This window comes from Pleurodeles waltl, chromosome 6 (genome assembly GCF_031143425.1).
Source record: "Pleurodeles waltl isolate 20211129_DDA chromosome 6, aPleWal1.hap1.20221129, whole genome shotgun sequence".
Taxonomy (NCBI): domain Eukaryota; kingdom Metazoa; phylum Chordata; class Amphibia; order Caudata; family Salamandridae; genus Pleurodeles; species Pleurodeles waltl.
The window spans coordinates 421,361,486-421,433,574 of record NC_090445.1 but is presented as its reverse complement, the minus strand read 5'-3'; the positions used below and the strand labels follow the sequence as shown (position 1 = coordinate 421,433,574).

General features: G+C 45.5%; 1 protein-coding gene across 1 annotated transcript; it reads right to left on the bottom strand.

Moving 5' to 3' along the window:
• Positions 1–42,476: 42,476 nt before the first annotated feature.
• Positions 42,477–60,042, bottom strand: LOC138301953 (gastricsin-like). The gene is made up of 9 exons (XM_069242397.1): positions 59,987–60,042; positions 51,207–51,354; positions 49,998–50,115; positions 49,015–49,145; positions 46,824–47,023; positions 44,767–44,874; positions 44,079–44,226; positions 43,175–43,273; positions 42,477–42,629 (listed from the first exon to the last, which is right to left on the bottom strand). The coding sequence occupies exons 1-9, from the start codon at positions 60,040–60,042 to the stop codon at positions 42,477–42,479; spliced, it is 1,161 nt and encodes a 386-aa protein (XP_069098498.1).
• Between the last annotated feature and the right edge of the window lie 12,047 nt (positions 60,043–72,089).

Here is a 72,089-nt window from a genome sequence, read left to right as displayed (position 1 = left end):
GTTTCAGTTGTACAGTCAACATTGTGACCGCTAGAAAAACAACTTTGTGGTGACTCAACTGAAAAACTTGGTTACACATCTGTAAGTAATTCCTTCATATGTTAGTGACCATACTGGAGAATCAACCTTAAATGAGGTAAAGAGAAGTAAAAGATTATCTCTTCTTGTCTCTGTATCAGACGCCCCTCTACCATTCCATATTCATCACGTCTGCCCTCCTGTGGGAAATTTGCATAATTTTCTTTTGCACAACTATTCCAAAGTTCAGAAAAATAAAGCAAAATGCAAATCTGTCATTTCACGCCATGTTTTAGCATGATATGTGTCTTAAATTTATGACACAAAGACACATTTTGTGTTACAAAAGGTGCAAAAGAAACAAGCATTGGCAACAACAATAGGTCTCACCTATGCAAGAGCTATTGGCTTTGGCAATGTGTTTTAACCATTATATACCCAGTGTGGCTGTTGTTCAGCATGACTAAATTTGACAGCATGGAATGGAGTGGGGTCGACTGGAATACGGTAGATTGGGATAGAGCGGCATGGGGTAGAGTGGGGTTGAGTGGAATTGGGGTAGACTGACATAGAATGGAGTGGGGTGGATTCGGATAGCTTGGAGTGGGATGAGTGAGGTGGATGGAAGTGGGGTGGATTGTATGGGGTAGATTGAAGTAGCATAGTTTGGGGTGGAGTGCAGTAGGGTAGATTGGAGTGGGATGGAACGAGGCGAATTGGGGTGGAGTGTGTTAGATAAGACTGGAATGGGGAAGAATTTGGTGGCATGTAGTAGATTGGAGCGGGGTAGATTGGATAGAGTGGGATCGTGTGTGGTAGATTGCGGTAGAGTGGAGTGGGGTACATTGGGTGGATTGGTGTGGGGTAGACTGGTGTAGAGTGGAGAAGATTGGAGTGTGGTGGAGTGGAGTTGGATAGATTGAAGTGGAGTCTAGATTGGAGTGGAGTGAGATAGATTGGGAAAGAGTGAAGAGGGGTAGATTGAAGTGGATTGTAACGGGATAGATTAGGGTGGATTGGAGTGACTAGATTGTTTGGATTACAGTAGGATAGATTGAAATGGAGTGGGGTAGATTGGAGAGGGGTAGATTGAAGAGGGATGATTAGAGTGGGGTAGTTTGGAGTATGGTAGATTGGAGTAGAGTGGGGTAGATTAGAGTGGAGTAGAATGGGGTGGGGTAGATTGCAGTTGAGTGGGATGTGGTGGGGTAGAGTGGGTCAGATGAGTTAGATTGGGGTAGCATGGTTAAATTGGGGTGTGGTAGATTGGAGTTGAGTGGGGTAGATTGAAGTACATTCAAGTAGAGCTGGGTAGATTGGGTGGGGTGGAGTGGGATAGATTGGAGTGGACTTGAGTGGGTACATTGTAGCAAGGTTTAGTGGGGTGTTGTAGGTAGGGGCACACTGGAGTGGAAGTCGAGTGAGATAGATAGGAGTGGAGTGGAATAGAATAGAATGGAGTGTGGTAGAGTTGAGTAGAGTAAGTGGTGTAGAGTGGAAGGGCATGGAGTGCTGTGTTTTGCCATTGAGTGAGTAGCATGGATTGGAGTGGTTTGGAGTCGAGTGGTGTGGCGTGTCTTAGAGTGGCGGGCATAGAGTGGAGTGGCATGTGGTAGGGTGTCGTGGAGTGGAGTGTTGTAGAATAGAGTGCCGTGGCATAGAGTGAAAGGGTATAGAGTGGAGTGGAGTGGCGTAGTGTGGATTATGCATGGCTTGGTAGTGCACTGCCATTACAGGCAACATATTTTCGATTGAAATTACAATTACGGTTGCACCAAAACACAGTTTTACTGCACACAAGCAATAATGCAATAATGTGTGCAAATCTCACCATCTCGTGTATTGATGTGTTTTGATCATGTTCAGATATTTGTTTCTACCACACTTCCAAATTCTGAAAAAAATTATGGGTCATTTGTATTAAATCTGAAATATCCTGAAACATCGGCACAGTTCATTTTTTTGTTTTTTTGTGTGCTAGGTAAAAAAAAAACATCCTGCACCCTCTCCTCTTACATGGACACTTAGCAGGATTCTCATATAAATTCTCTCACTTTGACGTCAGAGAAAGGAAACAGTAAGCTTCCTTGTAAGAGAGGAAGCTTGGCATTTGATCTTTGGCTTTGAATGCACTGCAAATGTGACAAGAGAAGATTTAAATGCCTGTTTACAAAAAACAAGTTTGTGGAAGAATACAGTAAACAAGGTTTAGGCAACAGGAGGGACAAACTCAGGCTGGACAACCTAAATTAAAGCCAGCAAATAGAAAGCCAGAAAATGTGAGTTACAAACCACAAAGCCAATGGAAAGTAACGGACAGAATGCATTCCTAGATCAGCTTTTTGAATGTCCCTAAAATGTCTTTAGCAAACCAGGCGTCTGCGCTGTTTGGTAGGCTTTGAAATAAAAAGCACTGGAAAAAACAGGCACTACTGTTTTGTTTTTCCTGGACTTTTGTAGTAAATGTTTACAGCAAATAGCTAATTTGCCCTAAATTTTAACTTGAATTGTGCATAATTACGCTAAGTAGCGTAATTTTGAGAACTTTGTAACAAGTGCAAAGTGAAATTACCTAAATTATGCAAATTATGCTGGCATAATTTAAATTCTTCCAGGCCTAATTATCACCTAGTCCTCAAACACAAATTCTGCTCGTGGTCACCCATTGAAAATCATCTTCTTTCTTTAGTTCTGTGTTATGCCCGTCCCTAGTTCTACCTTCTTAATTGTGTGACTTGTAAACCTTGGATTACTGGCACACTGATTTTGCATGAGGTATTGGTGTTCCCATGCGTCATAATATGTCGAGGCGACATTGTAGAAATGAGTCACGTTCACTCACAGTTACGCTCTCTAATTTATAGAAGCCGTTTCACGGCTGAACCAGCACCACTCACGGATTAACTAAATAGTGTCAATGAGCAAAATGTTTAATGTGTGGATAACCACATACACACTGGGATGTTGTCGCAGGGTAACATAAGATTTTCAAATGTGGCCTGTTCTTCTTCACAAAAAATATTGTGATTCGATACAGAAGAAATATGCGGAATATTAGGATTCTCTAGGGTGGATGGGTTACTGCCAAACATACTTCAAGTGAATGTTCTCCTAAATTCCCAGCTTGTAAATCTATTTTATAGCTTTGAAGCATGGTATTTTGCAACTTTGTGTATCCTATCAGACATAGAGAAATCTAGTTGCATGTAATTAAGCAGCTGGCATGTCCAATATCGCGAAACCATGCATATAGAACTGTGTTAATCTATGTGCAGTATCACAATGAACTAGTTCACTTGCTTTAGTCGCTAATGTGACACTGTTCCAACATCCATATCTTTGAATTTCGTAAAAACACAAAAGTGTAGGTGATTGTTGACGTGAACGTACTTGTTGTTTCAACACGAAACTTAAAAAGACGGTACATTTATCAGTTAAATTGAGTCCTAATCCCCAAATAGCTGTGCGGGCCTCAAGCTGCTGTTGTATCTCTGGTTGGGCAGTTTGTCCTTTGGAGGCGTTGATGCTGACTCTTAGCACCACAACCCTGTCACTGGATAAGAGCCCGGAGTCCGAGCCTCAGTAGGATGTGGCGATTTCCTGGTGTTGCACCAAGAGAAGAGTTTAGGGCCATATGTACGAAAGCTTTTTCCCATAGACACAGAATGGGTAAAATCCTTTCGTACATCTGGCCCTTAGTTCCTTCTGTAGTTGTCTCCTGTTTCAGTACCAGCTGACAGAGCCTATCCAGCTCCTGGCCCCTCCTCCCTTTGGATCTTTCCTGCCTCCCACTGTGTCATGTCTCTTTTTGGGACAAAAACCTTGAAACCTTGCACCACAAAAATCGGGGAAGAAAAACGGTGACTTAAAAATATTCAACAATAATTTTGTTGATAGTACAGAAAAATCTGGTCAGTTAGTGTCTAAAATTCATTGATAGGGCAATGATTAAAGTTAGTCTTATAGTTGTTATAGTGAGTGTTAGGTTGATAGATAGTTGTATAGTTATGTTTTCTGTTCCGTTTAAGTTTGAGGAAGGAGAAGAGTTAGTATTAGGATGTTAGGTTTAGCATTAATGACAGGATTAGGTTTAGGGTTTGGGATGCGGATAGAGCTAGGGTTAGAGTTACATTAGTGTTTTGTTTAGATGTAATTTTTTCGTTACTTATCAATAATTATGTGTAATTGCTAGACCCCCCCCCCCACCACACTTCTATCAATGTGTTTTTTAAGGGAGGAGATGTCTTTTGCTAGGCCAAAGGCACAGTCACTCGGCCCCAAACTCAACTCTTGACTGCCAAGTGACCTCCACAGCTAGGGGCATCAAGGAGGGGGCAGGCACCTCAGGGATTATCTGGTGGGGGTGGGCGGTGTTGGGTTGGGGGTGTTGGTGTGGGTTGGGCTTGGGAGGGGGTGTTCTGTTTGGGCTTGGGAGGGGGATGAACCTCCTTGGGAGGGGCTGACGTCTTGGAACCAAATATCTTCCTGCTCCTGAGTATGGTGGGGATAATGACCCTTCCACATACTTGAAGAAAGGCATAGGGTACATCCTCACAACCTTGAGCAAGACAGGAGGCAAGCAGACACCCCATCTCCTTGGGCAAAGTGGCATCACCCAAAGACCCCACACTAGGACTTTTGTCAAGAAGTAAGAAGGGCGAAAACAATAACCACCCACACCTTGTTCTTGGGCAAAATGGGGGCAATAGGGAGTTAAATGTTTCTTAAAGATTTATAAAATAACCAAGTGGCCTTATGCAAAGTGTGTGGGACTTCACACACAATTAAATAATTAATGTTCTTAACCTGCAATAGTCTTAAATATTATAACACCTGTAAATGTGGTAAAAAACAATGATATTTCTTAAAAACACTAAAGTGTAGGTGATTGTTGACATGAATGTACTTGTTGTTGTACTTGTTGTTTCAACACAAAACTTAAAAAGACGGTATATTTATCAGTTAAGTTGATTCCTAATCTCCAAATTGCTGTGAAGGTCTCAAGCTGTTGTTGTATCACTGGTTGGCCAGTTTATCCTTTGGAAGCGTTGCTGATGACTCTCAGCACCACAAGGTTGAGCAAGGTTGAGCACAACTCTCTCCCTGGATGAGAGTCCTGAGTCTGAGCTTGGTGGGGGGAGGGGCATGGGTGCTTCTTGGGGGGGGGGACAGGAGGCCTTGGAGGTGGAAGGGATGGCCTTGGGGAGGGAAACAGATGTTTGGCGGTGGTACGGGTGGGGAGAACATGGGTAAGGTCAAACTCACAGAGGAAAAGTTTCTTTGACACACAGGTACGGTCATCAGAAGGGGGTCAGGATTTGGATGTGTCGATGTGGATGTCCTATGTGCGTGTTTGTGGGAGGTGTGCTTGTGTGTGTTGGGTGTCTGTTGGGTGGGTGAATTAGGGCGTTAATGTGCTTGGGGCTGAGGGGGGTGAAGGTGCTGGGGGATGCCGTGGTGTGTGGGTGGAGAGGTGTCTGTTGTGGTGGTGACTGCAGCTATGGTGGATGTGCTGCATGTAGGTGTGTGTGGTGTCTACAGATGTGGTGGCTCAGGTGGATGTCTGAGGGTCTGCTGGGTTGGTGTCTGCGGGTATGCTTGGTGGCTGGATCAATAAGTGTTGATGCTACGTCTGTAGGTGTGCTAGATGTCATGTGTGTGATGCTGAGGGGGTGCCAGGGAATGTCGTGACTGTTGCTGAGTCTGCAGGTGGATGCTGTTTGTGTGCGTGCCGGTGGTGTGTCTTGTGGTGCTTATGTTTGTGTGCGCTAGCCTTATCTGTTGAGGTGGATGCATGTGTGGCCACTGGAGGATGAATCCAATGATGTTGAACCAGATCCAGTCTCCTCCGTGGCACTACCCTCGCCCTCCGGCCACTATGTCCCTCACTGTAGGTGGTCTTGTGACCTGAGGTCCCATGGCCTGAATGCTTTCCCACTTGGCTTGGCCCCGTCTCCTTTGCCTGCCGGTGCTGATGCTTCAAAAAGAAAGTGACGTAAGGTCATAACATGTACATGATGACAAATCAATCACAACTCTGAGAGACAAAACATGTTATCATGCCAAGTGGCCCACCGCATGAAGTGACAGCAAAGTGTCACCTTCATGTGCCAATACAAAACTATGCATGACATCTGGAATCACAGAGGTAACACATAAGCAAATCTTGGTCTCAGATAACTGCAAAAGCATTTATGAAGTCTAGCTACCACACTAACCGTAACACAACTAGGTGACCACTCCACATCAAACTTGTGCCACATGCAGCCCACCACATGGAACCAACAGCCAGCAATTGGATATCATTGTAAGTTACCCTACAAATTACACTGACACAAGCCTATGCGCACATCCAACTTGCACCAATATGATGTCTCAACAATAAGTGATGTGGGTAAGGAGAGGCAGACAACACTAGTTCAAAAATGCTATACCTGGATTAGGTGACATGGAAACATCCATGTCACTATGGACACCTCACAACAATGTACAGCTCCACAAGTCAAACCTTTGCAAAAAGAGTCAAGGAGGTAATAGCAAGGTCACCCAGATGTGCACCACATGTGGTTTTACATGGCACAACAATGAAGTCAGGTCCCAAACCTCATGGAGAGATGTCTTCAGAATACACACATGAATGGTCCTGTTAGGCCCAGGATATCCCCCACCAATGTCTCACACCCATTTCCATATTTACTTCTGAGTGTGGTTGAAGTAGACAACTGTACCGTGCAAGAAGGAGGGGCACAGACCTTGCAATCACTATCAGGAGGATACTAAATTGTTTTACCCACACTTCAGAAATGACAAGCACTGCATTAGTGTGTGGAGGAATCCCTGACCTCAAACACGTCATGCAAACATCACTGCAAGTCAATCCGTGATGCATCAATACAGTCAGGGCACAATTTCCAAACAACACCCAGGTTCTGTGGACCTACATCCATCATACCACATCAAGGATACAATTCATCATCAAGTGGACCAGAACCCTGCCCCTACCTGTCATGTTCTTTGTAGCTACTGCAGTTACACATGACTGATGACATACTGTGAGGCATGAATGTTTCTGTCTGATTACATATGATTGTGACACAGTCCTGTCTGGGGCGTCACAGTAACTGGACAACCATTGTAGATGTATAATGACAAACAGGGCCCCATGAACATATATGTAAGAGTTTTTCGACATAATCCCATCTGCATGCCTAGCACATGCTTACATCTACTGCATAAATATGTATCCTAGTGGGAATGGAGCACATGCAGACATGTAGGCAGAAGATATGTTTGCTACTCTGATGACACATCACATATGACTATGCACATTCCCCACATACCAAGGGAAAGTAGTTTGCTACAGCTGCCAAGATTTTGCCATGCAAGACATGTCACATGTATGATGGACACCCATTCATACCAGCACACAAAATACAATCGAGAAAACCAGCACCTGGTTTACAGATGTCAACCTATACATATCTCCAGACACATGACAGAGGACTGTGACCCACATCCTATTTACTTTTGTACTGGAGCATTTGTCAGGAGTGATCTGTTGGTGGAAACGAACAACCACCAGGGTAGCTAAATCAGAAAATTTTAACACTAAACACAGCATATCTGCTCCATGCTGGGCAATTCGACTGAGCGTTCACCATAGTTTAGTCCTAGGTCTCAGCTCCAAAAGGATGAGCATAACAGGTGGAAACACATGGCCGTCTACACCAATTTTATCCCAGAAGATTTATGACACATGCCACGTTGTGAGGGGGAGTAATTTCCCCTCACACAATCACATGCAAAAGGTTCAAGCATGATTTTTCCATGTACTCACCCCCTTGTGGCTGCTGTACTGCCATAAATCGCCCATCCAAGGCTGGATAGGCCACCACCAAAATGTCGGCAATTAGGGGGGTCATGGTATGACAGGCACCACGTCCTCGTTGGGAGGACATTCCCAGCTGGGCCTCTGTGGTCTTCCAAGTCCAGCGTCTCAGGTCCTCCCACCTCTTCCGACAGTGGGTGGTCCGCCGTCTGTGGTTCTCCAAATCCCCTTCTTCTGATGGCCTTTGACCTGCATGGACGCAAATGACAAGAATATTATGTTCACAAGTCCCATACAAAATGGCTGAGTCACATACGTCAGTACACCTAATTACATCCTGTCCTGACCATCCTGTCCACCTGTGGCACCTAGCATGCAGTGAACATGGACATAACTACAAACACTCCAGAATAGGGTACACTACACCCCCCCGCCCCCAGCTCAGGCCCTGCACTGACCAGGTAGAAAATAGTGACTTTCTGGGACATGAGTTAATCACATGACATTGACCAGAAACACGATGGAACACATCTCACAAAGTGGCAAGTGACAGGTAAACCACACTGCAAACAATGCACAAACACATCCAGTACCTCTAAATGCCACCCGCTGCATCCAGTCCTGACATGTCACAGCAAGCCTACATACAGACCCATTGTGCTTCTACCACATAAAAGGGAGTGACATGTTGAGCACAGAAAGAGGGAAGCCTGTCCATGTGTGGACATGTGCAGATACGCATGGATGCACCTGCTACTTCTGGTGGTGGTGGTCTGTGTGTCACATCAACATTAAGGTACACACATCCATACGTGTGTTCACAAAACCTATAGTACTGAAAGTGAAACCTGGGCCTGCATTGTACATGTTCCGCTACGTAACCATAACCAGAGAGTCCATTATCATGGCACATCACTCAACAGCACTCTGCCTGCAGATGTGCAATGTCCAAAATAATAGGCACCTTCACTGGATACATCAGAGCTGGATAAAATAGACAACAGGGCTGTGGGATCAAGGGATCTGTTAAGGCTATGTGACACGCATTTTCAGAGATGAAATGAGCACATCATTCACAGATTATGATCCAGCCTTCAATGCAATTCCCATAGTAATGAGTAGACATGGGTTCAAGAAGCTGCATATTGGCAGTGAGGCATGATTTGGCACCATCACATGCTGTCCAGGTATATAGGGAGTGGGCACAGTATGGGCGCCAATGGTGAGGGGAGAGTGAACATTCACCCTCCGCTATGAGGGCCCTCAACAAATGTTGAACACTCGAGCAGGGGAGACCACGACAACTATCAATGGAACCACCCACGACCCCAATGTGCGGACTCTAGACCTGGGCCTGAATAGTGGTATTCGAATTCGAACGCTACCTCGTGACCATTATTTAAGGCACACTGATTGTACTTGCGGAGATCACCAGGTCACCGACACTTCATCTGCGGGGAGGAAGGACAGTAGGGCCCATGCTAATCCTCGATGGGGAACATAGTGGCCCTTGAATAAGGACCCACAGTGTGAGGGGCAGAACACTATCCGGAGAGTTGTGGACCTGAGCAGGGGAATACTAGACGAGTGTACCCACACAAATGAGTTGGTTGCTTCTGGAGGGAGCTGGGATCCCCGGGGCTGCTCTCCCCTCGGTGGCGCAGAGGTTGAGCCAGCTCCGAGACGGCGCAACCTAACCTCCGGGAGCGGAGGATAGCAGCGGGTACGACAATGGGCAAGCTGAAAAAACGAGATGGCCCAGGTGGAGGTGCAGCGGGGGGGCCCAGCCGAAAGGGGGTGACAGCGGACCAGCGGAGCTGAACAGAGACTTGCACCAGGAGACCACCCTTGATACCATACTTCAAGCGATACAGGCATCCCGAGACGTCCTGGAACTAAAAATCGAAACACTCACTGTGGATCTGACCCTTCTCAGAGATAACCATCGCCGTCTCATGGACAGAGTTGTAATGAATGAAAAATTCCATGAACAACTCGCCCTGAACTGTCAGAAGTTAACTAAAAATGTGTCCGATTTAATGTTATGCCTTAAAATCCACGAGGCTCGAGCAGAAGACGCAGAAAACAGGGCTCTGAGAAGTAATCTGAGACTAGTAGGACTCCCAGAAAAAGCGTAACAAGGAGCGACTAACATGGGAACATTCCTGGAACAATGGATACGCAACGAAGTGGCCCTCGAGGGCCTATCACCATATTTCACAATTGAATGGGCCCATAGGGTGCCGGCAAGGCCCCCACCTCCAGGGGCAAGACCATGTTCGATCATTGCTAAGCTGCTCCACTTCAAGGACAGAGATCACATGCTGACACAGGCGAGATTGAAATGGGAGATTAAAATGGGGGATCAGCACATAATAATACAGTATTTCTGGACTTCACCAGGGACACTCAGAAGCAAAGGGCATCTTTTACTGAGATCAAGAAAAAACTAATGGAACGAGGCATCCAATATGCCATGCTAATTCCGGATAAACTAAGGATCACCACTAGTAATGAAGCACTTTTCTGCACTGCACCACAACAGGTGTGGGAATGGTTAGAATCACATGATCGTGCCTCGGAGGAGGCCACAGAGAGCACAAAACGGTCGCTCACCAGGGTGCGAAGGAAAACCGGGAAACTGCTAACAAACGCAGCACTGCTGCGCAACCAAGCACTACAGGAAATGCGGGATGCAGTAAACGCAATGCCACATTTGTGGTGTTACATCTCTGTCAGAGTCACCAGATCCTCAGGGTCTGTGCACGTTCCCAACACTTCCACCACAAGACAGCTCCAATACTCTGATTAGATTTGTCACAGAGTCTAAGAGAGTCCAAGTGGGGAAAAGGGGATTAGGAAGGGAACAGCTGGGAAGGAGACCTGTAGGAAGCAAAAGGTTAAAACACACAACATCAAAATTACATCTCATGAAATCAGTACAAGGCTATGACTCTAAGCATCATCATTCTGAAAACATGAACAACCTAAGAATAGACTTAAAATGATTAGGCTTCAAGATGACTGGATACCTGTGAGGGAATCAAGAGAGGTTAAATGAAACTTTCAAATTCAAGTACTTTCCATTGCATGAGAATCGGGAAAACAATCTGAATAAGTTCTGAATCATCTTATGAATCCTTTTTGAGAATACATATGAGGAACATACAACATTGCATCTAGAACTCTGGCCTTTTGTCCTCTCAAAATGTTGGAACATGAATTGCGCTCATTGAAGATTTTCACATAGGTAGTAAACACCATAGAAGGATTGTGTGCCATGAATAACACAACGTAGATTCAAGGAATAAATCACGTGACTTGTCAACTCGAGTACTACCAAGTAAATGCCTTAGAATGGTAGCGCACAATGAATGACATGAATTAAGCACGAGGAAAGAATCGCGCGTTTTGCCGATTCGAATGCTACCATGTAAATGCCAAGGAATGGTAGCGCACAATGAATAACATGAATTAAGCATGAGGAAAGAATCACGCGACTTGCTGATTCGAATGCTACCATGTTAATGCCAAGGAATGGTAGCGTGCAATGAATATCAAGGGTTAAATCACTAGAAAACGAATTGTGTGCCTTGCCGATTCGAAGGCCACCATGTAACTGCCAAAAAATGGTAGCGTACAATGAATATCAAGGGTTAAATCACAAGAAAACGAATCACGCGTCTTGCTGATTTCGAAGGCCACCATGTAACTGTCAAGAAATGGTAGCGCACAATGAAACATGAATTAAGCACGAGGAAAGAATTGCGCGTCTTGCCGATTCGAATGCTACCATGTAAATGCCAAGGAATAGTAGCGCACAATGAATAACATGAATTTAGCACGAGGAAAGAATTGCGCGTCTTGCCGATTCGAATGCTACCATGTAAATGCCAAGGAATGGTAGCGCACAATGAATAACATGAATTAAGCACAAGGAAAGAATTGCGCGACGTGCCGATTCGAATGCTACCATGTAAATGGCAAGGAATGGTAGCGCATAATGAATAACATGAATTAAGCACGAGGAAAGAATCGCGCGTCTTGACGATTCGAATGCTACCATGTAAATGTCAAGGAATGGTAGCGCAAAATGAATAACATGAATTAAGCACGAGGAAAGAATCGCCGTCTTGCCAATTCGAATAACAGCATGCAAATGCCAAGAAACGCCCAAGCGCACATTCACACGCGCAAGAGTAATTTGTTTATCATGCAAGGATTAGGCCCAAGAATTTGAGCGTCCTCGATAACGGGGTCGGGGGCCCAGCCCAACCTCCGTCTTACCGCCCTACTTAAGGATCACCAATGTAGAATGAAGGGCAGAGGCCTGGAAGATCAAAGTAGGCCACCAGAACAGATGCTCAGGAAATTGCTGCTACTCTGCACCGGGACCTCTGAATAGTGAGCACGTGGAGCTGGGCTGGCTCCCTTATATAGAGTCTTGGCCCAGCCCACAAACCACACCCAGGCATGCTGCAGGGAAAGCTTCTAGAAGGCCCTGGAAGGGGACCACACCCTGACACAGTCTGGAAACCTGTAGCAGTACATAGCATGTGAACAGTATTTATATGCATGCTAAACATAAGTCTTTAAGATTAAACTCTGCAATGCAAAAGGTTAAACAACATCATATCATCACAAAGCATAAATTATGTTAGCTTGAAACTGTTGGGTTTTTGCATTCTTGTCGCCCGTAGAGCACGCACTGACCTGATGTTGACAATCTCCTTGTAAATATGGGCCCTTCCGACGCAGTTTTCTGCGTCAGAGGGGCATACAATGGATGTTGTGATGGGCTTTTCACTGCAACACCCATAGCTTTTGAAGCTGCCTCAGATTTATCACTTGTTGTAAACCTGAGGCATCTCCAAAAACTAATGCTACTCCATGGGTGACGTTAGCATGGTAAAACGAGGAGGAATGCTTTTATTTCTCCTCGTTTTTGGCTTTTTCTATGTGTGCTGCGTTCTGCAGCACACATGGAAGACCTAAAATGCCATGGACGCTTGTTTATGTGCAGGAAGGGACACCTTCCTGCACATAAACTATGTATACCCTCAATGCAGACACCCTTGCACCATGGTGCAAGGATGCCTGCATTGGAGCTAGGCAGACTAATTCAGCACCAGCGCAGGGGGAAACGCAGAGGTGTGCTGTATTCCTCTAAATGCGGTGCACCTTTACATTTCTAAAGTGGCGCAGCGTGGTGGTGCTATTGTTCGCACAGCATCACGCTGCACCACATTAACATAAATCTAGGCCAATGTTAGTAAGCCAGGCCCCAAGAGTCACACTTGTCAGCCTCATTGACACATTCGACATGGCACACGTCATATCTCAGATAGCCAACAAACTACAAATACCATGCTCAAATTTGTCTTCTCAAAAATGTTATTCAAACCTCTACTAGCTATCAGCTGGACCAACAACTTCACCATCTGCATCACCCTGCTCAATGTCCAGAGAGCAACGTAAGGTCGGCCCATGATAAATCTTAAGATTCTTTAAAGACTTATCCGTTGACATCCTAAAGCTCTAATTCAACTCTTACCTGGCCACTTCCTCACCAGACCCTTCTAAATGACTTCAGTGCATTTCTGGAAAACCATGTGAACATCCACTTTCCAAAAAAGCCACACAAGTACAAGACAAATCCTTCAGAATTGTGGTTTACCTACACCAGCAATAAAGCTGCCAAGAGAAGCAGAACTCTCTTCCAGTCCATCAACCACTGTATCCAGTCCCACACTCCACAGACAAGTGCAATTCCATCAACCTCTTCTTCAGTGAAAACAAGCAGAACATTGAAAAGCAATTCTCTTCTGGCATCCACCTCTTGTGTGCGTTCCATAGTGGTTATTCTTCAAACCTCTCTCTTTTGGAAACCAAGCCGATATTCTTAATTCCTTGAAAGCCACCTGTAATTAAGAAAATTCATTATTCCTTGTCATTCTTCAAAGTCTTCTTCGGAGACAACTACATTACAAATCTGAGTCAATATCCTCGTGACCACAGATATAGATAACGTCTGTGTTCTGTCACTGCTCGGCCTCTCAGCTGTCTTCAACACCATTGATCTTCTCAATGTAATCCACAGACAGAAGTTTCAAATGGGATTCACAGGCCCTTTACTAGACCACCTCCTATTTAATCAATCAATCAATCAGATTTGTAAAGCGCTGTTGCATCACCCGTGAGGGTCTTGAGGCACTGAGAGGAAGAACTGCTGGTTCTTCTATTGGTTGAACATCCAGGTCTTGAGGTCCTTCCTGCACTGCAGGCGTGATGGTGAGGCTCTGAGGTGCTGGGGGAGGTTGTTCCAGGTCTTAACCGCCAGGTGGGAGAGGCGCGGCCTCAGTTGTTCATCCGGTGGATTTGACGTGTGGCTGTTAGGGAGAAGGATTCAGAGTGGGATATCCTGGTAGGTTGGTGGAAGTTCCTTCAAGTGTTGAGGTACGCTGGGCCTTCATAGTGCCTTATAAGCGTGGGTGAGCAGCTTGAACTGGCATCTCTTTGTGACTAGAAGCCAGTAGAATTTCCCGAGCTGAGGGATGATGTGAGTATGTCTGGGGAGGTCGAGGATGAGTCTGGCTGCAGTTTTCTGGATAGTCTGGAGTTTCGTCATGAGTTGGGCGGTAGTTCTGACGTAGGGGGAGTTGCGTATTCTAGTCTGCTGGTGACAAGAGCTTGTGTTGGGTGGGAGGCATCTGAAGACCTTCCAGAGCATTCGGAGGGTGAGGAAGCAAGGGGAGGAGGTAGCACTGACCTGTTTCTTCGTTGAGAGCTGGCTGTCAAGAATGATGCAAAGGTTGCGGGCATGTTCGGTGGGTTTGTTGGGTGGGCCCAGCTCAGGTGGCCACCATTCGTCGTTCCATAGGGTTTCCTTGCCTTTCCCGAAGATGAGTACTTCTGTCTTGTCGGTGTTGGGTTTGAGACAGTTCCATGTGGCCACGTCTTTCATGCATCTTTAGAACTTGTTCTTGGTGGTCATTGGGTCATTAGTCAGGGAGAGTTTGAGGTGGGTGTCGTCTGTGTAGGAGATGATGTTGGGTCCGCTGCTCTTGACAATGTTTGCCTGGGGTGTCATGTATATGTTGAAGAGGGTTGGGCTGAGGGATGAGCCTTGAGGTACACTGCAGCTGACGCTCTTATGGAGCGAGGAGTAGGGCATGAGGAAGACCTTCTATCTTCTTCCTGTGATGTAGGATGTGATCCACTTGAAGGAAGCTCCTTGGATTCCGATCTGGTGGAGTCTGTGTAACAGTGTGAGGTGGGATACGGTGTCAAAGCCTGCTGAGAGGTCGAGGAGGATGAGGGCTGCCATTTCTCTGTGGTCTGACAGCATTCTGATGTTGTCCATGGCTACAATTAGGGCTGTTTCTGTGCTGTGGTTTGCTCTGAAGACTGATTAGGAGGGGTCCAGAGGGTTGTGGTTTTCCAGGTGTCTGGTGAGCTGGATGTTGATGGCTTTTTCTATGACCTTGGCAGGGATAGGGTCGGTAATTCCTAGGTTCTCCTGGGTCTGCGGAAAGCTTCTTCAGCAGTGGCTTCACATCAGCATGGTTCCATTTCTGGGAGAAGTTGTAGTTATGATTGAGGAGTTGAGAACCTTGGTGAGTTATTTGCTGATGGGTTGATTGCCAGGGTTGAAGGTGTGGTGTGGATAGGGGTCTGCTGGGTCTCCGGAATGGATGGATCTCATGATGATGTTTCCTTATTGGAGAGGATGTTCCACGAGGTGAGCTGGTATGTTTGTATGTCAGTTGGCGTGATGCTGTTGATGCTGTCCTCGGCAAGGAAGTTGGGGTACGAAGTCTTGGTAGATGGTGTTGATTTTGTTATGAAAAAGTCTGCAAGGGTGTCACACACAGCTTGCGAGGGTGTGATGTTTTCTGTTGCTGAGAGGTTGATGAACTCCTTGACTATGTTGAAGAGTTCCTTGCTCTTGTTGGCGCCATCCTTGATGCGGGTGGATAAGATGCTTGCCTTGGTGTTCTTCAGGAAGTGGTGGTATCTGTTGAGGGCATCTTTGAAGTGTTTTCAGTCCTCGGGGGTCTTACTGGTGCACCATCTTCTTTCCTTCAGTCTGCATTCCCGTTTTTGGGTTTTGAGGTCCTCCGTGAACTAGTTGGGGTGTCAAGTTCATTTCTTGGGTTTGTGTTTCTGAGGTGTGACTTTGTCAGTGCTTGCTGTGAGTCAGTTCTCAAAGTTGCTTGTCACTTGTTCTGTATCTCCGGTGGTGGTGAGCGATCAGGAAATGAGGGTGTTGGTCCAATGTTGTTCTGATACCTTTGCCCAGCTGTGTCGTGTCTGGCTGGCGCTGGAGGCTGGGGTGCTGAGAGGTCCTGAGATGAGAAATGGACGCAGTGGCGGTCGGTACAGGTGAGCTCCTCAACGTGGGTGTATTTCACTCTGTTGTTGGTGGAAAAGATAGGGTCAAGTGTGGTCCTGCTAAGTGGGTGGGGTGGGTGAGCAGCTGTTTGAGTCCGAGGTTGGCCATACTTTTTAGGAGGTCGGCCGTGTTGACATCTTTGGTGTTCTCAAGGTGGAAGTTGGGGTCCCCTAGGACGATGTACAGCTTTGAGTCGATAGCGAAGGGGGCAATGAAGTCAGGGATGGTATTGCATAAAGCGGGGTGGAGTCCTGGAAATCTGTAGGCGAGGGTGCTCTGATGCTGATTTTGTGTTGGTTCAGAGCTGGAACTTGAGGTAATGCATTAAGGGGGTGGAGTCATCGGTGGTGGTGGAGCATTCGAGGTTCTCCTTGTAGATTATGGTGATGCTGCCTCCATGTCTGTTGGATTGGTCCCGGTGTGCGAACTTGTATCCGTCAGAGGTGGCTGTGTCTGTAATGAAGACGGCATCCAGGGCGTGGGTCGTGATGGTGTCCCTGATTTCTGTGGCATGTTTTCCGAGTGAGCATGCATTGATTAGTGGGCAGTGGATATTTCCAGAGGTGTTGGTGACAGTCTTGTTGGTGGTTGTGTGACGCAGTGTGGCGTGGGGAGTTTAGTCGGTGGTGCAGGTAAAGCGGCATTGTAAGCCAGAAAAAGGGCCTTCCTTGGTCCTAGGGGAGACATGGGCACAGTTGTTGTTGTCCTGTGTCCCAGGTACATGGCTCGAAGTTTGTCCGAGGTATAGTGGTGGTGGTCTGTGGAGGTTGGGGTCTTGGCGCTGGTAGTGGTCCCAGTGGTGCACGGTGTGCCCTCTGCATGCTCCCATCAAGTGGTCGTGCTGTGATCCACATCCAGAAGGAGGTGGGGGGGAGAGGCGGTGGACCTCTGTGGGAGGAGGGACCTGGCACTGTAGAGAGGAGCAGGAGGCAGGAGAGCTGTGACTACTGGCATGCAGCGTCTGAAGAGACGGAAGCCGGGAGCAGTGGGGCTGGGGGACATAGCAGGGGGCAGCAGGCTAGGCTTATTTGGGGGGAGGGTAGACAGCCAGAGGGGCAAGTGGGGCGGGCTGGGGTTGGCTGGGGGTACCACTGCAGGATGGCAGGCAACAAGGAGAAAGTGGAGCCGGACAGGTGGTGGGGCAGAACCTGAGCACAGGTGCAGGAAGGGGGGAGGCGATGCATCTTACCTGAAGGCTGAGTAGAAAGAGGGGTGGCCCAGCCTTACCTCTTCTGGGCTCCGACGGGTGTGGATAGGAGTCATCGTACGGTTTTTAGGCACATGGGGCAGGAAAAATCAGAAGGGATCAGTCTGCAGCTCTCCTCTCAGAGGCAGGTAGGAGAGACCCAAGAAGTTCCAAGATGCAGGAGTCAGTGTGTGGTTTTAAGGCCGGTGGGGTGGGAAAAAACAGAAGAACTTAGTCAGCAGCTCTTCTCTCAGAGGTGGGGCCTTCTGGAAGTTGTAGTACAGGTAGGAGGGTCCCAGGGAGTCCTGCGATGTGGGAGGAACCGTGCGGTTTTAAGGCCAGTGAGGCGGGAAAAAACAGAAGGAACCAGTAAGCAGCTCACCTCTCAGAGACGGAGGCTTCTGGGAGTTGTAGTGCAGGTAGGAGGGTCCCAGAGAGTCCAGCAATGCGGGAGTCGGCTTGCGGTTTTAAGGCTGGTGGGGTTGAAAAATCGGAAGGAATTAGTCGACAGCTCTCCTGTCAGAGGCAGAGGTTTCAGGGAGTTGTAGTGCAGGTAGGAGGGTTCCAGGGAGTCCCTAACCAACAACAGATCTTTCACATGGGCACATTGCTCACTAGTAACAACATGAAAAATTCACACAACTCTACTTGAGAGTCTTCTGAAGTCTAAACATCAACACCTAAAACACTGCCTGCACCTCATCCCCATTCATAGTTGGATGTCCAGCACCTACCCAAAGCTGAACCCCATCAAAAAGAAATTCTTATTCACCATGAATAATAAACACTATCAATGACAGTAACCTGAATGGATTCAACCCACAAATCTCACCCAGGGCCAAGTCACTTTTACTCACTCTGGACCTCATCTTCAAGGTACACATGCTAAAGAGACCGAAGCTACCTGGTACCAGCCTTCTTCATTAACAAAAGTGCAACTGTTCCTCCCAGAAGTGTTCTTCAGAACTGTTGTTCAAGCCCATATACTGTTCCAGCTGGATAGTGGCGCTCCACAGCATATGAAACTACACACAGCTCCCCCCCACCCAAGGCATCCTGCACTCAGCACACATTGTCAAGGGCCTGAAGGAATATAATAACATTACCTCCACCCCAATGGAACTCCACCATTCCGCTGACATAAGACTTACGACACCAGTCCATAAACCTTGGCATCTTAGCCTCTCCCACTATAAACAACCCATAGAAGGACCAGCTTAAATCCCATTTTACCAACTACCTTCAGCATAACAAAGGATTATAAGCCTCAGCGAAAACACTGTGTGCGGCGACCAAAGTGACCACTAGAGGGCAGTTAATGAGAGATGCTGCTGTAATCAATAGACAAGATGGAATAGCAGCGTGCCTCAGAGGGAGCCATTACTGACCTAACATCAATACAGAGCCTGCCCTTCTATTGAGAAGGAGGGTATGGACATCGATATACTCTTCACTTCCAAGGTGGAATAAGCAGTGCAAAAATTAAATGCTGCCACTACGAGCAGGGCGAGAAGGCAGGTAGGCTACTTTAGTCAAAGTTGCGGCAGAGGGGAGCAGGGATAGCTATCCCTGCCATCAAGACTGAGGCCAACAGAATTGTCTGCTGCCTGCAAAAAATAGGGAATATATTAGAGGACAATACAGGGGGCCTTTATGCCCCCAAAGTGGTCATAGACCTGGATGATCATCCCAAAATCACCTCTGCACACTGACTCACTCCCTGTGGCTTGCCTATGATCTGCCAGAGGAAGCATTCCCCACATTGCTCAATGCCGAGAAGGGCTTAGACAGAATTTGATGGCGCTATCTCTTTGCAACACTATACAATTTCGATCTCAGTCCCAATTTTATAGCCAAGATCTGCTGGGTCTTAGATTCTCCCTTGGCACAGGTCAACTGTGGAGGTTTTCTTTTCGTCCCCTTCCCAGTTCGTAGGATGATGCGAAAGGGATGTCTGTGGGCCCAACAACAGTATATCTCTGTGTGGATGTTATGCTTCTCATGCTCTCCACATTCCCGTCTTCCCTTCTTTCAGTGCTGGATGTCATCTCTTCCTTTGCAGCAATTGCCAGGTAAAGGTCAATTGGGTGAAGAGTGAGGCCCTACCGCTCTCAAGAATGACGACCAGAGCAGCCATAAATGGTCATCCATTCCAGTGGAAGGTGTCACTCCTCAAGTACCTGGGAATTTATGCCAGTGAGGATTCAGAACACATGGTGTGGGATAACATTGAACCGCTCGTGGAGAAGGCAAGACTTGATTATGGCAAGTGGTAAGTTAAACCTGTCGCTATAGGGTAGTAAGCAAGCGGTGAAAATGGTGACACTCCTGCGGTTCACCTACATGCTGGGTATACTTCCACTGTTAACGTCCCTAAAGATATTAAGGTCAGTTGACAAAGGAATCAAGGTTTTCATTTGGGGAAAGGCAAAACCAAAGCTGGCAAATGGCAAACTCATTGCTCACAGGTTCGAACACCACTGTACCGCCCTGCATGTGGTACAACTTGCCTGTATGCTGCTGCATGCTCAAGACCTCCCACTGTGAGTTGCAGTTGAGAACAGCACAATGAAAATCCTGCCAGGGCTACACTCATTCTATGTACTCCTGAACATGAGAACCCTATGATCCAGGCCATGACCAAAACATGGGCACAAGCCCATAGGCTCCTTTCATTGGATGCCAAACTTCACAATAAGCTATCAATATGCTGCAATGCCAGGATTCACATAGAGGGAAAATGCTCAACTGGGTCCTTTAACGTGAGATGGGGTTGCTCTCCCTGAATCATGTAATAGCTCAGGGTGGCACTCAAACCCCACTCCACAAGAACTTCCGTCTGCCCCTCCACTAGCGATGGAAATACATATAGCCATGACACTGCCTCACTCGCAGGCTGGGCACCCAGCCCTGGATCATCCCACCATCTATCCCTAACCACTTAACACTTAAGGGCAATTGATGGGTGTGATGTTGGGGCTCTATAACCTCCTGACACAAAATCTATACTCTCAACCACAGGTAGAGAAATTGCACACCAAATGGCAAGAGCACCTCCAGTTGGATTATGAGACAGAGTTCTGGACTGAGATACTGGACAAAATGAACTGCAGTGCGAGAGAAGCCAGAATGAAATTCTGCCTCTTTAAAATGTTGCATGAATGGAACTGGATGCCTAGGAAACTCAAGGCCGCTGGGTTGCTGAACCACACTAATTGGTGGCATTGCGAACATGCAGAATCGTGCACATACTCTGACTGCCATGACATCCAAACCCTTTAGGGCGAGGTGGGATCCTACATGCATTTTGAAAATTGGTGAACCGGTTGCTTTAAGGATTATTTTCTGTCTCTATAAGACTTCTTGATCCCCAAAACCTATGTTTTGACAAAAAAATGAAGCATAGAGGTCTCATGCTTTCTGAAATATGACATCATTATTGCAACACTTCTGCCATTTTTAAAAATGTTGTCCAGAAAAATTTTGCCCGGATCAGCAATGTCTACCCAAGCTTAATTACTTCTTTATTAATCAAAAAACACAAATTAAAAATTAAAATCTCTGGACAACAATTTCACGGAGGTATATCAGGGGGCCTGGATTATTAGTGTGTGGATGTGTTTCTTGTGAAAGGGCAGAATGTACTCACTCACTGTGAAGTTAGCTGATGGCTGAAGGGGCTGACCAATTGACCCATGCAATATGCTAAGATGGGTGGAAGAAAAATGTGAATTGCACAAAAATAGTCCAACAGATGAAGAGGGCTGGCTGAAGGTCCTACAAGTAAGTATTTTTACGTATAATTTTAGTAAAATCAAAAAGTCTTGCCTTATGCCAGACCTAAAATGGGAATCCTCGCAGAGGTTCTTCCACCGGTCAGGTGATTCTTCTCTACTGGCTAGCCAAGCACACCCGATAGCCCCTGCTGATGATTCTGGCACATCAGTGGTTAATCTTTGCAGCTTTTGGTCATCCATGGCATGATGCTCACCCCAGTAAAATTCTTGCAATGGCATACAGTGGTGAGTTTTGGCATAGTGTTGGTATTCATGTTATAATGGTGCTATCTATGGCAGAATGCTTGTCCTGGCAGAATGGTGGTCATTCTTGCCATATTGTGCGCATCCAAAGCACAATGGTATTTAGTCATTACTTAATGGCAGTCCTCGCAGTATGGTGGTAATTTTAGCCATATTGTGGGCATTTCGTATAAAGCAATACTCAACCTTAGCTTAGTGTTCACAAAAAAAAAAAAAAATTACATAACATTAACAAGAGTAGTAAAACAATGGATTCATTTGAGTTGAACATAGTCTTCCAAGTAACGAGGTGGTTTGCGAGCTCTTTGACTCCGACAGTAAATGTTCACCTTTGGAGTGCAATCACCAGGATTACTGTCACATCTTTGAGAAAGATTGCTTCCAGAATGATCATTAGCAACTCTACTCTTGGACGCACAGCCCAATTATTCATCACTCATCATCATAAAATTGTTGCTACTCGACACATCACGCAACAGTTTCACGTCTCTATCATTCTTTTTTTGATATAATGCTACTCTCCGTCTATTCCATTTGTTTCCATTCTCTAGCACCACATAATCTTTACATGCTTGACTGACTTTAAATGGACCTATAAATTTCGAAAGACCACCAGATAACTTCCCTCGTTTGATTTCAACCCAATCCCCTTCGACTATATCACTTTTTTTTCCCATTTCATTCCTAGTCTCAACAGACTTGGGGTTATTATATAACATCCAAGCAGGAGTTAATTTCGAACCTGGTTTCCTGCCTCTCATCATTTCAAACGGAGAACAACCTGTTGCTTTGTTGATGGTGGTGAGATGAGCCCACACCATATCCTCCACCATTCTCTTTACTTCTTTCTCACTTTGAATGGCCATAAGAATGGTACCTTTCACCAAACGATTTATTCTCTCAACCATACCATTGGCACGAGGATTATATGAGGCAGTGCGGTGATGAATAATTCCCTGACTGTCAAGAAACTCCCTCATCTCTCTTGAAGTAAGTTGGGTCCCATTGTCAGTTATCAAAATACGTGGAAGACCCTCTTCAAGAAAAACACTGTTTAAGGTATCAATGGAACTTCTCGTTGTGATATCACGCAGGAATTTGACTATGATCCATCTTGAATGAACATCAACCATGACTAAAGCATTTTGAAAATTGTTCCTTATACCCTGAATAGGACCAATTAAATCTAAGCAAACAGTACTCCATGTTGAACCTGGATCTTCTATGTGTCCACACGCACTCGTGGCTCCAGTTTTTAATCTCTTTTCACTTTCTTTGCATACCTCACAATCCTCCACCTATTGAGAGATCCAATCATCCATACCATTCCACCAAAAATTCTCTCTAACTCTTTTCTTTGTCAAAGTCTGTCCCAGATGACCCTCATGAGCTAATGCAAAAATCTTCCTTCTAATACCCTCTGGAGGTACAAATTTGTCATTCCTCATTAAGAGCTTTCCATTGGTTAATGTAAATTCATCGATTAATTTCACATAGGGTCGCACTGCTAAACTGACAGCACTCTCTCTCTTTTTCCCTTTTAAAACCATACGTACAACTTCACTTAATACATTGTCCTTCTCCATACATCGCTCCCAGTCTTCAACCCCAAAGGTACCAGCTCCACAGACTACTACATCAGACAACCAAGCTACCGCACCTTCCTCATCTTCACAAACCATATGTTTATCATTAACAGCTTCACCTTCCAATGGTAATCTAGATAAGCAGTCCGCTTGGGAATTTCTCGAACCTGGAATGTGTTCAATCACAAATTTATACTCCTCCATCTTGGAGGCTAGTCTAGCCAACCTGGCAGAGCCCTTACCAGCCCCGCCTGGACTTAAGATTTTTAGTGGAGATATGTGATCAGATCGCAATGCAAATGTTATGCCCCATAAAAAGGTTCTAAAATGCTCTACAGACCAAGTAGCAGCTAGCGCCTCACGCTCAATCACCGAATAATTACGTTCACTCTCTGTCAGTGAGCGCGAAGCAAAAGCTACTGTTACTTCCGTCTTTCCCTGCACTTGCGACAACACTGCTCCTATGCCACATGCACTGGCATCTACAGTTAAAATTGTCTTGCGAAGTGTGTCAAACGGTGTCAATATACCTGCATTACAAATTTCTTGTTTCACCATATCAAACGTTTCCTGTTGCTCAAGTTCCCAATTAAAACCAACTCCTTTACGCAACAATTTCCGCAGGCACTCTGTTTTCATTGCAAAATTTTCTACGAATTTGCTGTAGTATTCAATGAGCCCCATGAAAGAACGCAATTGTTCTTTGTCACATGGAACAGATACAGACTTAATAGCCTTTAATAAGTCTTCTTTGGGTTTAACACCCTCGCCAGAAATCGTGTGGCCCAAATATTCAATTTCTTCAGCTAAAAATTTACATTTATCCTTCCTCAGTGTTAACCCTGCTTTTCTGAGTATGCACAACACATCCCTGAGGACCGAATTGTGCTCAGTTTCCGTTTGGCCAAACTGGTCATCCTGAAAAAATACTACGTTTCGTATCCCTCTAAAGATATGTGACATCGCTCGTTGGAAAACACTGGCGGCTGAAGACAGTCCAAAAGGCATTCTAGTGAATTGGAAAGTGCCTTCCATTGTTATGAATGCTGTGAACTGCCTGGAGTCTTCATGCAACCTAATCTGATGGTATGCACTCTTGAGATCTAACTTAGAGAAGAATTTACCTCCCTTAAGCAATAACAGAAGTTCATTTATGTTAGGTAAAGGAAACACATCAGTCACCACAAATTGATTCACACTTCTCAAATCCACACAGAAACGAAGTTTTCCATCACACTTCTTGGTTATAACAACTGGAGAAATCCAGGAAGACGCCTCTACCGGTTCGATGATACCCTCTTTCATCATATCATCTAACATTTTCCTCACTTCACTCCTAACTACTATAGGTATCTTTCTAACTTTGTGCTTCACAGGTACTGCTCCTTTTTGCAAAATTATTTTGTGAACATAACCTTTCAACTCACCCAACCTTTCACTAAAAACATCCTTCGCATCACTTAAAATTTCATCTAGGCTGGCATCACTCACCATTAACACCTTCTCAGCAGAATGAGGATCAATGACAATATGTAAGTCATATTGATGAGCACAACCCAATATGGGAGGACCGCTATCAGCTACTTATACTTTCCCTTCAATGCTCCTTGACTTGAAAAGAATGGATGAGACAAAATATCCTAAAACGTTGATCTTAGCTCCCTGATACCCTCTTGGGTTGATATCTTTGGGTAACAACGGCACCTCAGACCAATTCCCCATCCACATTGACTTTGGTACAATAGTATCCAATGAGCCTGAATCTACCATCAACTCAACATTTCTGCCTAAAACAGAAAAAATACCCCTCGGTCTCACTTCTCGTTGTACATTTGTTCCGTCAGAGTTCACAAGGAGTACCCGATCTTCCAATCCATTCTCCTCTGCAACTGATTCAGTCATAGCCACACGCATTCTATACGTATCTTTGCACCTGCGAGCAAAATGCCCTTTGCGAACACACTTTCTGCACTCCTTGTTTAGTGCATAACACCACTTGGCATCATTTTTGTGTGAAGAACTCCCATACCTAGAGCATCCTTTTGATCTGCCGAGTTTACCCTCATACACAGATTGTTTACTACCTAAGTTGCCATTCTTAGAAGCCGAATTTTTCTTTGAAACAAGTGCTACATCCCCCTCCCCCGAGGAAATGTCCTTTTTACTAATTTCCTTCATGCATTGTTCCGATTCTTCAACAATTTTGGCTATGCTAATTGCGTCCTTAAGAGATGGATTTTTCGCTGCCCATAACCGCTCCTGAGTTTTTTTGCTCTGACAATGAACTATAAGATGGTCTCGAATCAGTTCATCCATCATTGCACCAAACTTGCACTTCACTGACAGTTCTCGTACGCTTGAAATAAAATCATCTAGTGACTCTCCTTCTCTTTGAGGTCTGGTGTAAAATTTGTATCGTGACATAACGATGTTCTCCACTTTAGAAAATCTCTTCTCCAAGCGTAATTTTGCTTCCTCAAAAACATTCTGTAAAGGTTGACCATCATCATCGCAAATTTCAGGTAAGTACTTAAATATGTGATAGGCTTCCTTGCCAATAGTACTTAATAATAAAGCTTTCTTCCTCAAAGGTGAAAAATGTTGGCCATTCAACGCCAATAAATAATTGTCAAATAAATCTATCCACTCCTCCTATTGAATGGCTAGTTGTCCATGCATATCTAATAGAACAGGCGGTAAATTGATAGAGGAAGCCATAGACATATTACAAATAACTGTAAACACAACTGCAGTACAGTAACAGAAGTTGTTTTATAGATCACTTTCAGTTCCACTGAAGATATAGCTGTTAAAGTACTTTTCAAAGTTGCTGTGCACAAGATGTTGTGGATGAGCGAAGCTGCGTGACGTTGAGATTTAAAAAAAAACATTGACTGCGCGTGCGCGCTCTCTGTCACAAACTGCTCTCTCCAACAAAGAACCTAGAGACCTCACCCGAATCCCGAAAGGTCTCCTCAATTGTGGCACAGGTCATCGGCTACACCAACAACAGCTCCACCAAAGTCCTCTCATCCAGTTCATCGCTTGTCAGACTCCGATACACACCGACAGCTGACCGCGATTAGGAGCGCGTCTTGTTCAGATGTCAGTGCGTCTGATGTGACTGGATCACATCACACCTTCGTCGCCAAAAGGTGTAGTGGCGGGACTGACGCGCTGTTTGAAGTAATCCATAAGATTTCTTTACATTGAACAAGAGCGTCTCCTTCCTTGTTTCCCAGTCACATCCAACTGCCAACTCGCTCGATTCCACCCCCGCTCGCCCGCACGCATTCCAGCTCACTCGCACACATTCCATCCCGAACCCAACCAGCACCATGACAACATAACACATACAGTGGTGAGTTTTGGCATAGTGTTGGTATTCATGTTATAATGGTGCTATCTATGGCAGAATGGTGGTCATTCTCGCCATATTGTGTGCATTCAAGGCACAATGGTACTTAGTCATTACTTAATGGCAGTCCTCGCGGTATGGTGGTAATTTTAGTCATATTGTGGGCATTTCGTATAAAGCAATACTCAACCTTAGCTTAGTGTTCACTTTGACATAATGTGGCACTGTGGCATAGTGATGGTGACATGTTTTGCACATCCATGACATAAAGGGTTCTGTCAGAGTGGCAGTAATTCTGACCTTTTTGTGGGGATCCATTGCACAGCAGTGGCATTTATTGATATACTGTGAACAAGCATGCAAATCACATGCTATGATGATGGGTCATGTTTTACGGTGGTACTTCATGAAGTATGGTTTGCGTGCATTTCATAATGTTGTCCATCCCAGCATAATTCTAGTCCTGGTTTATTGTGATTATACCTTTCATATTTTATGAAGCCAAAGTATAATTATGTCAATGTACGAACGTAAATAATGTTGAAAATATAAAAAGCTCAAGTAGACTTAGGGAAGAGAAGAATAAGTGAACATATTCAATCCTTCATCAGTCCTCACTAGGAAACCGAGGACAGTTACATATTTGACAATGCCCAGGTTTTTAAGAGGGATGGTCGAGCAGAGCGGGGTTGCCAAATGTTCTTTATTTGCCGGGACAGTACCTGTTTTTATGGTCGGGCTTGGCAGCGCAGCTGCCGCCAGACAATTTTGTGAGTGTTACTAGGGAGGGGCCTTGCCTCCACCCACCTTGGAAGCCAGGAGTACATATTTTAATAGGGCAGGAGTTGTGTGCTTTCAGAAAAATAGTGCTTGCCCTCGCAACTGTGAGCATTTTGGTTATCCAGCTGGTGATTTTTGTGGTTCTCATACCATCCCTAGCAGTAAGGGACATTCAAGTTACCCGCCTCACTTACCTACGGCTCAGCCGCCTTCCCCTCTCTCCAGCCAGCCAGAGACTTTTTAAGGAGCGGGCGATTTGGGCATCTGCAAACGCCTGCAACCCCCAAACGCCCCCATAAGGTTATCTCCTGCTGTCTTTCCGCGCCTCTGACTAGTTATAGCAATCTCTGCCTCCTTTGCTCTTCCTTTCCATGTCTCACCACTTTCTGTCTTTCTGTCTACCTCCCTTTCTCTCCTCTCCCATCACTCGCTCTAGTTTGTCTCACTGTCCGAAGTCACCTTCTCTGCTGATCCCTCTACTTTTTTGCTTAACTCTCTGTAACTTACTCTTCATCCTACCTCACTCTTTTGACCTTGCCACTCTGTCTGTGCCTCTCTCTTTATACTCCAGCTTTTGCCACCTCCTTTCTTTCTATCTTTTTGTGCCTCATTTCTCTCTCCCTCACCGGTCACTAAACCCCTGCTAGTATCGGGCTACCCGCTCTCTGATGCCCTTTATGCCACCTCTTGTATTACTCTCTAGCTCTCTTTCCCTTGTGATCCGGTCTTTCTCTCACATTTCTCCCCTTACTTGACCCCAGCTGGTATACCTCACTCCTTCTCTTCCCTCTCTTCCCACTGATTTCTATACTGCCATGTACGAACCCGTCAGTTTCTGTGTAAGCCCTTCCACCACATTTCTGTCCACATCACCCCTTTCAAGTGACCTCTCCCCCTGTCTCCCACTGGTCTCTACCTCTTTCACTTCTACCTACCATCTATGCCTTCCTGCACATCTCTTCCTCCATAATCCATCTCTACCTCACCCCTTGCCCACACCTCACAGTAATTTTCATCTCTCTACCCTGCATATCTCCCCCCTACTTTATCTCTCCCTCAACTTCAGCTATTTCATCTCACCACTCTATCTCTGTCTCACCTGTCTCCACCTTTCTCAACCCTTCTCTGTCTCCCACTCTCTTCCTCACTTTTTTACCTGCCTCACATCTCATGCGCTACCTCATCTCTCTCCCCTTACATTTCTCTTACTCGCACTAGCCAACCTCCAAATTTCCGTCATTTTTCACTCTCACCTCTCCACTTCTTTCTGCCTATATTCACTCTATGCCACTCTCTCACAACCTTACTCTTTTATGACTAACCCTCTATCTCTACCTCTAGCCCTCTAACCCTCTATCTCTACCTCTAGCCCTCTAACCCTCTATCTCTACCTCTAGCCCTCTTTTTAAACTATCATTGCCTTTCCTCTCTCTCACTGTCATCGCTCTCTCTGGACCACCTGTCAGTGCAACTTCTACGGCTCTTTCTTCTTGTACCTCTCTGCTTTGACTCTCGGGCTCTTCTTCACACTCGCTCTTCTGTCTCAGTCTCCCCTTCTTTTTCTGTACCTCACCCCTGGCCCTCTGTTTCCCCTCTTTACGAATCGTTTCTTTTTCTAACATTCTTCGTTCTCAATCTACCTTTAGCTCTACTTCATTGCCCACTTTACCTAACTTATCTTTCTGTGCCTTACGCCTTAATCTGCCCCTCTCGCCACTGCTCCAGTGTCCCTAGCTTGCATTTCTCCTTGCTTCTGATGGATACAACTACCTGTGGATTCCTCACCTCATGAATACTCCCATGGCGCCAGCATTCGACGGAAATCTTCTTACTAGTCTCTGCACGTCGACGAGGACGTCACTGTCTCGCACGCGACGCCGTCTGACGTCATACAGGCAATAAGAGGTCCTCGACGACGTGCAGACGTCAGTTCCCTTTTTTCCGTGCATTCGAAACGGTTATCTTTGAGGGAGCAACTGTTACTCTTGCGGTTACAGTGTATATCTTGCTGCGTACTCTTTCTCTGTGGAAATAATGTCGCAGAGAAAGTCTGGATTTAAGCCTTGTCGTGAGTGTGGAGGCAAGATGTCGGTGACGGATCCTCATTCCGATTGCCTTTGGTGTTTGAGCTCCGACCACGACGTCTCGACTTGTGATTCGTGTCAGCACATGAATCCGAAGGCCCTTAAAGAACGCGAGGCGAAGCTGTTTATGGCCAAGTCAAAGGAGAAGCATCATAAGAAAAAGTCTTCTCCAAAACATCGGCGTCATCGAGACTCCCGGCGCCGTAGAGAATCTCGGCGTCATTCAAGGGAGGCTCGTTCCAGGTCTCCGGATCGGCGCCGGAGGACATGGGAGATCAGCCCCACGGTGACGCCGCATCCTTCGACGCCGTTGCTCTCTCCGGCGTCTCCAACTTCGCCTGGACAGGCGTCGGTGATTGAGGTATTGGAGCCTCAAGTGTTTTCTCCGGCGCAGACGCCGAGGCCGGCGTCGGGGTCGCCTCCGAGTCAGGCACCCCAGTATCCGGCTTTTCCCACCCCTGGAGCCGATAGTTCCGCATTCTTGAATGCGATGTATGCCATCTTCCAGCAGATGGCTCCAGGGGGTGCTCCGGCTGGGCCTTTGGCCTTTTCTTTGGGTGATCCTGCGCCTCTTCGGCCGGCACCCTTTATGCCCTTTCTCCCGTTTGGGAACGTGGGCTCGGCGCCAGTGTCGGCGCCGGTGGCCGCTCCGATGGCTTCGGAGGGATTGGCCCCAGGGATTCCCATCCCGTCGACGTCGAGATTTCGGCCTGTGACTCCGGTGGGTCCATCCGTTTCATCTGCTCTTCAGTCGGCGCCGAAGTTACCTGTGGCGCCGGATGCGGCGTCGGTGGCTTCGGAAGATCGGCGCCGATCTCCGACTTCGGCGGAGGTATTGTCGACTCCGCGGATTGAGCAACGACTGCATTCAAGGAGGCGTGCTCTCCGGGTACTAGAGGAGCAGGAGTACCAACGAGCTCTAGAGGAAGGAGAGCTAGAGGACTCGGGTGATGGGCTGCGTGGACTGGAGTCGGCCAGTGGGCTGGACACTTCCCCTGAGTGGGACCTTTCGTCCCCGGGGGAATATACCGAGGAAGCTGCTTCCTTTCATACAGTGGTACGGAAGGCAGCTAGTTTTTTGGACCTGCCTTTGCCGGTGGTGGAGGCGAAACAAAACCTTTTGACAGAGGTGTTGCATCCGGCATCAGCCGCGGCGGAGCCTCTATTACCTTTTAATGACGCTCTGCTGGATCCGGTTTTAGAGGTGTGGAAGAAGCCGGCATCTTCCCCAGCAGTTCACAGAGCCGTGGCCAGGAGGTATCGGACGGCTCCAACTGATCCTGGTTTCCTATCTAGGCACCCTACGCCGGAGAGCTTGGTTGTGCAGGCCTCCTGTTCGTCCAAGTCAGCGCCTGGTTCTTTTCCGACGGTGCCTGGGGACAGAGACTCAAAAAAGCTGGAGGCGCAGTCGAAGAAGATTTTTTCGTCCTGCAGTCTGGCATTAAAAGCCACCAATGCAACCTGTATCCTGGGGAGGTATATTCATGCTCTGATGGATGACATCTCCTCTTCGTTTACAGAGCTTCCCCAGGGTCTTTTGGATCTTGTCTCTGATGCCCAGGCTGCTGCGACCCAAATTATCCAGACGGGACTGGATACCACCGACTCGGTAGCCAGAGCAATGGGCACAACTGTGGTGGAAAGGAGACAGGCCTGGCTCCGTAACTCGGGCTTTTCGACAGATGTACAGTCCACATTGTTGGATCTCCCGTTTGATGGGGACAAACTGTTTGGGGCTAAGGCTGATTCGGCCTTGGAACGGTTTAAGGAGAGCAGGGCCACGGCTAAGTCGCTGGGACTCCAAGCTCCTTCTTCCACGGCCTCTTCCAGATTCTTCAGGAGGTTTCGTGGATTTGGGCGTGGCTCTTCCTCCTCTTCCTTTCGGGGAAGATATCAGCAACCTGCCTCTTCCCATCCCTATAGATCTTTTAGGGGGAGGGGTAGGGTCCGCACCAGGGGAGCTTCTCAGCAGCACTCTGCCTCTTCCTCATCCTCTGGCGGGGTGCAGCAGGGGAAGCAGCCTTAGGCTTCCACCATTTCCCACTCACTCCTCTCCTGTAGGGGGAAGATTACAGCATTTTCTCACCAAATGGGAGACTGTTACGTCGGACACTTGGGTTCTCAGTGTTGTGGGAAAAGGCTACACCCTTCCCTTTCGGGAGTTTCCGCCCCTCATCCCGCCCCGCCCTTCGTATTGTTCACAAGAACACCTCCTGTTGCTAGAACAGGAGGTAGAAGTCCTCCTTTTAAAGGGCGCGGTGGAGTTGGTCCCGGAGCAGGAAAGGGGTCAAGGAGTTTACTCAAGGTATTTCCTGATTCCCAAGAAGGATGGTCGTTTGAGACCAATTCTGGACCTGAGGATCTTGAATTGGTTCCTCAAGCAGGAAAAGTTCAAGATGCTGACCCTAGCACAGGTGCTTTTGGCGTTGAACATGGAAGACTGGATGGTGTCTGTCGACTTGCAGGATGCTTACTTTCATATCCCGATACTCAAGTCACACAGGAAGTATCTCCGGTTTGTGGTGGGATCGCAACACTACCAGTTTGCGGTCCTTCCGTTTGGTCTTACTTCAGCACCTCGAGTCTTCACGAAGGTGATGTCGGTGGTTGCGGCAGAGCTCAGAAGGAAGGGGATAGCAGTATTCCCTTACTTGGACGATTGGTTAATCAAAGCCAAGTCCCCGGAGCTTGTGTTGCGTCATCTGCAGTCAACAACCCAGTTGTTGTTCGACCTGGGTTTTTCGGTGAACGAGCCCAAATCTCACCTAGAGCCCTCTCAGCGCCTCCTGTTCATAGGGGCAGTACTGGATACAACATTGGGTCGGGCCTTTCCTCCGCCTCAGCGGATTCAAGATATTCAGGATTTGGTTCCAATGTTTCGAAATGGAGCGGTAGTTCCAGTCCTCAAGGTCCTTCGTCTGCTCGGTCTTTTTGCCTCCTGCATTCTGTTGGTCACGCATGCTCGCTGGCACATGAGGGCTCTTCAGTGGTGCCTCCGAAGGCAGTGGTCTCAACACAGAGGGGATCTAGAGGGTACTGTCAAGATCTCCAGAGATGCTGCTGTGGATTTGAAGTGGTGGATTGCAAGCAACAATCTTTCACAAGGAAAGCCGTTCCAGCAGTCGCCACCAGTGACAACAGTCATAACGGATGCTTCCACTCTAGGGTGGGGAGCTCATCTGGGGGATCTGGAGATCAAAGGTCTTTGGTCTCCAGAGGAACAGATTTTTCACATCAATCTGTTAGAGTTACGGGCTGTACGTCTGGCTCTCAAGGCCTTCCTCCCTTCCCTTCGTGGTCAGTCGGTACAGGTCCTAACGGACAATACTACCACGATGTGGTACATAAACAAGCAGGGAGGAGTGGGGTCGTACCTTCTCTGCAGAGAAGCTCTTCGACTATGGTCCTGGGCAAAGGACCATCGGATTTGCTTGATAGCAAACCATCTGGCCGGAGTTTTGAACGTGCGTGCGGACAGTCTCAGTCGCCACTTCTCGGCAGACCACGAGTGGCGTCTCCATCCAGATCAAGTCCGTTTAATCTTCCAGAAGTGGGGGTTTCCTCGGGTAGATCTGTTCGCCACTCGAGAGAACGCGCATTGTCCGTTGTTCTGCAGCCTTCAGTATCCGATGCAGGAAGCGTTGGGGGACGCGTTTCAAATGACCTGGTGCGGCCAGTTGTTTTACGCGTTTCCTCCCATACCCTTGATTCCTCGAGTATTGAGGAAGATTCGCCAAGACCGGGCTCTAGTAATCTTAATAGCTCCGGATTGGCCAAGGAGGGTGTGGTACTCCGATCTTCTCCAACTCTCAACGTGCCCGCCGCTCCGTCTCCCTTTCAGGGCAGACCTCCTCTCGCAGTCGCAGGGGCAGGTTCTACACCCCAACCTCCAGAGTCTGCACCTACATGCCTGGAGATTGAACGGGGCAACCTGAGTTCCTTCTCTCTCCCGCCTGAGGTAGTGGATGTTATATTAGCGGCCAGGCGACACTCCACTAAATCTATCTACGCTAATAGGTGGTCTAAATTTGTTGCGTGGTGTGGAGAGAGGCAGATTGATCCCTTACATGCTCATCTATCGGACATTTTGTCTTTTGCTCTATCTCTGGCGCAAAAAGGTTGTGCAGTGGCTACCATTAAAGGTTATTTATCGGCCTTGTCAGCCTTCATATGTCTTCCAGACCAACCATCTTTATTTAAATCCCTTATTGTTATCAGATTCTTGAAAGGTCTTCTAAATCAATATCCTCCAAAGCCATTCGTTATGCCGCAATGGGATTTGTCCTTAGTCCTGACTTTCCTTATGGGGTCCCCTTTTGAACCTATGCATTCTTGCCCCTTGAGGTATTTGGTTTTAAAAACAGTCTTCCTGATAGCTATAACATCAGCAAGGAGAGTGAGTGAGTTGCAGGCCTTATCAGTAAAACCCCCTTATACAACTTTTTATGGGGATAAGGTGGTGTTGAGGACCAAGGCTGCTTTCCTCCCGAAGGTTGTTTCACCCTTCCATTTGGCCCAGGCAATTACTTTGTCCACGTTCTATCCTCCGCCTCATCCTTCCAAAGAGGAAGAAAGACTGCACCGTCTGGACCCAAAGAGAGCGTTGAGCTTCTTTATCGATAGAACAAGGGATTTCAGGCTGGAGGATCAGCTGTTTATTGGATACGTGGGCAAGAGGAGAGGAAAGGCAGTCCACAAGAGAACACTATCCAGGTGGGTTGTTCTTTGCATTAAAATATGTTACTCTTTGGCAAAGAAGGATCCTCCTGAGGGCATTAGAGCTCATTCCACCAGAGCTAAGTCGGCCACTTCGGCCTTAGCCAGAGGTGTTCCTGTGGTCGACATCTGCAAGGCCGCAACTTGGTCGTCCCTTCACACTTTTGCAAAACATTACTGTTTAGATTCTGAGGTTAGAAGGGACGGCCATTTTGCACGGTCAGTGCTGCAGGATTTCTTGGTTTGACCATTTAGGCACCCACCGCCGGGCGTGGTACTGCTTTGGGACTCTATTCATGAGGTGAGGAATCCACAGGTAGTTGTATCCATCAGAAGAACGAGTTACTTACCTTCGGTAACGACTTTTCTGGTGGATACATTAGCTACCTGTGGATTCCTCACGGTCCCACCCGCCTCCCCGTTGCCTTTATGGTCTTGCCAAGTAATCCTTGAGTGCGCTCCTCTTGGTCCTTGAGGGTGCAATAGATGTATATATATAATATATTTGTATATATATATGTGTATATATCTTTATGTATATACTTGGTGTGTGTATATATTTTAAAAGAGAGAGTTTTATATATATATATATATGTACATAACAAGATTTACAGTTATTCATACAATGTGGTGTATTTTACAATATAATGGATGTTGCCTTGCTCTTTCATTGCATTGCCTGGTTGTTCTCATGCACGTAAAAAATGATTGGTACTGACGTCTGCACGTCGTCGAGGACCTCTTATTGCCTGTATGACGTCAGACGGCGTCGCGTGCGAGACAGTGACGTCCTCGTCGACGTGCAGAGACTAGTAAGAAGATTTCCGTCGAATGCTGGCGCCATGGGAGTATTCATGAGGTGAGGAATCCACAGGTAGCTAATGTATCCACCAGAAAAGTCGTTACCGAAGGTAAGTAACTCGTTCTTCTATCTCATCTTTTTGCCTGTGTACCTCTACAGCTCACCGCCTCTAGCTCTCTAACTAAACCCTCTTCCTTCGTTATAGTTCTCTCTACCTCAACCCTCTAATACTCCACCCCTCTCTTTACATTTCATTCTCCCTCTCTCTGTCTGTCCACATATCTACCTATCGATCTCACTTTAAAATACTGTCTATCACTCTTCCCCCCCTGTTCAATCTACATCTTTCTACTTCTTCATACATTTCTTTCTGGCCACCTCAGCATTATCTTTCCACCTTAATGTATCTCCTAATGTCACCTATCTCTCTACATCATTTCTATTTCTACCTCCTTTATTCCTTTACATTACATCTCACTGTGACATTCCCATTACCTTTGTGACCTTTCTATTTTGTTTACTGAGCAGAGCTGGAGCTCACTACCCAGTTAGCGAAAGAAAGGAGGGACAAGACAAGGGACGAGAATTAATCAGAACATTATTTTATTTCACCTAATATAACAGTGAAAATCATCCGAGAAGTGCTTTGATTTTTACCCAGAGGGCCAATGATGAAGATGAACTTATTTGTGGTTACAAATGTTTAGCAGTGAAAGCAACAATCTCAGACATTGTTTGGATATGTTTTATTAGTGTGCACTGGCTTTATCAGTGCTTTTCTAAGCTTTATTTTGGTTCTATTTGGCTAGCAGACGCTGCGCAGCATCAGCTTTTGGCTGTTACTGCATGTCACCATTTCTAAAATGTTAACTTATAATTCAGTGTTTCTTTGACACCATGAGGGCTTACTTTAGTTGAAAATTAGTAAAAAAAATTCACAGCTGTTCCGAACAGGGGTCCTCAAATTAGGTCTTGCCTTAGCCACAAAAGTCCTTACAATGGCTCTGAAAAGAGTAGGCCTGCGGGGTTTCTGCCTCGCGTCTCTAACCTCACCTCTTTCTCACCCAGCCAGGGGGTTCTGGAGTAAAGGGGAGTGATAATTTAAAGATTTCCTTGTTACTTCCAGATTTCCATGCCCACTTTTGCCAGGCGAGGTAGATAAAACAAGGTGGATTCTACAGCACCCACTGCCTTCAGGATATTTTCCAAAGGTCGCAGAAGGAGGACTAAGCTAAGATTTAACCAGCCCAGAGGTGAACAGACCATGCATCACTTGACTGCTGCTTCAGAACACTTATTCAACTCCTGATGGCCCAGCCGTCTCCTACCCTGGCTATGACGAAGGAATTCTGGCCTAGACCAAGGCTTTCAGTGACCCAGACAGAAAGCAGGCCACCCAAGCTTACCCAGCCTTTGTTTTCTGTAAGCCTGCCAAGCCAGGATAATTGCAAGGCCAGAGCACCAACTCCAGAGGACAATGTGATTACCTTTCAACCCCACTCACCTCCCCTGGGGGAGGACCAGGGCAGGTTCACGTAAATGTTCCCAGCTTGGCTCTAGACTAAATTTTTGTGGCTTTCATAGTCCAGGACATTATTGGCTGGGACAGGGTATCCTACTTCGTTGTGCAAGTAGGTATTCAGTTTTCAAATCTGCAGTGTTTCTAGTCTTGGCCAATGTTCCTGCTCTCTGTAAACTTTACAGTTGTTAATTTACCACACATATTTGCAAAAATAAACTCCTGAATATTAATCTTCAATGTTTCACGAAAGGCTGGAATCTCCAAATGTGGACAACTATTTTTGGGGTGCCTGGGCCTATTTTGGATCCCGGTAAAACACGTAGCAAGGCATGGCTCACCCTCCCTGAGCACTGTGGTGACTATAGTCTTCTGTGCAAAGCTGCATTCAAGCAAGTACAATGCTAAATATATGTGTTTTCTGACTGATCATTCCAGTACTCTAATTGTTTTCTTAACAGTTTTATTTCGTTTTCAACAGTACAATTTTGTTAGTACAATTATTCGCCTGACAAATTGGTTTTGCTTTTACCGGGTGTTAGACCTGACAGCCTTAGGGTGGTCACCTCTAACGTTTTGCCTGCCTCCCTCCACTTTTTGGACACTGTTTTTGCTGGTTTTAGGACTCAGCACACTTTGCCACTGCTAACCAGTGCTAAAGTGCCTATGCTCTCTCCCTTAAAACATGGTGACAATGGTTCATACCAAATTGGCTTATTTAATCTACTTTTAAGTCCCCAGTAAAGTGCACTACATGTGCCAAGGCCTGTAGATTAAATGCTACTAGTGGGCCTGCAGCACTGATTGTGGCACCCACATAAGTAGCCCCTTAACCATGCCTCAGGCTTGCCATAGCAAGGTCTGTGTGTGCAGTTTCACTGCCACTTCGACTTGGCATTTAAAAGTACTTGCCAAGCCTTAAACTCCCCCTTTTCTGCATATAAGTCACCCCTAAGGTAGACCCTAGGTAACCCATAAGGCAGGGTGCTATGTGGGTAAAAGGCAGGACATATACCTGTGTAGTTTATATGTCCTGGTAGTGTAGAACTCCCAAATTCGTTTTACACTGATGTGAGGCCTGCTCCTTTCATAGGCTAACATTAGGGCTACCCTCATACTGTTTGAGTGATAGATTCTGATCTGAAAGGAGTCACAAGGTCGTATTTAGTATGGCCAGAACGGTAATACAAAATCCTGCTGACTGGTGAAGTTGGATTTAATATTACTATTTTAGAAATGCCCCTTTTAGAAAGTGAGCATTTCTCTGCACTTACATCCTTCTATGCCTTACAATTCATGTCTGGCTGGGGTTACTTGACAGCTCCCTTGTGCATTTCATTCAGACAACCCCAAACCAGATAAATATTATATATTTTTCTAAAGACTGTGTGGTGTATTTTTGTGGGGTTATACTGTGTCATTGCATGAGTTATTGCACAGATACTTTACACATTGCCTTCTAAGTGAAGCCTGACTGCTCAGTGCCAAGCTATCAGAGGGTGGTCACAGGATAATTTGGATTGGGTGTGACTTGCCCTGACTAGAGTGAGGGTCCTTGCTTGGACAGGGGGTAACCTGACTGCCAACCAAAGACCTCATTTCTAACACCGGGATCATCTGAAGAGCATAGCGAGCGATAGGTTCCCGCTTTCTGGCAGTGCAACTTTCTGATGCCAATCCCTCCTTCATTCTCTGCAGGCTCCACAGCATGCTATAGTGAAGGTCCGTCTTACTCCATGCAAGAAGCCACATGGTAATTGAAAGTGCTTCTTTGTTTTGTGTGGGGCTGTTTGGGCAAATAGTTGCTACTGTTTACTACATACTCCCCAAAAGTCCCATCCCAAAAGATCTACTAGTTGTTTAATGAGCAAGCAGGAAAGGAGCCCTGCCATGTGTTACGCATCTTGCATTAGATTAATGCATATCTGGCCATTTTCCACTATTACCGTAATGCCTGAGATTGTCACGCAAAAGAACCGTGTCTTGAAGTGCGGTAAAACCACCTTGTTCCAGTTTCTCACTTTGCAAGGTAAGTTCTGATTAGTGTTTATCAAGGGCCACAGGGTGGCGTCGGTGTACAACGGGTCATATAGGTTTCTCGATATATTATCATTTCTATGATTTCCTCGTCTTCATCAGCTTGTTTTGCTTGCGAGAAAGTGTCACTCATAGTCGTTGAAATGTCACTCATAATTACACTGAAATTATGAAAATGTCACACATAACAATCTGACACCTTAGCAGCTATGCGAAAGGGTTCCTAAACATGAACAGGTTTCTCAAAAAACTCAGTGAGGCTGACATAAAAGTAAGAAATAGATTGTACGTTTTGTTTCCTATGCTGTTCACTTCTGCAAGGTTAAAATGTCTATTTATGGTATTGCAATGAACGAGAAAACTTGCTTCATCCGTGCCTCAGACTACACTTTATGAGTTAACATTTTCTATCTCACTACAGGATGAACTTTGAGTTGTTAATTTATGAGGCAAAGTACTAAGGTGCATACTGACTCCCACAGAACTGTACTGCAGCTCAATTGTTACAAGTATAGGTGTTAAATAAGCTATAAAAAGTATAAAGTCACAACGGGTCTCATGGAGGCCTTGGTAAACATAACTGGATGTTTTAAAGTAGAGCTCCTTGATCTTCAGACGTCGATAGCAGGCTCTTTCTCAGCTGGTTTGAACATATTATGCAATAAGAACAAACACACGCACACACACACACACACAGTGCAGCGCCACTTTTCTTGCACCCCATAGCACCCCTTACCACCACCATGGGTGCCCCATATTTAAAATATGGCTCACATGGCACATGGTAGAGGGCAATAGAATAATTTTTATTTACGCTATTGATATACTCTGCAGGAGTACTGCCAACATTTTGGCACTACTCCTGCAGAGTACATAGGGACCTAATATAAATAATGGTATGCCCCCTTTTAACACCTACTCTGAGCAGGCGTTAAAAGTGATGAAAAAAATGGCGAAAAGCAATCCCTAAGATTTCCTTGTGCCATTTTTTAGGCCCCCCTAACTGTGCAACGCCCCTCTTGCATACATTATGCCTGGCACAGGCATAATTGGCCACAAGGGTTTACAAAGTGGCACAATGCATCAATTGCGCCACTTTGTAAATATGGGCCAGGGAAAATGCCACTTTAGCGCCGCCTTAGCGAAAGCAAAATGATGCCATGGCGGCGCAAAGGTGGCGCTAGGGGCTCTTAAATCTGCCCCCTACTTTTGGGTTTTGTCTTACACACTCCACAAGAGTGTCTATGTTTTCCATCTATCTCCCTGGTCTGCTTCTCTTTTCCCCCGCCAAGCTCGTGTACTACTCTGCCTGCTTCACTTTGCTTTTCTGCCCTGGTTTTCTCCTTCTCACCCCTGCCCTTCATGTTGCTTCGCCCCACCCATGCTCTCCTTCTCTCTTGCTACTCCTCCTAACCTGGTACTTCCCCCATTGCTTACTTGACTGTGTGTTTCTTCCTTGTCCATTCCAATTTGCTCTATTGCCTGTTGCTTCTCTGTCCTACCACTGCCCTCCCTGTTGTTTCTCCACACCTGCACCCTCCTGTCTCTTCCCTTGCTTCTCGCCCCACCCCCTGTGTTGCTTCCCCTCACCCGCGCACTCCTCCTCCCTCAACTGTTGCTTCCCCCCTCCCCACAGTGCTTCCGCCCAACCTGCCCCTCCCTGTTGCGCCGCACCCCGTGCTTCAATTTTTTAAAATGTATTGCGTAATTCTGTAGGAGCATGCCTGCGTGGGAGGCATGCCCTCAAAATAAACAAAAGTAACGTTATAGCTCTTTTTTTGTGTTGATTGCCTTTAGCCATGTTCTACAGCACAGCTAAAATCCATTAGCATAGCCAATAGGTCTCTAAGGCCCGACCCATTGGCTTTGCCAGTGCTTGTTGTTTTCAGTGAGCAACCCTTAGTAAGTAATGCTATGTAGGTTCCGTAGGTGTCTGCACTATGGAACCTAGACTGTGCTTCCTTCCTAAGATCCTATAAAGGACAAAAAATTAAATGGGTGTAATGTAGGAACATGTGTTTGGGCAGAATGAATCAATGGTGAGAACTTAAATTAAACACTGTGTACTTGGGTATAATGGTATTTTGTTTGTTACAGCTAACTGGTTAAAACGGTGGCCACCTCGGCGCCCTTTGCCGCAGCCCCATTGGGAGTGGCATTTTCCACCATTTTATGACTTGAAGTAATCATTTTCCCCCATAGCTGTCCATATTTCCCTTTATGTGGTACCGAAGGGGGTGGCACACGATACGTTAGAGGCGGGCACCTTCTTTTCGGCATGAGTTTTCTCTCTGCAAGACCTCAACCCTTGATGGTCTAATGCCTGGTGTGGCATGCTCGGTATAATCGCGCTCTACATGAAACAAGATCATTTTTAGACACATGAGCTCCTCATGTTCCTTTGCAGTAGTGCTTAATTTGTGCTTGTTGTTTCCTGTGCTGAGCACCGGCACTTATTTTTGAGGGCCGGGGCTTATTCTTCTGCCTCAAGTATTTGCTGCGAGCAAAAGGCACATATGGGAAACACGGAGTAAGGGGAAAACGAAAAAGCGTCTCAAAGGGAGAAAGTAGAAAGCTGCAAGAGTGAGCTGAAGCGGCAGGGAGAAGCTTTATATGGATTGAAGAGGCCTGAGATGGCTTCAGGATTATGCCGCCTCAGTATTCGGTGCTCGCACATTTAATTACAGCAGCAGTGTGTTTATGAGGAGGGCTTTGGGCACCGGCACCTTTTATTTACAAATTAAGCACTGCTTTGCAGTACTAGTTGCACTGCATGAAACCTTGGTGTTTTCTCAGCACTGTTGGGATGGACGTAATTTTAAAACTGAGAAGCATCAAAATTAATATATGCTGTGAATATACTTTTTAGGTCTTCGTTCTTCCAATTGTCCTGAGGAGCCCAAAACGCATCAACATTTCATTTAGAGAGGCCTAAAAAAAATGGGTGTCATTTATATAAATCATGTAACGTACAGGCCAGTGAATAACAGACAGAAAAAGTGCCTAAAGCCTGTACTGATTAAAGGTCCATCCCCGTGTGCTGACTTTAAGCTAATATATTGCTTATAAGTCACAAAATCTGATTGGAAGACTGGAGCATATCCTTGAAAAATTGACATATGTTTTGTGTTTGTAATGCTATGAAACGGTGCGGAGCTTTTTTTATATTCCATGTTTATCCAAGGTGAATTATATGGAGTTATGTGGTACATATGCTACAGTGTTTATAGTTTTTATGTTATTTGTTTTTGTGATGTTATAAGGTTTTCCTCATTCCAACGAGGAGCAACATGAGCACACGGTCTTGAGCTTGCACAAATAAAATGTTTCTAATTTATCTTGGTGATAAACATACCGAAGTACATGATAGTTAATTTGAGTTCTCACCGTTGATTCAATCTGCTGAAAAATGTGCTCCCACCTTACACCCATTTTCTTTTTCGTTCTTTATATGAATGCCCCGGGAATGTGGGGTTATTTGGGCAAACCCCATGAGTTTGTTAACTATCGTTGCTAAGATCCTACACATACGAAACGTATGATGTTGCTATCGTTCCCATACAGAAGAGTCACAGTTTAGCAATTTAGGTTGAATTTTCCGCTTGAGAAAGGCGGAGCAAAGATATAAACTGGAATATAACACACAGCTCCGCCAGCCTCGCCCTCGCCTCCGTCCCACGCATTTGCCGCAACACCGCCGGAGGAAGATCCTTCTCTCACCCCTTTGCCGCCAAGACCTGGAACTCCCTACCACTCCACCTACGCCAGACCCAGGACCTCCTGTCTTTCAGGAAACGCCTGAAGACATGGCTATTCGACCAGTACCCCCCGCCTTGAGACCCTGATGGGTGAGTAGTGCGCTTTATAAATTACTTGATTGATTGATTGATTGACACAACCATAACCCCCCCAAACACACACTCTCTTGAATAATGTTTAAGAAACTTGTTTTCGATTTGAGCAGTTTTATTTGCGGAACAGGGCTGGATATCTTGATTGAATGAACCGGAAGTCAATATACACAGGAATAAACTACTGCAGTAAATCAATGGTGCATCCTGGTATCAGCACAAAGTAGAGTATCTTGGCTGCCAGGGCTACCCTCTTGTGACCTAAGTTGAAGGACTCTACGCCCTGGTAGCGAAACCAACTCTGCTGTTTCCAAAGTCAAAGACAGAGTAGTAGAGGCGGATGAAGACATCACCCAGGATCCAGAGAGGCTCTCCATTCTGTGCATTGAGGTTGATGCTCAGAAGATTCGCAGTGCAATAGCCATTGGACTTGAAGGAAAAGAAAACACATCATCAGGTACAGAACCCATGTTTACATATAAAAACCAAAATAAGTGCAAGGGTGGTGCTAGAGAGGCTGCATGAGCTTTGTGTTCAAAATAGGAAGGGAAATGTGCAGACTATGTCTCTCCTGTAGCATAGCTGGATATTTATTTTAGGGAAGATGGAGATTTGTGAAAGGTTGTTACCTTTTAAAAGCCAATTGCAATCTCTGAGAATGTAGCTAAGGTCTCTGGGCAGGGAAAGGTGTAAGGTCCTGTTGTAAGATACTTTTAAGTCAGTGACTTTAGGAAATGTTGAGGAACCTTGATTAAGTGAGATTGAATGTGAATGTGAATTGTAGTGAAGGTTGCAGGTCCTTGTTTTAGGCAATGTCAAATAAGATGGAGACACTGGTGGAAGGGATAGTTGAGTTCAGAAGATTTATGAAAGCGTAATGTCCCTGGTTTTAGAGTAGTGAAAGCACAGATAAAGAAGGACAGAAGTAAAGCAAATTACTGCATCACTACTAAAGTGGAATTACTTTTCCATACCTGTATCACGTATGCCGACGGTGGGACAGGGAAGGAGATCCCATTGATGACGAAGGAGAGAGTTGGCAAACTTTGGATGTTGTTGCAGTTCACAGTATACTGTAGAAAAAATGGCCCAACAATAATAAATAGGAGAGATAACACAGCATACCAGCTTAACATCTTCCGATCCCACAATGCATATCGTCTCACATTTGTGGTTCTACCTGCCCGCTCCACAGCGGCCTATTTCCTGTCTCTGTTGAACTATGACATTGCTTATGATAGCATGTAATATGGCGCTCAATAACAGTGATCCCTAAATTCCGATGGGACCCTAAAACAATTACTAGGTACATCGAAATTAAACTTTTGTGTTTTTCACATTGAGATTTGGCCCTGAAAGCAACAGAACCCTCCCATGTGAACCCTGTGCGATTCAGCACAGAAACACCAATCCCTGCATGTTATCCACACCCCCACCACAAATGTAGAATCCTCATTGGTTACCTGACCCCAGAATTGCTGCGACGTCCAACAGTAATTCCAGGGTGAGAAAATAAAGGGGTTCATGAGCCCCTCTCACTTGTCTAATCAAATAAACCAATCACCCTACTCCTCCAAGCATGCTTTATAAGACATTAAAATTAGGGGAACCTAGCTATCTAAAAATTATGAAAAAGTCTATTCTCCATCAAACTTGCGTACTTCTCTGGCCTCTGGAGGAACTGAATTTCCTATGGCCAGCTGCCCTTTTTGACCGGTCAGCTAATTACTCAACACTCACTAGTCTAGCATCTAATAACATTGCCAGTAATATCACTTCCTCATCAACCTATTGTCTCAATGTTTGCTTCCCCGCAAGTGTTCCCTAGGTGTTCACAGATATCTAGCCTCAACAAAAAGCCAGTGAAAAACCACTTACCACGCCGTTTGAATTGGCTTGAATCCCCAGGTAAGGCAGAAGCTCGCTCATGTAGGGCTCTGGGATGTTGAGCTGGGTGGTGCCAGTGTCTACAATCGCCTGGCAGCCTTGGCTGCACCAGCCAGTAGCTTGTCCATTGATAGAGAAACTGAAAAGGAATAAATAATGAAAGATAATTTATGGAACTATTTCCCTAGCTCCCGGATCAGCTAATCAAGGAAGGTCCCAGATGGAGTGCTTGAGGTTAGCTCACACCCGACCTGACCATTTTCTGGCCTTTTTGTTGATCATTTAGTGGGGCACGGTGAATATCAGGACACAGTGCAGAAACGACTGCTGTGAGCTGCATCAACGACTGCTTATCCAGTCCACAAATTAATACAAAGAAGTATGCTAGTTCCACCACAACTGAATTGTGTCTCGGGAGCAGCAAGACGTTTCAAAAGATGGCTTGAAAAGGCAATTGGCCTGATTTAGATATTGATGGACGGGTTACTCCGTCACAGGAGTGACAGATTTCCCTTCACCATTGTCACAGGGTAACCGGTCTGCCCGTATATAAATCAGGCCTTATATCCCTTGCTGGGCGTGGCCTTTTGCAAATTGGTGTTATATTAATCAATTGACAATAACATGAGGCGAGATACACACCAGAGGCCTGCCTGGTCGAAGTGGAAGGCATACTTACTCCTGCAGCGCAATCTGCCAGTAAAGTTCTGCACTCAGTGGAGCCCAGTAGATCTGGCCAGTGTAAAGGCTGTTGTCGATGCCTCCAAAGATGACTTCACCAGACTGGCTGGAATTTCAAGTGGGTGAAAAAGTAACGTTACTTATAGTACACTGAAATTCAGATCATGAAAGCAAGTTTGAGGGTACAATAAGAAAACTCCCAGCTTATTAGGAGACTTATCATAAAGTGTGAGGAAATATTTCTAAAAAAAAAAATCAGCCTCTAGGCTCTGTGAGTTATTCACTAAATAAATGAGCCTGATTCTCCTCTTGAGTACTGATTACAACATCTACCCAAGCCTGCCTTCTTGGGACTGTGTTGTCCATTTTTTTCCTTCTTTCCTTTCTCATTTTCTGTCAGTGGCCATGTATGCCTTATTTAGTACAACCTATCAGTTAGTGATGTCACTTTCTGCCTGTGATCTGACAGTCCTCCTTTATTGTCACCTCCTAGGAGCCATCTGATGCCACTTTGGGATAGTGTCTTGGCGGCACATATAGGTTCCCAAGTTTTATGTGTAATGTCACTTGTTAGTTGTGGCCTGGCAATCTTCGTCTGCTATCACCTACGTTTCTGTATTATATCACTCTGTGACTTGCAGCCTTTAAATTTGGTCCAATCCCATGTGACTTCATTGTTGAATCATGGTTGTTGCTTAGTGAAACTCACCTACTTTCACATCCTACTCGACTAAGGGCCTCATTATGAGTTTGGCGGTTCTACCGCAGGACCACCATACTCGCAGCGAGGATGCCACCACCATGTCAGTGAGATCCTCCTGAGGTTATTACAATGTTCCTGCCTTGCTGACCGGCGGGAACATTGTAATACACGGTTCCTGCTGGGCTGCCCATCGTGAACAGTGCTACAATATTGGTCTTGGCTTCCTTATCGTAGCACTCCAGCACCCTCGGAATACACACTGTCTGCAAAGCAGGCAGTGCGCACTCTGCCGGTGCTGGGCAGTGGGGCACCTTGTACTGGCTTTCCGCCAGCTTTTCAATGGCAGGGTGACCGCCATGGAAAGGTTGGTGGAAGGTGGGGTTGTAATCAGCCAGACGGCGCTGAGTTCAGTGCCGCCGTGGCTGGTTACAACCCCGACCGCTGTCAACCCATCGGGAGACACGTTATTGGCGGAGACACCGGTCCCCTGGCGGGTCCGGTTTTGAGGGTTGTAATGTGGAGGTCGGACCGCCACAGTTGTTGAGGTCCGACCATCACTGGGTGGCAGGCGGTCCTTAAACCGCCAGCCTCGTAATGAGGTCACTTTCTGTCTGGTCCGATAGTACTCCTCTGCTGTCACTCTCTATGCCATATCATTTCACCTCTTTGATCTGCTTGTGCTGATGTGCTATAATTTCCTTGCATCCATGTGATGCAATTTCCTGTCTAGACTGATAGCTTCCAACTGTCAACTTTTCATGTTATTCCCTGTTTCCATTTGACACTGTGATTCGACCTTTTGTCTGCGGCCCCCATTTCTTATGTTCGTTCCTATGATATAATTGTCTGTGACCTGCCCATCTTGGAATGCAAAACTTTTCCTAAGTTTCTATGTGATGACACTTCCTTTCGAGGTCTCGTACTCCTCATCTCTTGTACGTGGCTATATGAAGACACTTCCTGTTTATTGCTGAACCCACTTCAACAGATAAAATTCAACGGTTGTTTGCAGACGCCAGAATTACAAACAAGAGACATTAAAAAGTGAAAAGTGTATCTTAATTAAAGTAACATGCTGTTAGATAGCACGATATGTTTGACAGAATTGTTGAAAGCTAGGATAATGGTAGATCATAAAGTTACGATGCCAAGAAAAATGCTTGAATAGGGCAAAATATCTATTGTAAGTTTATAATAGTACGTTAGAATTTGGAGGCTAAGTAGGAGTTCAAACATACATATATAACTCTAGAAGCCAGACCCCGGACTGTGGCCGTGCAAGGTCCTAATGTGGTCTGGCAAAATATGCCTCCTGTGGTCCCATCAGGCCTACAATGTGAAATCAGCCTTACCTGCCCATATACACGCTGAAGACTGGCTCCGTCATCAGGTTCTGCTGCAACATGCCCTGCATAGGGGTGGTCGCTCCACCCACTGACAGGCCCGGGTAGGCCATTCCAAAAATTCCATCAAACTTGGAGTAGTAAAAGTTGGAGCTGGGCTCAGTGATGGTCAGACCGAACTCTTGATTGGTGATGGAGATACCTTGGACCTGAAGAACACACGCGAGTCATTGTCTGAGACAGCAGAAGTATCACACAAACAGGGTGAGGAAGGAGGAGAGGACATTGTAACACTGGGCCTGTCCACTCTGGACATTTCAAGATACCCTGCATAAGCCATGGTTGAGAGTGCTCAATAGAGATGGTGTTGTATATCGCACCCAATAAAATGCGGGTTTATAATTAAACTGTTCCTGTTCAGTTTTTTTGGGGAATAACATGCAAATGTTTATGCTTACTGCACCAAAATACGCACGTCATGGTAAATACCATAGATTTTCCCTTGTTAAATTTCAGTTTATCAAAAGGTGCAAATGTAATTGTACCTGGTTGTTACTGGGTGTGGAAAACTCTGAATGACTTGGAATTCAAACCCATGCGCAAACAGGTGTTTGCACACAAGTGGGAAAGCTTTGGCAACTCATAATCACAACCTACATCTGGCCTCAGCCTCACAAAGTGTCCTGCAACCTCTCACAGACAGCTCGTTCAGTCTGGCTGCTTTAACCAGCCTGCTCTGTCTCACGCACTCCCATACAGACTGTCCAGTCTAAATGCTCCCAAGCTGCGAGGACAGGCTCACCACTCCCGGTATATTTTCTGATGGACCGACGAGTTGAGGACTTACAGTCAGACCATGTCCAGAGAGCCTGGCGAATCAGATCTCTCTCATTCAGTCTGTCCTTTCTGACTTTACTCCTAAGCAGTGACCCAGCCTAATGACTGCAAGATAACTCGTCTATTCTAAGCTTTTACCAAAAAATGTACCTCACATATTTAAATTGTTGACTTGTGTTGATTGTGTTCTCCCACTCTTCTTTTTTTATTTTCTCTATTCTTCGAATTTTATCTCTTCCTAAAATGCATGTTCTTATTATAAATGTATTTCCTTTGCTTGTTTTTGTTTCTTCTCTGTATCGCATCCCTTTTATTTTTTTTGCTTTTCACCCTGATTGTCTTTTTTTTCTTTCAAGGTTGGGGGTAAGCCCCTGTAAACCATGGTACCCACCTTTTACGTTACTCCCTTATATTTTTTAAGTCAGACTTCAGCCAAAACCCTTTGTTTTTAATAAAATTATATGTATAATATACTTAGAGCTTTCAGGCAGCCCCCTTCATCCAGTGGTCTGTACTGAGATTCACATATATCTTCTGCCCACTAAAACATGTCAGCCCACTTCAGCAGTTGGCTAACTTCACTGTGACTAGTGGCACTCTGCCCGTTGACAAGGAGCACATCAAACACAAAGCTGTTCCCTTGAGTGGTACTGACATCTATGGCAATGTCCCCCTTTTTTTTTTTTCTTCTCTTTTTGTCAAACTGTGTGTTAGGAAATTAGGTCCACCCAAATGGCCCATTGTTTCTTAATCTCTAGTACCCACTTTTTCATCTTTTTTGTGATGTTCCCTTTCCCTATAGATTATGAATATTTGTTTTTTTGTGTTTGACTTGTAATGGTGCTTGCTACATTCATAGGGAGCATAATATATTCAATGCATATACTCTAAGAGGGTTTGGTTCCACCTCATGTCATCGGATTCTTTGACTCAAGAATCTTCAGCCATTCACTCGAGACATGGTCAATCATATCTTGGATCAGCCAATCGGAGTATTTTAATATAACTTTATTTCTAGTAGTTTGTGTGTAGCCTCCTGGTTCCATTGGAGTGCTTTAAGGACTATTTTACGTCTGGGGAATACACAATGATCACACTTTTCATAATTTTTGTCATCGGTGCATTGAATACACAAACCCACCCTTTTATATATTGTTTTGCGCTGCAGCAAGTATTTTGATTACGCTTGTCGCAGCACAATTGCGAGTTTCAGACCAACTGTCCTTTTTAATTTTTTTTTTCTCCAGAAACTGTTTTTTCAGACATGTTTCATTTCTAAGTGACAGTTGTGTAGTCCTGTGTAACACCATCCCAGACCGCTCGCCTATGTTATACACTTCCAGAAGGAGCAGCTGGTACTTACTGTCACAGTGTCATAACCAAAGAGGCCGGTGACGCTGCTGGCCACGTTACCGCCGCCGTAGCCCATGGTGAAGCGCTGCCCATTGGACGTGTAGGTGGAGGACTGGCTGGGGTTGAACGTCGGATGGTTAGCTGAGGAGAGAGAAAGCATGGCCACATGAACGTCGTAGATTGCACGCTAATGGTGGTAAATATCGGAGGCAAATCAGGACATATTGCGCAGAATTCTACTCACATTCCCTTTGAACTGGAACACGTTCTCCAGCCTCCATCCCCCACACACACCCCCTCCCCACCATCACCACGATAACCCTGGCATACGCCCATCAGCCAGCAGGCGTCGCCCTCGGGACCCTGCTGCTCAATGAAGGGGCCCGCGGGAAGCAAGAACAACGCTCTAGTCTGCCCGCGGGCCGGTTCGGGGAAGGAAGTGACGGCGGGACAGGGGATTGGAGGAAAGGTAAGTGGGGGTGGGTTTAGGGGGTGGGAATAAAAGGGGTTGGGGTGGAGGGACCGGCCTCTTTCCGCGCTGACCCATCACGCGGTTAGTTTGGCCTCCCACCCACCTGGCAATTAGAAGAAGAGTTTGAAAGGATGGAAGTTAGAGGCGAATGGCAAAGGGGGGGAGGTTTAGTTGTCAGTTAGGGCAGGTTGCAGCAGAGAGCGAGCAGTAGATGGGGGAGGGTGGTGAGTCAGATGCGGGCTTGGCCACCCTTCCAGGGAATAAACAAGCAGGTGAAGGCTCTGAGTGGGGGTACACACGAACCAAATGGGGCATGAAAGGAAAAGGGGAGTGCGTAGGGGAATGGAAACGAAATAAGGGTTTGAAGGGGAAGGATGAGCAAGGAGATGTTAAAGGGAGGGTGCTATTAAAGTTACGGTTTACGTTAAAAAGTTAAGGTTATTTTGCTTATGCAACCCTGTCCTAATAAATGACCTTTTACACTAAAAACAGCTGTCACTGAGTTATTTCCCGACACTCACTGCAGGCCGAGCTGGAGCAGTAGGTGGAGGGAACCCACAGGTTGGAGGAGCCGGTGTCGAAGAGCACCAGGAAGGTCTGGCCAGGGGTGCCGATGCTGATCTGCCCATAGTAGTACGTCTAGGAAGAGAGAGGAGTACACCTGTCGTCAGTGGTCTATCACATTAAACTTATCAAAGCGAGCAAGGAGAAGTGCAACGCATGGACATTGGGAGAATATGCCAAAATCTGTTAAAATATGAAGCGCTCTACACTAGAAGCTGTATGGAGGTGTTTGATAACCTGCTTGTGGATGCCAGCAGCAGCCAGCTGACAGTGAGGAGTGTTCATGCTGTACTTTGGTGCCTGAGAAAACAGCGTTGTAATTGGTCTTTAGGTGAAGACCCCTAATGAACATTTCAGTGGTTACTGTGAAAAAAACGTGTAAACGTATCCTTTGGTCTAATTAAACTATCTGTCACAATGCCTAACAAAAAGAATGAATGAACCAATGGGTATTTTTTGTTTTGCTTACACTTTCACTTTCAGTCACAAATCATATGTTTGAATTTAAAATAAATTCTACATTAAAATGACCGTTTGATAACAAAATTATAAACACTGGTATTGTCCTTAGAGCACAGGGAAAACAGAGGTGGGAGATTAAAGAGAAATGCAAAGCTGAAGTGACAAGGCAGAATGAGGGGAGGGGTAAGACAATGAGAGTGAGAGGGAAAGGCAGGGATGAGATAAAGATCGGGGAGTAAGGACAAGAAAAGAAAAAGAAAGGAATAGCAGAGTGAAAAAGGAGAAAAAAGACAACAAAGATGTGAATACGTTTGTGAACGTCATAAAATAGGCAGTAGAATGAGGGATGGAAAGGGCTTGGGAGATGAAACAGGGAGACAAGGGGTACCAAGGGGGAGACCGGGAGAGCATTTAAAAATAAGGTGCACAATAAAAAAGGAACGCCGTAAATGGGGCAAGGAGGAAGTGGAAAGGAGAAAAAAACTGGATCGAATGAAAGAACTCCGGTGAAATGGGATGAAAATGAGAAATACACTGAAAGGAGTGGGAGAAATTTTGAGAAGTAGAAACACAGGAAGCAAGCGAAATAAAGGAGAGTTACCTATGAAAGGAGTGATGCTAGAGAAGGACAAGGAACCAAAAGGAGACAAAGAAAATGAATGAGGGAATGAGAGCCAGCCTGGCTACCACTGCATTGCACTCACGTCAAAGTACATATATTCGTCAGCAACAGCATAGTTGCTGAAGGTGTACTTGTTGGCTGGGTTGGGTTTGTGCGTTCTCAGGTACTCGTCCAGCACCCCATGATCCCTCATGTTCTCCCGGATGGACTTGTACTTCTGCAGAGGTACCCTGGGTAGCAGAGAGAGAGAACATCTCAGTATCTGAGCTTCCAGCGTCTCATTAATTCAGCACGAGAGCCCAGTTACACACAGAATCATTGGTAATAGAAGCAGAAGGATATATTACAAACCTAGACCACGAACTCATAACAAACAGAGCAACCAACGCTGGAATGGCTTAAAGAATGACATTTCAAAGCATACTGTTTCTCTGGAAGGCGAGTTGGACAGTGGCCATGTTCTCCTAGGATAATCCTCCTCTCATCTGCACCGTGCACCCCAACACACCCTTCTCTGAAGACCCCCATATCCCATGCAGTGTTGCAGTATTCACAACAGGAGGGCAAGAAGGGGGGGGGGGTACAAATACATTTTTATGAAATCAGCACTTACCTCGTGACGTCTTCTCGTCGTCTCGCCTCTCCTGGCTCCTACGTGCGATGGGACCCAGGAAACGGCACAAACCAATCCTGGAGCTGTTTTCATGCTGGTAACTAGCATGAAAGAATCGTCAGAATTGGTGGGAGCGACCACTCTCAGCCCTCACAAGAAGGCTGGAGGCCTGTGCTTTCTAGAGAAGTTTAAAGTGTGCAGTGTCAGGCTGGCCATCGCGAGACGGCCTGCCAAACTGACATGCGCACTTTAAATAAGTGCACAGCTCCCTGCTCGGTAGCAATTGCCCTGCGGTGCTGCAAACTAAAATGGTAATAAAAGACGTTTATTACCATTTTATTTTTCAGTTCTTGGGGCATTTTATTTAGCAGGGAGATGCTCTTCCTCTCTCGTGGAGGGGCCGTCTCTGCAGAGCTGGGATAACTGCTTTGTCATCTAAGACATGGAAACAATGTGCTGCTTTTATGGTGCCGAAGGTAATAGGACTTTTCCACAAAAATACACCTGACCTTCCTAATATAGGCTGCTTTCAGGTGAAATGAAATTATTTTGTGCTATAGTGATCTGCGCGTAGCTCAGTAAAACTGGTACTGCACCACAATGGTATGCCACCCTACCTTTGTGTAGCAAGGATAAATATGTTTATTTTTCCTCGTTTTCTCCTCTTTCTGTGCATCCTGCATCACGCATAGAAGGAAGAAATTGCCTCTCTGGATTGTTTTTGTACAGGGAGAGCTACCTTCCTGCACAAAAACAATCCTGCCCGTAATGCAGGCATCCTTGGTAGGTAGACTGTGCCAGCGCAGGTAGAGAGCTGAAGGGCATCCTATCTTAGTAGATATGGCATTGTTCAGCTGTCTCCCGTTCATGCTAGAAAGCACAGCAAGTTTGCTTGCTGCCTTGCATTGTGTGAACTTTCAGTAAATATGCCCTTTCGGTTTTGTACAGGCAAAACGTTGCAATCGTTTATTTGCCATTATAAAAGCCCATGTGTGCAGCACATCACAGAATTGTGCAGTCACCATATTCTCGCTGCACATCTCTGCCTTTTTTAAGCACGGTTTTTATTGGCACCATCATGATGCTACAGCTTGCATTCAGTGAGCAGCTGTCACAAACATTAACAGGACACATATCTTATGCTTTTGATTACAATAAAGTTTGGAGCTAAAGTGTGAGTCTGGCTCCCCTGATGACGCTTACCCACGGCATAACTTCAGTCTTACATCTCAGGACTTCAGCCTTCCTTTTAATAAAGTCGGGAATGCCTTGCTAATGTCTGGTGTTTTCCCCACGAGCTTGAAACAGGCATCACTGCTGCTGCTCCTTAAAAAGCCTAATGCCGACACAATCCTGAGTGAAAACAGACTCATATCTCTCCTCCCAGCATCTGCAAACATTCTGGAGAAATTAGCTAATCAACAACTGTCCACTTTTAGGGAGCCCAATTCCATCCTCTACGACTCTCAGTCAGGCTTCTGTGCAGGATATAGCACTGAAACAGCTCTCCTGGATGTGGCGGAGTTTGTTAGGGAGAATCTGGATAAGAGCACACCTGTCATGGTGCTGCTTCTTGATTTGTTGGCAGCCTTCCACACAGTATCTCATTACATCTTGATCAACAGACTTGGACAACCTTGGCATTCAGGGCAAGGCTCTTTCATGAGTCAAATCCTTTCTAGGGGGCAAATCCCAACGTGTGTATTTACACCTTTATTCTTCATCTCCCAAACCTCTGCTATTTGGTGTCCCTCAGGGGTCTGCCTGAGTGCCCTCTTGATCAACCTTTACATTTCCCCCTTGGTGGACCTCATCAAAACCTGGGATATGAAGGTAGTGTCTTATGCCGACAACACTCAACTGCTCGTTTCCTTTCAAGACAACTCAGAGGAGGCTTTTTACAATTTTAAAGAGTGCCTCAGTGGAGTTGTGGCTTAGATCGAGGCAAATCCCCTGAAACTTAATTCTTATAAAACTGAAGTTTTGATTTTCAAAGTGGACATCCATCGCCCTCCCTCTGGCGGCTTTCTGAACTTAACCCTCTTCCAACTCCAACCCCTTTGGCCAGAAATCTCAGCATTACCTTTGACTCCATGCTCTCCTTTTCCACTCAAATTAAACAAATCTCGTCGTTCTGTTTCATGAAAATGAAAATCCGAAAGAGATTTCTTCATTTGGTTCCTGAAGAGACTACTACAACAACTGTAGTTCATTTAGTTGTAAGCTGTCGCCAGAACTTACAGTCTCTAGCTTGGCCTCCGTGCATATCTGATATGCAGACTACAGATAATTTAAGACGCAGTGAGTCTCTTGTCGCAATCACGTCTCTCAACATCTGAGACATCTGCACTGGCTTCTGGTGGAACAGTGCATTAAATGCACAGCTTTGATGCAGGCTTTCAAAGCTTTTCATGGAGATGCCCCTTGTTACTTGTGGAACAGACTGGCCCCGTATGCAAGAGAGAGTACTACTTAGGTCTAATAACAGTTGGTTCCTACGGATTCCAAAATCCTCAAAGTCATGCTGTGGCGACAGCTCTTTCACTCTTCTGACAGCTACATTGTGGAACAGCGTAGCACCTAACATGCATTGGGCTGAGTCACTAGCCACTTTCAAAAGGAAAGCTAAGACCTAGTCCTAGATATTTGACACTGTTTAGCTTTTACGATTTCTCTGCTTGTATTCCATTGTCTGCTTGAGCGACAGGACGGTTCTGTTTGAAGCAGCAGCACAATTTCTTAAGTACTGATTGATTGATTGAGTTTGAGCTGCATGCATTACTCAAAAGCTAGTGTCTATGTCATTTCAAACATATAACCCATCAACTCCCTCAACCAGAAAACAGTGGGCCAAGCATTTGTGTTATTCTGTTGCTGATAGGGCCGTGGAGAGCTCAGAGGAGTGCAGAAGAGAGCGGTAGGTGGCATCAGACTGCCTAACCATCTGCCAGGGGAAGAGTGGGACCTTCAGACAGGTCTCAAAATGAGGGAAAGACGCTTCAGCTGCCTTTTTTATTAACAGAAGTTTTTATTTGCAATCATATTGACAAAATCTTGTAGCCTATGACAGATAATAGCATTTCCATATTTTAAATGGCAATGTGAGTCTTATCAGAGCATACGAAGAACAAACTGATCTCCCAATTAACCCCGAGTGCCCCTTCTCTGACTCACTCACTCCCCCTCTGGCCACAGTCAGAAATGTGTTCGTTGCCAGGTGTAAAACTGCTTCACACACAACAACACAAAAGATATTCTTTCACCCACTGGACAATGTCGTACTGTATGTCCATAATGTCATAAAATCAAATCAGTGGATTAAAAGACTTGCAAAGCTCTTGGGTGTGGCGGAAATTCCTTGTTCATATGGCCCTTGATAGATACTCTAACACAGGGATCCAGCATGCTTCAAAATTCAAATAATCAGCAAAAGGGGAGGAACGTACAACAATCAACATTATAGTCAAGCAGAGAAAGCAACAAAAAATCAAAAGAGGGGAATATCTGCGTTCGTTTTTTATTATTGTATAACAATATATGAGAGAGAAAGTCTTTTTTATGTGCATATACAGTTTAATTAAGAAAGAAAAATAATTTCTAGTTAAAATTGGGATTTTTGTATTTTTCAATTATTCAAAGCTACATCTGTCATTAGTTCATGAATCCCAAAATGTCAAAACGCATCCAAGTTCTTCTAAGAGTAAAATGGCTGTATCACATCCTACACATGTTAATGAAATTCCTAGTGCTTCAATTTGATGCTAATGCAAAAAAGGTAAATTTTGATAGGCAAATCTTGTTCGTATTTAGAGCCACACTTTCTACAGGTTTAGCCTTGATCCTGTTCAGAGCTGCAATAATTATAGTTGAGGCAGAGAGATTACCTGACCTAAAAGGGTTTAGAGGTGAGCACAGGTTTAGTTATCAAATTAACATTGAATCTTCAAAATTCAGATATTCTCCCCGAATATTACTTATAAGATGACCCACAAGCGAACATAACAATGGAAAATTGAAGAAGGGTCTTTGCTCTTCCCCCACATAGCTATTGCCAATTTCACTGCTTCAAGACAGCTCCAGATAACTGCCCTGTCATTATTTGACACATATTTAAACTCACTCTGGCTTTCACAGACCAAGCAAAAACTTCACCTGGGTAAATGGTAGGGTTAAGTCCAAAATGTGTTTTAACGTTTTTGCTACCTCTTTGCAGAAGGGTTTTGTGTATTTGGCTTTATCACTAGGAGTGGATGTAAGAGCCTCTTTGTTCAGGTCTCCACCTTGGTGGGCTAGTATTTGGGAACACTGTATGAACTTTAGTAGCCAAGCGTAAAATAGTTTGTAATGGATTTCTCTTGTTTTCATAAATATTGAACATATCCAGAGATTCTCCCTTTCGGCAAGTGAAGTTTCTCTACCCCACCTTGTCCTATTCCTTCTGGTAAGCTCACTTAGGATTGGCCAAGAGTATTTCCTACTATTTAGTGAGTGGACCTTTCTGAGTTAAAAATGTTGTCAATATCTTCTCAAAGGGTGTCTATTTCCTCGGGTATCAGCTAGTCTAACTTCTGGATACATTCCCAGTGTCTGAGCTGAGCATAATGCACTCTCTCTGTTCCGTTAATTGAAAGGTTGTTTTTATTGTGTGAAACGTTTGATTATTCCATTATGAAACATATCAGCAATGTATCTACATCTTCCATCTCACCATATCCCAAAGGGCCCTCGGTTTAGTGATGGGCAGAATTCCGGGTTCGCATATATTGAGGAATAAGGTGATGCATAGGAGGTCAGGGATCCCTTCCTAGGTAAAGAGTCCCACACGTAAAGTGTTGTTAATGAGAATGCTTTAATAGGTGTTGCATGGTCTTGGAGAGTTACATAATCAGGCCACCTCCTGTGACACTCACATTATAGCTTCCCGTTCCATATGGGGCCAGCGAATATCTGTCCCATCTTTAGTAGACTCTATTATATTTTTGCAATTGTGCCGCTCTGTTGTATAATCTAAAAACTGGGAGAGTTTCATGGTGCAAAAGTTTAATGGTGATTCACGGTCAACACCTCTCCAGATTAACCTATTGATTGCTTTCTGTAGGGAAGTAAAAAAAATCTCTTCTGTAGCAAATTTGGAAGTGCCTGTAACAGACAGAGGGGCTCTGGGCAGAAAGTTCATTGTTACCTCATTAATACAGCCCATCCACGAAAGGAAAAGGGAGACCACCAACACAAGTCGTGCCTAATTTCAGTTAGATGAGTGGGGCAATATGTCTTATATGACTCCTGTACATGTAGTGTGATTTTCATCCATGTATTTGATTGGACGCGGTCCATCAGAGTGAGAATCTACTTTGCAGAACCTCCATCTTGACATGTGAAAGGTTTAAATTCAGGTTTACTAACTTGAATATATTGATTTTGAAACCCTTCAAAACCTGGAAAACCTGTTAAATATTGAAGCGCCTCCCCTGGCGAGTGATATAGATCAAACAATGTCAACATAAGGTCGTCCACGAATAGTCTTATTTGTGTGTATCTGCCCTAAAGGATATTTCCTGTATATCTTTTGTGGCCCTAATATGGAATTGTAAGGTTTCTATACTAAGGGCAAATAACAAGTCTGACAACAGGCATCCCTGCTGCATACCCCATTTTAGTTTAAAAAGCCAAGAAGACTGGTCATTCAGTGTTATTCTGACCATAGGGACAGCATAATTGTTCATGATCATAGATTTGCATTTAGGGGCCACGCCTATCTTCCCCAGGACCAACATCATACCATGCCAGTCTAACCAGTTGAATGCTTTCTCTCCATCGAGAAAGCGCAGAATTGCAGACATCTTTTTCTTTACAGCTTTTTCGACCAGGTTGACAAGCGGGTGGGTATTGTTGGGTGTCTGACTGGTCTGAAAAGAGGTTCGCAGGGAGTATGTCTTCCAGTAGGTTGACTAGCGTTTGTTTTTATACAGTTTGACATCAAGATTTAGCAATCGATTTGGCCAATAGGAGGCAAACTGACGATATCCTTCACACAGAAGGGCAAAATTGATGATAGACCCCCCACCCCCATAGTGGACACATCCCAGGAACGGCGTCCTGCTGAGCTGATATCTGAAAGCTTTCATACTGGAGAGAAGGAAATAACGTACATGCTATATGGCACAGTTCATGTAGTCTTTAGCGAATTGTTTTCTATACTTCCTTCCCAAGGGTTCTTGGAAAAGGTAGTTTTATTGTTGAACACTGCTGGAAGTATTAAAGGGATAGAAAGTCTGAGCATAATGCTCGCCACCGTGTCCTTAATAGAATTAAAACTTTCCTTTACATAAGCTAGGAAATTATACATTTTGTTCTAACTGGCCCTGGTAATATGTTCCTTCTGGGAGGGGAGTGGTGCCCTTCGGCTTTCCACGCAAGTAGCTGTATGCTTGCATTGCACATACTAGGCATTATTTTTGGTTATATTGACACTTGCTCCTGGACCATAACATACTAATTATGTGAGATAACAGATGGGAGTGTTCCGCTACTTTTTGTATACACGAAACATTAACTATATCCGATTAATTTCAGAAGTTATAAATTAATTCATCCAACCATACATTTTTCATGGTAGGTTTTATCTCATCTATGTACATATATATATAGATAGGTATATACACAACCCTTCTCCCTATCCATTGCAGAGGTCAGGCGAAAGGCCCCCAGTTTTCCTTTGTATGTCCAAATTAAATGAGTTACTGATGAGGGCGCGTGTTGACACCCCTGTCGTTAGTCCAAGGTGGCCCTTATTGTTGAAGCACTTCACTTTTGTATGAGGTTGGAAGTAGACGTGTTCAGTAGGCTGTTCTTGTGTATAGGGCTAAGTGGGTACATACTGTATTAGTGGTCTGAGTTGGAAATATGTTGATATGGTCTGGGGGCAGAAGCTTCATTAAGCCCCCGCTCTAGCAGCTTGAGCGGGGGTGGATGCCACTGAACAGTTCAGAATAATACAAAATATTTAAAATGTTATTTATGGCATCTTTCACGATGTCTTGCAGTGGAAAGAAGGGAAGGAAGGAGGACTGGAGTGAAGGAGAGATGATGAGAGGGACGAAGAAAGGATGGATGGATACAGAAATGGAAGATGGAGAAAGATGAATAGAGCGAACAGGTAGTAATGGTTGAAGGAAGGTAAGATGGATGGGTGAATGAAAAGGAAAGAAGCAAAAAGGCAAAGAAGGATGAAGAGATTGTAGAATTGGAAAAAAGAAAGAAAGAGTGGAGCGATAGATAAAAACAAGGCAAAAAGATGGCTGGATGAATGAAAATACACATAGAAAGAGAGAATGAAAGCAAGATGAAAAAAAAACAAAGAAGGATAGCGAAAGGAAGGGCAAAAGACAGTAAAAAGGATGAGAAAAAGAAAGTAAATCAATTTAAGAATTTTAGAATTCCATCAGGAGGGCAAACTCCTGAACAACTGGAGAGTTAACTTGCCTCACGTGCTCACTCAGAGCTGTTTGGGACATGGTTTAAAGTAGGGAGTATTTTATTTTCCTGATTACTCCCTTGTCTGGGTGGAACATAGTTTGTACAGGATTTGGAACATTATTTGTACGGGATTTGAGGTGGACACAAATTTTCTGTATGTGGTTTGAAGTGGATAGAAGTACTTCATGCAAACAGCATGTCAGACCTCTTTTATTTCTGCTTTGCGTTTGTGAAAAGTACTCAGAATGGCGTTCATTACATGTAACAGCTTCCTTTCTCCCACTAATATTCCGAGTACAAATAGTACTACATGTGATGAAAAGACCATACCTTTAATTGTCTTTCGTTCAAAAATATGAAGCATGTTGACAAATGGACATGACTTCCTGACAATTGATTCCGAGTTTTGGGCAAGCAAACACTTAGTGATGCACATCCTCAACCTAACCTGCGTAACCCACCTCACCAGTCTGACCAGCAGTGGGTGGCACTCAATTGCCAGGGTCGTCCTCTTCAAGTCTATGAGCTCTTAGTCAACACGGACCTGCTTCCAAGGAGTGCCTTCTTCGCACACATCTGTAGGTCTGCTAGGACACTCCAGCTCAGATATATTATTCTCCTCACCAGCCCCTCTGAGAGCTGGAAACAGACCTGTGAAAGGCTCAGCCACCTCATAATTCAACTCTTAGGTCAGATATTGTCTGCACAGGGTTGCTCCCAAAACCAGACAGCTTATGTCTTGAAGTGTGCAATAATCCAGCTGCAATACTCACCTCACCAACCCCTCAGAGAGCTGGAGACAGACCACCGCCAGGATAAGCAACTTCATGGTGCTGAGCTCGATGGGTCAGCTGCTGGACTAGAACTAGTTGATCACCGCTCCAGGATCTGGGCTCGACGGACAGTGGCAACCATTGCTTTTTAAAGGTACCGAGATCTCACTATCAGTGTTCCCTCCCACCAATTTAGTCCCCTTCAGTGTTCATATCAAGCCTTCAATTGAGAGCCAACATTTACTCAGGTAGTTTTCTTTGGTTGAGCTATCAGGGGTCGTGGATCTTATCTGTCCTTTCCACAGGAAAAGCCAAGGCAAACAAAGACTAAAAATAGGGAATCTCTTTCTGCAAAGTTTGTGTGCCCAGAACAGAACTTTGGTGTTATCAGAACCTTATTAAACAAATATTTAGATTAGCATCCACGACTTTCAGATGCCCGTTTGCCCATTTTTAAGGACTTGGAAGGTTTTGACTTTTTATGAATTGCCTTTTGCAAACACTTCAAACTGAGATCTGCCACACAGCTGAGATCTCCTGTCACAAATATGGACATTTCCAGAGAAGCTAGTGCCTCTTGTTAGGCATATTTATAGAGTGTGGACCTGGCCCCAAAGAGAAACAAGGGGTGATTTACAAGATGTATGGAGCAATTGGACTATGAGTCCCACATCTTCACTTGCAGAACACATTCATAAACCTTTATAAAATTGGTAAAGTGGGCTAACTGCAAACAGAGTACAAGTGGCAAAGTTGGGGAGGCACAGCAACAAAGTGGGAATCAGTCCAAGTTGGGAAGAAGATGTTTAGGAGATGGGTCCTTTCAGAATTGTTATAGGGATGGGAAGAGTTTAGGGGCATATCGTTTAATTGTTCTCAAATATAAGAAAGGCCTACTTCCATGTCTGTTTTTGCAATTTAAGTTTTTTTAAGGTTGAAAATGTGAGTTGTTCAATTTTGGATGGAGTATTTGTCTGAATAGTCTTGTAGATCATGCTAAAAGCTTTAAAAGCTTTGATGCGTGATAGCAGAGGTGGTCAGTGTAGTTAATGCATGCTTGAGTGATTGATTGTTAGAAATTAGGTTTCTGGTTTGCAGAGGTGTGCAGCCTGTCCAAGCAGGAACCACAGTCCTAGTCAGGGTAAGTCACAAACTCGCCCTAGGTTAACCTAAGCTCACCCTATGGCGGCTTTGCACAGAGCAGTCAGGCTTAACTTAAGAGGCAATGTGTAACGTATTTGTGCAGCACCTCAAACAGTAAAACAATGACAACACCACACAAAATGATACCACACCTGTTTAAAAATAAAAAAAACTCAGTGTAAGTGGTAAAACTAGACCAAAATGAAAAAAATCCAATAACTAGAAGTTGTGGATATGAATTTTTAAAGAATAAATGTAAAATAGCGCTTTGAAGCAATAAATGCTTAAATGGGAAATGTGGTCATGCTGGACAGGGGCAAAGTCAAAAGTTCAAGTTGGCCATGATGGAGCACGGGCCGGAGACAGGGATCCACGTGGGCCCGCTGAACCAAAGAACCTTGATCCAGGATGCATAGTTGACAGTAACTATTATCTGGTAAAGACTATATCTAGCTGTAGATTCCTTACACCCACCCATACCTGTCTGCTCTGCAGACTCATTTAGTAGAGTTAGGGTGATTCCTTTCAGGGCCCTAGTTTGGACACAATCGTCAGTTCATTTCGTGACCTTCTGGTGTGAAAAGTCATGAAAAAAGTAACTGACATCCACACGCCAGGGTGGCGTCTATATAGGTGACTGTAACATCACCTACACAGTGGCAACGATGGCGCCACACAAAACCGAACGAGGCCACCTGATGGCGCGTGTAGAGGTACTGCTCAAGCAAAAATATCCAGGTCCAGTCTGATGCCTGGCAAAATTCAAAGGTAAGGAATCTGTAGCTAGCCCTAGTCTTTACCAAATAATACTTTACCGAAGGTAAGTAACTTGTTCAATAAGGTAATCACAATGATATCCTATGGGAGAAATAGGCTTTGCTGCAGTGAAAACGATTTTTTTTTTTTTTCACTACCAGGACATGTAAAACTTAAAAGTACATGTCCTACCTTTTAAATACATTGCACCCTGCCATCTGGGTTGTCCAGGGCCTACCTTAGGGGTGACCTATATGCATAAAAAGGGAAGGTTTGGACCTGCTAGGTCAACATGGCAGTGTAGAACTGCACACACAGGCTCTGCAATGGCAGGCCTAAGTCATGGTTAGAGGGTTACTTAAGTGGGTGGCATAGTCAGTACTGCAGGCCCACAAGAATGAAATTAAGCCCATATTTACATCAATTTTTGTGACCCAACAGCGGTGCAAACCTCTAAATCGTACTTTTGAATCCACGCGAAGTCACTTTGCATGGCTTTGAATGGGCTCATAAATATGAAGTAATGCAAGGCAGCGTAAATCTCTGTGTTGCCTTACTCTGGGAAGCGTTCTATGAGTGGTGCGGTGGGTGTTCCATGCAACACCAATGGATTCTGATGCATCCCCAGATTTACAAGACCTTGGAAACCTGGGAATGTGCCAAAATAACGAGAAGAAATATGACTATTTCTCCTTGTTTTTTTCCTATTTTTATGTGTGTTGCATTCTGCAATATACATAGAAAGAGGAAAAACCTCCCAGGATTGTTTCTGTGCAGGAAGGTGCCCCTTCTGCTCTGAAAAACAATCCTGCATGCAGGATTGCAGGATGCCTGTGTTTGACGCTAGGCTGCCAAAACTGCGCAAGTGGAAAAGACAGGAATGCACAGCATTACTTAAATACAGCGCATTCCTGCCCTTTCCCTTTAATGCAGGACAGCACAGCAAGGTGACTTGCTGCACTGCCCTGCACCATAATCTCCTAAATGTGCCCCTTAATTTACATGCCCTAGGCACATGTAGTGCACTTTAATAGGGATTTATAAGTAACTTAAATATGCCAATTGTGGTTAAGCCAATGTGACTATGATTTAAGGGAGCAAGTAGAAGCATTTTAGCACTGGTTAGCAGTGGTAAAGGGCACAGAGTCCTAAAGCTATCAGAAACAAGTTCAGAAAAGTGGACAAATCAGGCAAAAGGTGGGGGGAAGACCACTCCAAGGCTGCCTGGTCTAACAGCAATATATTAACTTTATTCTTGGTTGCTGATTAGGCAAGATTCTGTATGGGCAGTAGTTTCAAGGATGTCACTGTGGTATTTGTTATACCAACCATCCTGCCTGCCTGTGTGAGTAGATAAAGGCCTGGACTACAGAGTAGGTGCTGCTTAACGGAAAAACCACTTGGGTTGATTCTGTAGGCTGAGAAGGACTCAAAGAAAGAGCCTAGCAATATGATACAAGTCAAATAAGGGAGGAAATGTATTCCTGTTGTCACGCCATCCTTTAACCAGTGTGTGCCACTGAAAATGAGAACAACATGTCTTGGTGGGGTTGAGGAGGATGAAACAGAAGACCAACTTTGTTGATTGACTGGAGTCTGGCAAGACTTAAGCTTATCAATGGCACTACCTGAGGACACTCTGTATATTTTTTGTGTTATTATGTTTGTGAAGGGTGATGCCCTAATGGGCAAGTAGTACTTACCCTGTGACCATGGAAAAATGCATAGCCCAAGGTATTTACCCCTGAGTGATAACACTGATGGCAGGGGAAGGGGTCGGGATCTGGCAAATTCCATTTCAACAAACTGGTGTTATACAGTAAGGAAGTGAACCTCCTGTGATGGCCATGTTTACTAAGTGTTTTTGTTAGAGCCAGGCAGCTGACATGTCAGAAAGTACCTAGAAACAATGGCCATCTTTGTCATGGAGCATTCAAGCTTTGTCTACCACATGGATGTTGTCTATGTCTGTACTGCAACATACTCTGAACTCAGTCTAATATGACTTGAGTAGTTTGTACTTGTCAAGGTGTTCTAGGAGCTGGTTGGTGATTGCCCTTCTGTGTATTCCTAGGATAAGAAGTGGCTGATGTTGTGGAAGTTGAAGAGATCATCACCGTCTAAGTTTCTTCTGACCACAAATGATCAAAATGTGGCCTGGTTTTAGAGAAGGGACTATGCCTATCAATATCTTGAGAAATGTTGAGGGACGTCTTGATGACTGAGGTCGTTAGAATGCTGCCATTTAAAGTAGGTGTTTTCATGAAGTTGATGATATTGACAAGAGATCGGATGGATAAACCATGCAAACAAAGCACTCAAGGAAGAATCTGTGAGGCGTTAGTAGATTGCTTTTCCGTGTGTCTGCTTTTGACATCAAAGTCATGAAGGAGTGTGTTGATTATTTTAGTGACATTTTCATTTATTGGACTGGCTGTTTTGACAGTGTGAAGGATGTGAGAGAGGAGAAGATTGGAGCAGTCCTTGAAAGCTTTGAATAGGACCATTGTTACTGGCTGTGAGGACGGTTCGGTGACAGTTGTCAGTTTTGTATCAAGTCATGAGCGGTGTGAAGCTTTTGGATGCTGCTTTGAGAGCTGGGCAATGTGGTTTTACATTTGCGGATGTCTTTTGTTGATGTTCAGTTCGTGGTTTTACTAGGGTGCTGATGATTTAAATTTGTCTTTTCTTCCTAGTGATGGACTGTGGACGTTTGCCAGCAATAGAAGGTTGGTATTGAGGAGAAGACAGTTGTGATTGTTATCAATTGCAAGAGAGTGAGGGATGAAGGTTTGTTAAAGTGTGGTTATGGAGAAAGTGGGCTGCCCTTAAATGAGATGGATAATAAATATTATAGGGTGGTCAGACAAGTCTAAGGGGATCTGGAGAAATGAAGGAGGGTAGTGCAGAGTTAATGATGTTTAGTGTGTGGTCTTTGGAGTCTGTCGGTGTTTTGATGCAAGAGGCAAGTTTAGCTAAGGTGATGATGCCAACAAAATGTTTGCATAACTTCAGTATTGTGGACTGCAGGAATATTGAATTTTTTAGATAGATATTAATAGTGTTGGCAGTAGATATAAATTTAGAGAGGCCGGTAATGAAGTGTTAGCTGCAGCAGAATGGTAGATTAGATGGTATTGGATGGTCTGGAGTGTTGTGGGTGCTAGCCTGATAACATAAGTGAATGAATAGGAGGAGGTACTGAAAGTGTTGTGATTGATAGGAAGGTCACCTCCAAATCTGTGCATGCACGGTTGGTAAATGAACTTGTAGATGTCAGGGATGAGGAAGAAAGTGGGGCAAAGTCATTTGTAATAACAATATCTTTCCCAGAAGACCTTAATAGCCCATAGTTTCATCGGGTAGTGGGTGTGCAGGCCTTTGACACTCATAAAACCCCTTGAGATACCTTCATATTATAATGCAGAGTTGACCTTTGGGAGTGGTGAGGGGAGCATGTATTAATGATACTTAGAATTATAGAGAGTTCAGAGTGGCAAGGAGAATTGCTTTTCTATAACTGAGAGTATTTGTGTGTAGAATTAAAGGATAACAGTCTTGAATAGGGGTGAGAGATGCTTTATATTACTGTTGAATCAGCATGGACGGAACTCGTATGAGCAAGGTGGGGGCTGCATGCAAATCTAAAAAAAATTGATTTCCAAATGTTTGAGTTTGCCATAGGTCAATATTTAAGGGCTTTGTGGTGCAGGACAGGGCTAGAAGTCACCTTGCTACGCTGCCCTGTGTCACAGGGAAAGGGCAGGAATGCACTATATCCATGTAATATGGCACATTCCTGCCCCTTTCCTCTATGCCCCCGTCCTTTTGGCAGCCTAGCACAAAGGCAGGCACCTTTGGACCATGGTACAAGGGTGGCTGCATTGCATGCAATATTGTTTTTTTACAGGAAGACACACCTTCCTGCATAAAAACAATCCTGAGAGGCTTTCTGTGTGTGCTGCAGAACATATTTCCCCTCGTTACGGCTCTCCTGGGGAGGCATATTATTTTGGCACATCCGAGGTTTACAAGTTCTTCTATGTTATAAGTGGAGTCTCTAGTTGACAGAGGTATACACCCTTGTCCAAACAGGGACCACAGTCCTAGTCAGGGTAAGTCACAACACAATCCAAATTATCCTGTGCCCACTCTCTGGTAGCTTGGCACTGAGCAGTCAGGCCTAACTTAGAGGGAAATATGTAAAGTATTTGTGCAATAAATCATACTGTAACACAGTGAAAACACCACAAAAGCACACCACACAGGTTTAGAAAAATAGATAATATTGATCTGAATATAATAAGGTAAAAATTACAGAGATCCAATATGTATAAGTTGAAATATCACTTTTAAAAGGTTTAAAAGAGTCTTAATCCTTGGAAATAGACAGATGTCTCTATTGCACACAGTACCTGGTGTGCGTAAAAAATAACGGCGCACGGAGACTGCAGAGGAGGAGATGCGTGGAAAAATAAGGTGTGCGTCTGATTTTCCAGCATGGCACAGATGATGCGTTGTTTCTTTCCACGCTGCAAGGAGTTTGAGTCGTTTTTCGGCGCGCAGTCTTGGTTCCTCACTGCAATGCGGGGATATTTTGATGCCCACGGACGATGAGAAGAAAATCCTTTACATGCTGGAAGAAGGCACGGGCGCTGCGTCATTCCGGTTAGCTCTGCAGCGATTTCTCGGTCACAATGCAGGCTTTGCGTCGATTCCGGCAGGCGGTGCGTCGATTTTCAGCGCATAAGGAGTTTCCTGAAGAGATGAAGTCTTTTTGGTCTGAGACTTCAGAAAACAGGAGGCAAGTTCAATCCAAGCTCTTGGAGAGTACGTTTGGGGAAGGTAGAGGCCAGCAGGGCAACAGCAGGGTAGCAGTCCTTCTCAGCAAAGCAGTCCAGATGAGTCCTTTGGGCAGTCAGGCAGCTCCTCTTACAGGGTGTAGGTGCTGCTCCAGAAGTGTCTGATTTGGTGGGGTCAGAGACCTAGTTTATATACCCAAAATGCCTTTGAAGTGGGGGAGACTTCAAAGAGTAGTTTTGAAGTGCACAAGTTCCCCTTTCAGTGCAGTCCTATCTGCCAGGGTCCCAGAAAGGGGTTGGGCAGTCCAGTGTGACGGCAGGCCACCGGCCTTTGAAATGTAAGTGTCAGGCTCTCCACCCTTCAAGCACAGGAAGACCCATTCAATGTGCAGATGACTGCAGGTGTGGCTGAGTGTCCTGTGTTTGTGGTTGTCTGGGTGAAATGCACAAGAGAGCTGTCAACCAGCCCAGACCAGACATTGATTGGAGACAGGCAGTAAGGCACAGATTGTTATGCCGCGGCGCTCACTGCGGTGCTCGCCGCGGCCGCAGGCTCAGGTTGCCGCGGCGCGGCACGTCAATCTCGCCGCGGCCGACGCCCCGGTCGCGAGGAACGCCGCGGCCGGCGCTCGAGTTACGGCAACCACCGCGGTTGACGCTTGGGTCGCGGGGAATGCTGCGGCTCAGGCGCAAACCAGGGAGGCTCCTAGGAGCCGGTTTAAGGGTCGCGGCACTCGCCGCCTCCCTTATTATAAATTGTACCGTAAAGGCAGACGCGGCATGGCCGCTTACAGCGCGTGATGCGCCTTACCGTTTCTTGCTTGTTTTCATACTTACCGATATCCTGGGAACGAAACAGAACCCTTACACATGGTGCACTTTATACTTGTCCCTTCTTCCTCCCAGCATGCTGACCACTTCCTCTCTGCCCAGCATGCATTGTTAGACGCACATAACTGATTCACCATTGTTTTCTTTTCCCCAATCCAAGATGGTGGTATTTCTACTTCCTGCTTTCTACTTCCTGTCTAAGGGTATATAAAGGGATCTCAACTACTTGTCCATTGCGTTGCAACACTCCTTGGTGGTAGTCACGCTCTGATTGCTCTCCTCCTGCGAATCCTGTCTGTTCCTGTCCTGCCTCGTTTTTTCCAGTCTTCCTGATTTTTGGTCCTAACGTCCTGGTGTCCTCCTTCCATTTCAGGGAGTTCCTGTGGAGGTTTTTTACCCTACTGGGGTTTTTCCTCTGCGACTCCTTCTGGAGGGCACGGACTGTAGTGGTTGCTCATACCAAACAGCACCGTGGCTACTGGAAAGGGGTCGCCCTTACCTCGGCCAGAGCAGAACCTGCCGGAACAAGGACCGTTCCCCTACGCCTCTCATCCTCGACGGTAAGACCACGGAAACTCGTGACACAGATGGTTTTAAGTGCAGAGAAATGATCATATTCTAAATGTGGCATTTCTATAATAGTAATATAAAATCCAACCTCACCAATAAGCAGGATTTTCTATTACCATTCTGACCATACTAAATATGACCTGGTTACCCCTTTCAGATCATAATCTACCACCCAAAAGTATATGAAGGCAGCCCTAATGCTAGTCTCTAAAAAGGAGCAGGCCTCACAGTAGTGGAAAACAAATTTAGGAGTTTTCCACTACCAGGACACATAGAACACACATGTACATGTCCTGCCTTTTACCTACACAGCACCCTGCCCTGTGGGTTACCTACGGCATACCTTAGGGGTGACTTATATGTAGAAAAAGGGGAGTTTAAGGTGTGGAGAGTATTTTTAAATGGCAAGTGGAAGTGGCAGTGAAACTGCACACACAGGCCTTGCAATGGTAGGCCTTAGACATGGTTAAGGGGCTACTTATGTGGGTGGCACAACCAGTGCTACAACCCCACTAGTAGCACTCAATTTACAGGCTCTGGTCACATGTAGTGCACTTTACCAGGGACTTATAAGTAAATCAAATATGCCAATTGGGGATGAACCAATGTTACCATGTTTAAGGGAGATAGCATATGCACGTTAGCATTGGTTAGCAGTGGTAAAGTATGCAGAGTCCTAAAACCAGCACAACAGTGTCAGAAAAGTGGAGGGAGGCAGGCAGGCAAAAAGTTGGCGGATGATCACCCAAAGCTGTTAGGTCTAACACTGTACATTTGTGAATACAGCAAAAAACATGGATGTTGTGTGGGAACACCCACGCAACATCCATGGAAACACCTCCCTGGTGCAAAGTAATGTAACGCAGAGTTTTGTGCTGAGTTACATTCCTCAAGATTTATAAAACCATGCAGTCCCACACAAGGTGGTCTTGCATGGCTTCATAAATCTCACTTAAGGTTTGCAACGTTCTTGCACTCCATTGCGTGGTGCAAGAGCGGCGCAAATAGGCCATAAATATGGCCCCCAGTTTCCTTGCTGGATTCTTAACGCTTCTGATTTCTGAACAGACTCAGTATTTCAGTCCTTAAGGAATCAATTCTCCTAGATATTATTGAAGTTCCACAGACTATGCTTACACGCTCACAGAATCAATAGACATATCTGAGAGTAACTAAACTTATTTCACCATATTTCCAGCAAGGTATCACACTCCTGATCTTTCTGAACATCTTTAAGGAGTTCTTTAAAATTCAATAGTGGGGACTGTGAGCTATAGCCACCATAGCCCCAAATCTTTAGAGCTAAAGGGAAACCAGAATACGTATTTCTGAGGGTATAATCCACCTTCTTATACATGGATTGCTGAGGAAGTTTTCTTCAGCCATTGAAGACCTACTGATCAAACTCGCCATGCTGAGTCCACATGGATAGTGTTAGGTACCCTCCTGTAAATCTGTCCATGAATATAGGGAAAGTAATTCAATCCACATCCTTCCATTCGTTCAGGACAACATCCATAACATATTTGTGAATTGAAACATCCCCTTTGTGGGGTTTCTTAAACTGGCTCAAGACATTATGCTTGGAAGATCCTGCTTCTTCCACTGGAAATCTCATGTTAATCCTCATGTGGTTTAAAAAATCAGGTAGTAACTTCTTTGAACTGTAGTTCCCCTTTTGCTCCAGGGAAGAAGTAAATGTCCCATCTGACAATTCTGAACCAGAAAGGACAGAGTACAAAGGGGGTCATTCTGACCCCGGCGGTCATGGACCGCCGGAGCCAGGGTTGGCGGGAGCACCACCAACAAGCTGGCGGTGCCCCGCAGGGCATTCTGACCGCGGCGGTTCAGCCGCGGTCAGAAAGGGAAAACCGGCGGTCTCCCGCCGGTTTTCCGCTGCCCTGTAGAATCCTCCATGGCGGCGCAGCTCGCTGCGCCGCCATGGGGATTCTGACACCCCATACTGCCATCCTGTTCCTGGCGGCTCTGCCGCCAGGAACAGGATGGCGGTATGGGGTGCCTGGGGGCCCCACTTTGTATTTCAGTGTCTGCTTTGCAGATACTGAAATACGCGACGGGTGCCACTGCACCCATCGCACCTTCCCAGTCCGCCGGCTCAATTCTGAGCCGGCGTCCTCGTGGGAAGGCTGTTTTGCACTGGGCTGGCGGGCGGCCTTTTGGCGGTCGCCCGCCAGCCCAGTGCAAAACCCAAAATACCCTCAGCAGTCTTGCGACCGCGGAGCGGTATTTTGGAGGGGGGAACTCTGGCGGGCGGCCTCCGCCACCCGCCAGGGTGAGAATCAGCCCCAAAGACTCCTGCTCCAAAGTGCCTGTGCTGCCAGCCCTTTTGTTCCTCAAAGGGGATTTAAGGGGGTGATTCTCACCCTGGCGGGCGGCGGGTATTTTGGGTTTTGCACTGGGCTGGCGGGCGACCGCCAAAAGGCCGCCCGCCAGCCCAGTGCAAAACAGCCTTCCCACGAGGACGCCGGCTCAGAATTGAGCCGGCGGAGTGGGAAGGTGCGACGGGTGCAGTGGCACCCGTCGCGTATTTCAGTGTCTGCAAAGCAGACACTGAAATACAAAGTGGGGCCCTCTTACGGGGGCCCCTGCAGTGCCCATGCCATTGGCATGGGCACTGCAGGGGCCCCCAGGGGCCCCACAGCACCCCATACCGCCATCCTGTTCCTGGCGGAACAGGATGGCGGTATGGGGTGTCAGAATCCCCATGGCGGCGCAGCGAGCTGCGCCGCCATGGAGGATTCTACAGGGCAGCGGAAAACCGGCGGGAGACCGCCGGTTTTCCCTTTCTGACCGCGGCTGAACCGCCGCGGTCAGAATGCCCTGCGGGGCACCGCCAGCTTGTTGGCGGTCCTCCCGCCAACCCTGGCCCCGGCGGTCCATGACCGCCGGGGTTAGAATGACCCCCTAAGTATCTAAAATTAACATAGATCTTAAATTCTATTTGCCTGGTCCTCTGCTTATTTTGGCTAGAGGTCATGAAGGTACAGAAGCTTTTGACGAAGAGGGTGAGGGAAAACAACGCCTCTTCCATGAATGCTTCCCAATTGTGGGTCCCTAAATAATCCAAAATGTCCATGACACTTTCACTCCGGGGTAGAAAATGCTCCTAAATCAAAATACATGCGGCACACCACACCACACCACACCAAAACCACGTGTTGTTCTTACGGCATAAGTAAAAGAAGACTCAAGCCAACATCGAGGTCACTTGCCTCCTTCGGCATTAAAACAGAAAGTATGTGCATGCGTGGAGTTAACCAGTCATACAGACTGCTTTCCCACATGCATGTGTGTAGGAGGCTGGCCTGGCTTGTAGTGAGTACCAAGGGGTACTTACACCTTGCACCAGGTCCAATTATCCCTTATTAGTGTAGAGGGGTGTCTAGCAGCTTAGGCTGATAGAAAAGGTAGCTTAGCAGAGCAGCTTAGGCTGAACTAGGAGACGAGTGAAGCTCCTACAGTACCACTAGTGTCATATGCACAATATCATAAGAAAACACAATACACAGATATACTAAAAATAAAGGTACTTTATTTTTATGACAATATGCCAAAAGTATCTCAGTGAGTACCCTCAGTATGAGGATAGCAAATATACACAAGATATATGTACACAATACCAAAATATGCAGTAATAGCAATAGAAAACAGTGCAAACAATGTATAGTCACAATAGAATGCAATGGGGGCACATAGGGATAGGGGCAACACAAACCATATACTCTAGAAGTGGAATGCGAACCACGAATGGACCCCAAACCTATGTGATCTTGTAGAGGGTCGCTGGGACTGTAAGAAAACAGTGAGGGTTAGAAAAATAGCCCACCCCAAGACCCTGAAAAGTGGGTGCAAAGTGCACCTAAGTTCCCCAAAGAGCACAGAAGTCGTGATAGGGGAATTCTGCAGGAAAGACCAACACCAGCAATGCAACAACGATGGATTTCCAGACGAGAGTACCTGTGGAGCTGTAGTGTGGTCAG

Bases quoted from the DNA above. Each gene is read 5' to 3' on its own strand.
- LOC138301953 (XM_069242397.1), bottom strand. From the start codon at position 60,042: ATGAAGTTGCTTATCCTGGCGGTGGTCTGTCTCCAGCTCTCTGAGGGG. The intron at 43,274-44,078 runs GTAAGTGGTTTT...TTTTTTCTACAG, and splicing joins AAGCCAATTCAAACGGCGTG to TATACTGTGAACTGCAACAA. The intron at 42,630-43,174 runs GTATGGAAAAGT...TTTTCCTTCAAG, and splicing joins CGTCGGCATACGTGATACAG to TCCAATGGCTATTGCACTGC.